Source organism: Primulina eburnea, chromosome 14 (assembly GCF_022965805.1).
Source record: "Primulina eburnea isolate SZY01 chromosome 14, ASM2296580v1, whole genome shotgun sequence".
NCBI lineage: Eukaryota > Viridiplantae > Streptophyta > Magnoliopsida > Lamiales > Gesneriaceae > Primulina > Primulina eburnea.
In genome coordinates this window covers 27,134,794-27,206,882 of record NC_133114.1, presented here as the reverse complement: position 1 = coordinate 27,206,882, position 72,089 = coordinate 27,134,794, and the positions used below count along the sequence as shown (strand labels likewise).

The 72,089-nt window shown below is 35.3% G+C and overlaps 5 protein-coding genes, 1 long non-coding RNA gene and 1 other non-coding gene across 10 annotated transcripts; 3 read left to right on the top strand and 4 right to left on the bottom strand.

The window, feature by feature from the left end:
- Positions 1-10,296: 10,296 nt before the first annotated feature.
- LOC140812638 (uncharacterized) lies at positions 10,297-12,114 on the top strand. Its single transcript, XR_012113708.1, has 2 exons — positions 10,297-11,637; positions 11,822-12,114. It is a non-coding gene; the product is annotated as an uncharacterized lncRNA (long non-coding RNA).
- A 7,949-nt stretch (positions 12,115-20,063) lies between these two features.
- On the top strand, positions 20,064-22,036 carry LOC140812767 (UDP-glucuronate 4-epimerase 3-like). Its single transcript, XM_073171126.1, has one exon. It carries the CDS (start codon positions 20,438-20,440, stop codon positions 21,734-21,736), a length of 1,299 nt encoding a protein of 432 aa, XP_073027227.1. The 5' UTR covers positions 20,064-20,437; the 3' UTR covers positions 21,737-22,036.
- A 2,090-nt stretch (positions 22,037-24,126) lies between these two features.
- LOC140812719 (uncharacterized) lies at positions 24,127-26,900 on the bottom strand. 4 transcript variants are annotated; one of them, XM_073171067.1, is made up of 7 exons: positions 26,812-26,900; positions 25,760-26,125; positions 25,520-25,686; positions 25,363-25,443; positions 25,158-25,233; positions 24,981-25,073; positions 24,127-24,443 (listed from the first exon to the last, which is right to left on the bottom strand). In XM_073171067.1, exons 3-7 carry the CDS (start codon positions 25,547-25,549, stop codon positions 24,280-24,282), a joined length of 444 nt encoding a protein of 147 aa, XP_073027168.1. In that variant the 5' UTR covers positions 25,550-25,686; positions 25,760-26,125; positions 26,812-26,900; the 3' UTR covers positions 24,127-24,279. The 4 variants fall into 4 exon arrangements, with proteins under 4 accessions (XP_073027168.1, XP_073027170.1, XP_073027169.1 ...); XM_073171069.1 differs by lacking the exon at positions 26,812-26,900 and adding an exon at positions 26,697-26,804; XM_073171068.1 differs by lacking the exon at positions 26,812-26,900 and adding an exon at positions 26,550-26,708.
- Positions 26,901-27,407: 507 nt separating this feature from the next.
- On the bottom strand, positions 27,408-30,714 carry LOC140812776 (probable protein S-acyltransferase 14). The gene is made up of 7 exons (XM_073171132.1): positions 30,278-30,714; positions 29,418-29,628; positions 29,239-29,330; positions 28,777-28,900; positions 28,615-28,700; positions 28,279-28,344; positions 27,408-27,777 (listed from the first exon to the last, which is right to left on the bottom strand). Exons 1-7 carry the CDS (start codon positions 30,485-30,487, stop codon positions 27,652-27,654), a joined length of 915 nt encoding a protein of 304 aa, XP_073027233.1. The 5' UTR covers positions 30,488-30,714; the 3' UTR covers positions 27,408-27,651.
- Positions 30,715-48,737: 18,023 nt separating this feature from the next.
- Positions 48,738-57,779, top strand: LOC140813027 (protein transport Sec1a-like). The gene is made up of 21 exons (XM_073171432.1): positions 48,738-48,967; positions 49,449-49,507; positions 50,333-50,414; positions 50,762-50,840; positions 51,862-51,912; positions 52,020-52,116; positions 52,225-52,257; positions 52,517-52,645; positions 53,146-53,337; positions 53,427-53,510; positions 53,580-53,678; positions 53,797-53,867; positions 54,369-54,465; positions 54,698-54,823; positions 54,913-55,008; positions 55,411-55,527; positions 55,633-55,710; positions 56,322-56,536; positions 56,692-56,782; positions 56,893-56,982; positions 57,482-57,779. Exons 1-21 carry the CDS (start codon positions 48,895-48,897, stop codon positions 57,533-57,535), a joined length of 2,013 nt encoding a protein of 670 aa, XP_073027533.1. The 5' UTR covers positions 48,738-48,894; the 3' UTR covers positions 57,536-57,779.
- Positions 57,780-58,096: 317 nt separating this feature from the next.
- TRNAK-CUU (transfer RNA lysine (anticodon CUU)) lies at positions 58,097-58,169 on the bottom strand. The gene has a single exon. It is a non-coding gene; the product is annotated as a tRNA-Lys (tRNA).
- A 7,679-nt stretch (positions 58,170-65,848) lies between these two features.
- On the bottom strand, positions 65,849-68,421 carry LOC140813088 (proteasome subunit beta type-1-like). Its single transcript, XM_073171519.1, has 7 exons — positions 68,243-68,421; positions 68,049-68,156; positions 67,374-67,455; positions 66,992-67,121; positions 66,758-66,900; positions 66,585-66,671; positions 65,849-66,200 (listed from the first exon to the last, which is right to left on the bottom strand). Exons 1-7 carry the CDS (start codon positions 68,404-68,406, stop codon positions 66,126-66,128), a joined length of 789 nt encoding a protein of 262 aa, XP_073027620.1. The 5' UTR covers positions 68,407-68,421; the 3' UTR covers positions 65,849-66,125.
- Between the last annotated feature and the right edge of the window lie 3,668 nt (positions 68,422-72,089).

Genomic DNA, 72,089 nt, shown 5'->3' with positions numbered 1-72,089 from the left:
ACATATATAGATTAATTAGCTCACCTAGTCGAGACTTTTTTTCATTTGACAAACGCAGCAAACCACAGAAATTAAGTTAAATTAGGTCTCGTTAATAGTGAGTCCGCAGCATAATGTTTACTTTTTTTATATTAAAAAAATGTTCATGCCCTTAAATTTGGTGGTAAATTTCTTGTGATACAATCTCACAGACGTTTATCATGCGAGACGGGTTAATCATGAACATATTTATAATAATAAGTAATATTTTTTTACATGAAAAATATTTTTTTCATGAATAACACAAAGTGGAGATCTGTCCGTATTACAAAATTAATTCGTAAAACTGTCTCACAAAATTTTTTGAGTAATTTTGCATACCATTTTTGTCAATAATACGTTTCCATTGATTTGTAAATTTATAATAAGTAGAAGAATGCCACTTGTAAAGTTTTTGTTCCGTCTCTTTTAAAAGTGGCACGAAAATTGAGCAAGATGAACACGCATATGGCGGAATGTTGGAGAGTATGACGGGATATCAAGCCCAGCCATGAGCCAACTACACGAGTGTCTCGTTTTGAAATATTAAGTTTTGTATATACTTTCAAAAAATATATATAAATTTTATTCTTCTCTTTACAGAGTATAAATCCGATCCTTTGGTATAAAAAATATATGTGATCTCTGTATATCTTTGGCCTTTGTATATTTATCGCTATCTATATCTATTTTACATTTTCAGTTTTTTCCAGTGGGAGTGTTGATATGACGTTAAATATGTTAGTAATATTAAGTATCATTTCAGCACTTTTGCGAGAAAATGACTAAGATTACGAAGACTAGAAATGACAACTAAGTTTGAAAGTTGATTACGTAAAGGACCAGAATTATAATGCAGGGGTGTCAAAATTCGACACGATCCATCAACCCGACACGGTTCAACCCGAAAAAAATCAGGTTTGGATTTGGGGTTTCGTGTTTGGGTCAGATCGGATTGGACCCGATAGATGACCCGAAAAAAATGATCGGGTTGGGTTGGGTTGGGTTGGGTTCATGTCAACCCGGGTTGACCCGAAAATTTTATTTTTTAAAAAATTATAATTAATAAATACTGCCAACATTTTTATATATTGCATGTCTTAAAAAATATTTATTTTATATTTATATCATAAATTTTCATAATTTAATATTTATTTTGAATATTTTTAAATTTTTAAACAATTGTTTATTTGATTTAGTAAATATACTTTATTTTTCTACGATTAGACTTTCAAATTTAAATCATATCTTTGAGGAGGATTTTATTATTATGTGTTTAAAGTAAAATATTGGTATTATTTTTTTATTTTAAAAAAATTCAAAATCAGGTTATACGGGTTGCATCGGGTTCAGATTCAGTTTGAGAGTTTTTGGGTTGGCTCGAGTTCGGGTTGTGCAATTTTTAAATAATACTATTGCTCAACCCGACCCAACCCGACCGAATTGACACCCCTCTTACAAGAGATCCACTCACTGCAAGATAGCTATAATTTTTTAATTGTTGATTAGAAGTATGTTTGTTATAATATTTCTTTTACATTAAGTTTTGCTGATAAATAAAATAAAAACATCGATTTGTTTCAAAATTCAACTGCTTATTATTTATAATTACAAGTTTTCTGACTGTTAGACGAAGCTTAACCTCTCAAGAAACTAAAGTTGCAGATCATCTGTTTTCTGACCTTGCGCAAGCATAATCATTATAGTCCAAATTTAATGGTCAGAAATGAGCAAATCAAATTGGATACTGAAATTCAGGTAGTTCAACATATATTAGTTCAAGTATTATTATACAGTATTCTAACAACTCCCGAATGACAAAAAGTTTTCTAAATCGTCTATGTTCTTATCAACATTTCCAGAAGACATGAGCTAAAAGTCGAAAAGCAAAGAAACATTAAATGAGCATTTAATGTTATGTACGGTGACAGAAAGCGACAAATTCATTTTATCGGGTAATAGTATAAATGATCATTGAAAATAATTTTCGATTGTGGGAGCTTTTCAATAATAAATATACGGATTCTAGATTGAATATGCAAAGAGTTGAATCACAATTATAAGCTTACATATTTCAAGTATGTATTCATTCAAGATGTCTTAGCACACTTATGAGATCATACTTCAAGTTGCTCATTTATCACATGCATATCAAAACATATCATATCTTTCCAGAATCTTTTTGTGTTATCCTAAAAAATCAAGTCATTCAAGCAACCGTTGGTTATTGTGTTGTGGTATGGTGAACCGACATACATTCTTAAACACCAGATAATATAAAGTGATCAATAAAAATTTCAATTTAGTCAACGACAACTCCTAGCTAGTTGGAATGTGTTGTTACAAGAAGTTGTAAAACCAAATTCTTTTAATAGATTTCTTCCTAAATGGAAGACGATGTGACATAAAAATGTTATTTCTGAACATCTATAAATATCCTTTTCACTTACTTTACACAATTTACATTATTGCCAAACTTTTATTTAATCGTTACATGTTAACTGTTGTTTACTTTGAATATATACCTTATCACTTGTCAAACCAGACCATTTTCGCACATAATTATTTTTAGTGATCCAGTAAAACTAGTCGTTCAAAAATAATTGTCTTAACAACCTAAAACTTGATAGAACAACTCGCTATTTTTAAAAGTTTATTTATCACTCTAAGCTCTAATCTGATCTCAATAATGTTTGTGTCTTGTATGTAACTAAACAAATATCTAGTTATATATTAGCACATTCTTGTGAATTCCTCACCCGCTGTTGATTTGGCTATCCTTTTAAGACTTAACCACCTCAGCCCCGTTTTATTAAATGCGATATTAATTTTCCTTATAACTGATTTCATATCTCATTATATTTACTAAATATTGGTTTCAAACTAAGGATCAAGTTAAGAGATATAAAAATTAATATATATATATATATATATATATATATATATATATATATTTAATGTTTGGTTTTACGGTAGGGAAGAGAGTTGATTTTCAAAATGGAAAACAAAGAAAGTGAATCTTTTTAGTTCTTCCGCTTTTATTCAAGATAAAAACTTGTGTGAAACGGTCTCACGAGTCGTATTGTGTGAGACATATATCTTATTTGGGTCATTCATGAAAAAATATTATTTTTTTATCCAAGAGTATTTTTGAATATCGCTAAGATTGACTCGTCTCACAGATAAAGATTCGTGAGACTGTCAGACATATTTTTTATTCAAAACTAATAATAATTTTAAAAACTAGTATTTAAACGACCCATTCAGATATGAAATATTTAGATTAACATTTTTTTAAAAAAAATCCAGATTCGTGGAATTCATATATTGGAATATTTGTGTCCTCCAGTTAAAAGGCTATTGGAAACTGGGATCGCGTTGACCCAGTCTTATTTTTATATCCATGTTCTTTTAAATATTTGCATGAGCATGTTATTAAAGTTCTAAAATTCAAAGATTTTAAAGGTTAAAATCATATTTTTTATTGAATAAACATATAAATACAAAAAAAAAAAAATTGGACAACTTTAATTTCGAATAGGGAACCGGATACGATTTATTGTCTGCAAGAATCCAATTCGGAAGAGTCAAAACCCGACACGACAGAATATGATTAACGTCCCAAGGCTTATGAAATTTACAATTTCAAACTCTTCCAAATTTTATAAAATTAAAGCCATAATTTTTATCCACGTAAATCGAATCATGTATCCAATATTTAATATTATCGCGCTACAAAATATTGCGAATATAACGCCTAAATTATCATCATCCTTTGACATCCTAAGCTTCCAAGTAACGTCCGAAGGTTAATTGAGGCTTATATTTTTGAAGGTTTGCCTTTAGTTTTTTGTTTTCTTTTGAAAATTATATTTTGGTTGTCGGAATAATAACAGATAGTTTAAAAATTGACTTGACGGGGCACGGCACAATCTAAATTAAAGGTTTTGTACAATATTAATCGGTTATGCATGACCGATATTTAAGGTAGAAAATATATGTTGAATGCTTAAAAAATATAACCAAAAAATTGATGAGTAAATCTTATGTGAGACCGTATCACGGATCATAATCTGTGAGATGGGTCAACCATACTCATATTCACAATAAAAAATAATACTCTTAGCATAAAAAGTAATACTTTTTCATGGGTGATCCAAATAAGAGATCCGTCTCACAAATATAACCCGTGAGACCGTCTCACACAATTTTTTTTGCCAAAATTGATATATTTTCCGTTTTCCATTAATGATGCTGCATATTGTCCACGACTAATTAAAGTTGGCATTGTAATTTGTAAATCGCAAAGGAATTAGCTGGCTAATGATAACATATAATAATATACATCACTAACACAATAATTTCGAAGGCATGCAATGTGCGTAACATTTAATTTCTGGCAAAATCTTCAAGTTTGACAAAATATATGTACTTAAATTGTCACCAACAGCTAAAATACAAGCAAATATCTTAATTTATATATCATCAATGTTTTTCCTTGCTAAAACCATACACGTTGAAGCAACAACAACCCTTGTATAAATATAAGTGGGGAATGGGGAGACTTTACGCCACTCTGTCCATTTGGGTGGTGGGAAAAATAGTCATATATTTGCATATTTTATTTACTTTGAAAAGGTTAAGTTTCTTTAAAAAGAAAAGGAAGAAAGAAAAATATCAGTCCCGAGTTGATATTTAGGAATAAACATCAAATCTAAAAAACTAAAACCAATATGACCCAATAAATTTGGAATCCCTCGAGTTTATCTGTCCCAAAAATGGGGATTGTTTTTAATCCAAATCAAATTCTATTATCCATGTATAGAAACAAGAGGCAGACACATTGTTGAGAGTTAAAAGGAAATGTGTAAACACGTTTTAGACAAATACGTTTTTGCTTCTTTGAAAATAGTATAAATACTTGTAAAACTGATATTTTTAGTTGGTTAATCATTTTCCCTCTTTTTACGATATACAATTTTCTTCCTTCTGGAGTTCAGCAATGGAGTTTTTCCCTCTCTTCCGCATAAGTTTCATGCTTTAACATGGTATCAGAGCATACGATCATCCTCCAATTTTACAATTTTTTGCTTCGCATCAGTCCAGGTGTGAGGATCTGTGCATAAACAACTCCAATTGTTTTGCTGAAAGCTTCGATCGAGATTTTCTGAAATGGCATCTAATATTGGATTCAATGATCCACTCTACATTCATCCATCCGATACTCCTGGTATGTGTCTCGTTACTGATCATTTGTGTGGCATTGACAATTACGGGGTGTGGAGTCGAGCAATGCTCATTGCCTTACGTGCAAAAAATAAAACTGGTTTTATTGATGGAACGTGTAAGAGGCCTCTCCTTGATCACCCAACCTTCCATCAGTAGGATAGATGCAATGCTTTGGTGTTGTCGTGGATTATGAACTCAGTTTCGAAGGAAATATTTGGGGGAATTGTCTATGCCTTGGATGCTTCCGTTGTTTGGTCTGATCTCAAAGATCAATTTGATAAGGTCAATGGTTCAAGAATCTTTGCTCTCCACCGTGAAATTGGGAGACTGACGCAAGCTAATACCACTGTGTCCAATTACTATTGTAAGATGAAACAGTTATGGGATGAGTACTCCTCATTAGTTATCCTGCCCTCGTGTGAATGTGATACAGCAAGGCAATATATTGCTCATGATCAGCAACAAAAACTTCTGCAATTTTTGATGGGGCTCAATGACAGTTATGCACAAATTCGAAGTCAAGTTTTAATGATGAGTCCTTTGCCCTCGGTTGGTCAATCAAGCCTTTTCCATCATCTCTCAAGAGGAGTCACATAGATCACTCTCTGTTGTGGAGGAACCCTCGACAGCCTTCTTCTCTGCACAAGGCAAGTTTGGCAACCAAAGGAAGGATATCTTCACTTGTGATTATTGTCACTGCAATGGTCATACCAAGGACTTTTGTTACAAACTTGTTGGATATCCTCCGGGCCACAAGTTGTACAAAGTCAGTAACAATAAAAAAGGAGGACAAACTGCCAGAGCATATAAGGATAATTCCAGAAATCAGAAGCCATATGCTAATTTGACTGATATAACACAAGTTGAGCCCCCCACTCTGCCAAACACAGAAAATTTCAATGCTGCAGCTACTTCAGTCTTCACTCCTGCTCAGTATGCCGAGATCTTGAAAATGCTGGGGACTCATTCGGCTCCTTCAGTAGCAGAACCGGTTGTGAACATGGCAGGTATCTCTGCTACCACAAACTTTTCATCACATTGGATTGTTGACAGTGGTGCTAATGAACATATGGTTGGAAATTCGAATATGCTGCTAAACTCTAAATCTGTAGCAACTTCTCCTAGGTCTGTAAGACTGCCCAATGGTACCAAGGCTCGTGTCAATAGGATAGGGTCTATTTTGTTCACTGATTCCATCACCCTAGACCATGTGTTGCACATGCCAGATTTCAACTTCAACCTACTTTCAATATCAAAATTTACCAAAGATCACAATTGTTTTGTTACGCTTTATCCCCATTTTTGCCTATTTCAGGACCTCAAGACTGGGAGATTAATGGGGATTGGTAAAGAATCCAATGGACTTTATCATCTTGACTCAAGATCCTTCTCAAGCTCTAGCTCCAGTCCAGTACCTTCTGTTTCATTTCATAATTCCATTTGTAATAACACTGTTGGTCAAATACACTCTGTGGTTAAGGTGTCTAATGATCATTTTGTTTGGCACAAACGTTTGGGACACATGTATGTATCTCGAATGCAAATGCTTCCCTTTATACCAAATTCTATGACTTTACCTCACTGTTCTGTTTGTCCCATGTCTAAGCAAACCAGAATTAAGTTTCCTTCCAAAAGCTCGTCGAATTCTTCTTGCTGTTTTGCCTTAATACATGTTGATGTTTGGGGTCCTTTCCATACCCCCACACACAATGGTGAGAAATACTTTCTCACAATAGTGGATGATTTTTCCAAAGCAACATGGGTTTATCTTATGCGTTTTAAGGATGAGGTACTGCAGCTCCTTAAAAAATTTTTCCAAATGGTTCATACCCAATTTTCTGCCCTTGTGAAAATCATTAGAACTGATAATGCAAGCGATTTCTTCAACAGTGCATACACTTCATTGTTCAATTCTTTGGGTATAATACATCAAAGTTCTTTCACTTACACTCCACAACAAAACGGAGTTGTTGAACGAAAACATAGGCACATACTCAATATCGCTCGAGCCCTCCGGTTTCAGTCCTCATTACCATTACAATTCTGGGGAGATTGTGTCTTAACCTCTTGTTATCTCATTAATCGTACTCCTAGTCCGTTAGTCAAAAATAAGACACCATACGAAATGTTGTTCAATAAATCTCCAACCTTTGAGCATCTCCGTGTCTTTGGGTGTTTATGCTATGCAACTTCATTGATCCTTAAGGATAAATTCTCTGCTCGAGCGAGTCCTTGTGTTTTCTTGGGTTATTCCAGCACACAAAAAGGATACAAGGTCATGCGTTTGGATTCTAGGAAGTTTTTTGTGTCACGAGATGTAATATTCCATGAGGATGTCTTTCCCTTCGCCACTCCTGATCCGCTTTTGCCCATTTTTCCTCCACATAATCCTTCTCAATTATCTTCACCTCAACCAGATTTTGTCGAAGATATACCCCTTGTTACCTCTGATATTGTTGATCCTCTGCCTCAACATTCTGTTATTCATGCGATTCCTCCAGTTTCCCAGCCTCAGAAACGATCATTACGTGTCTCTATGCCTCCTGTTTGGACCAAAGATTACTCTTGTCCTACATTATCCCATAGTAATTTGGATACTTCCAAATATCCCCTCACTCAGTATCTCACTTATACAAAATTTTCTAGACCTTATCAATCTTTTCTAGCATGTATTTCTGCTGACAGAGAACATCATTCTTACCATGAGGCTGTCTTAGACCCAAGGTGGAAGGCAGCTATGGATTTAGAATTAGCGGCATTGGAATCAAATAATACTTGGGAATTAGTTCACTTGCCGATTGGTAAGAGGTCTATTGGTTGTCGGTGGGTTTATAAGATTAAACGACACCCCGATGGAACAGTTGATCGTTTTAAGGCTCGCCTTGTAGCCAAAGGCTACACACAACAAGAAGGAGTTGATTATCATGACACCTTTTCTCCTACCGCTAAGATTGTTACTTTAAGATGTTTGATCGGCCTTGCGGCTGCGAGGCATTGGCCTCTTTATCAAATGGATGTGACTAATGCATTCCTTCAAGGTGATTTGGATGAAGAGGTATATATGCAAATGCCACCTGGTCATTCTCGTCAAGGGGAGCAGCGTGTTTATCGACTTCTCAAATCACTTTATGGCCTCAAACAGGCATCACGCCAATGGAACACTAAATTTGCTAGTGTCATGAAATTGGCAGGTTTTACACAGTCACCCCATGATCATTCGCTTTTCACCAAGCATACCTCTTTGCATATCACATTATTATTGGTATATGTGGATGACATTGTAGTGACTGGAAGTGATGAGAAAGCTATTTCTGATCTCAAGATGTTTTTGCATTCTCATATTCATATTAAAGATCTTGGGTATTTACGTTATTTCCTTGGCATTGAAGTGGCTCGGTCTAAGGAGGGGATTTATCTAAACCAACGCAAGTATGTGTTAGAGTTATTAGCTGATTCTGGTTTGATGGGTGCTAAAACTTGTGACACCCCTGTTGCACAGCATCAAAAGCTCACAAGTTATGCTTTGGACGAGTTCAATCAGCAAACCTCTGCCAGTAATTCTGATGATGGCTTACTGTCCGATCCTAATGCTTATAAAAGATTGGTTGGGAGGCTCATTTACCTTACCATTACAAGACCTGACATTTGTTATGCTGTACAAGTGCTTAGTCAGTTTATGCATGCACCAAAGAAGTCACATATGGATGCCGCTCTACGTGTGCTACGCTATCTAAAGTCTGCCCCTGGTTTAGGCATCATGCTGACAGCCAATAACACTTTCTCATTGCATGCTTATTGTGATTCTGATTGGGCAGCGTGTCCAATGACACGTCGTTCAGTTACAGGGTATTGTGTCAAGCTTGGAGATTCTTTAATCTCCTGGAAATCTAAGAAACAAAATACAGTGTCACGATCGTCCGCTGAAGCGGAGTATCGAGCTATGGCGAGCACCACGTGTGAAGTGACTTGGATACTCGGTTTACTGACAGACATGGGAGTAACATTGCACACAACACCAACTTTGTATTGTGATAATCAAGCGGCTCTACACATTGCGGCGAATCCGCTATATCATGAACGCACCAAACATATAGAAATAGATTGTCATTTGATTAGGGAAAAGATCAAGAACGGTGTGGTCAAGACTGAGTACATTCCTACCACCGAACAGCTTGCTGACATCTTTACGAAGGGTTTGAGTCGGGAGCAACACTCTTATTTGCTGTCCAAGATTGGTGTATTAAACCTACACCAATCTTGAAGGGGAGTGTTGAGAGTTAAAAGGAAATGTGTAAACACGTTTTAGACAAATACGTTTTTGCTTCTTTGAAAATAGTATAAATACTTGTAAAACTGATATTTTTAGTTGGTTAATCATTTTCCCTCTTTTTACGATATACAATTTTCTTCCTTCTGGAGTTCGGCAATGGAGTTTTTCCCTCTCTTCCGCATAAGTTTCATGCTTTAACACACATCTCTTCACAATTAAAGATTTCCAATTTTAATTAGAAATTCTCTAAGTTTTCGCTTTGATGGAAGGATTTCAAGTCCATTGATTTCGATTGTAGTTTTCTTGTTACCTTGAAATAACTCAACTGGTATCCAAGATCTATATAAGTCCAGGAGGTCTTGGGTTCTAATCTTGGGAAGGTAAAAGCTCCAGTGCCTGGGCTGGAGAAGTTTTATGAGTAATGAGATAACCGTGAGGGTACTTAAGCCTAATCGGGACAGCCCATGTGCATCATCTTACATTTCTATCACAAGGAAAAATGAGGAACGAATTGAGAAAGAGAAACAATGATATTTTTTGGGATGGTGAAAAAATCACTTAAATCAAGATCAGTCTAGTTATTTCATTTTTATTTATGTTTTCAAGGTTTACTCTTCCACATTTCATTTTAATTTTAACTATATTGTAAAGACATTTATATGATTTATCATATAGAATGGTTTTGAAAATATTTGTGCTACGAGACTCATTGTTTATGATTATGTGATTGTTAAATAACGTCAACGTCAATATCATCATGTGATCTCTGTTGTGATTTGTCATGATTTATTTTACCTAACATGCTATATCTACCGACACTAGTATTAGACACTGATATTCATTCACATAATTTTTTGTTGATACTCTGACACACACTAAAGTAGTCTTGCAGGTTGTCAGTTTTTTTAAAACAGATAAATGTTTTTATCCTCTACAATGTGAAGCACATAGACACCTTTTAAAGTTGATCTTGAAAATCTTGGTTCTAGCCTCTAGGGTGTCCGATATATAAAGTTAAGAGAGGGAGTGCTTGAACTTCCATTCGATCGATTGGCTCGCCCAGAGAATCTGGATATTACATCACTGTTTTTTTTAAAAAATATTTTCAGCTTCGTACTTGATGGGGTTCCTCGTATGAGAGAGAGGCCAATCGGCGATCTGGTGACAGGGCTTAAACAGCTTGGTGCGGAAGTTGATTGCTTCCTTGGAACAAACTGCCCCCCGATTCTTGTTGTCGCAAAGGCTGGTCATCCTGGAGGAAAGGCGAGGCCTTCTTTCTTTCATTTACACAACTCTTATGGCATAAATTCCATACAACATCATGTTAAGATAACTCTAACTACTTGCAGGTATCATGTTTTATATAGTATTTTGTTTTCAAGAAACCTCCATGAAAATGGAATTTAATCACCTTATAATTCAAAATATCAAAAACTTTCTTGGTAATGCAAATAAAGAAAGAACAAGATATATTGTACATGAATGAAATTAACATTTAAATGTTTAATCAACTTTGAATGGAAGAAAGAGGAAGTCTGATATTATTTTCTTCAGTTCAAAAGTACATATCAGTGGGATTCTTTTTTTTTTTTTTTGTTGCCGAGCTCTGTCAACCAAAGCTTTTCCAGTTTGTGATTATATTATCACTCATTTAGCAGAGAAAAACACAAGGTAGTTGCTGAGATTGGATTTGTGGGCACCGTTTTATAAGATGTAATCTACTCTTGTGATATTAGTACACAAGCTCATCGATCATGTGTTTCCAGCTTTGCTTTTAGCTTCTCTATGGTTCCTTCGCAAGAGTTTATCATTTATTTGTTATTGCATTTTAGTTAGATGAAACATAACTGGAGGAGGATGCATTGAGACAGAACACTGGATTAAATATGTATCATAATTCATAGTCTTGTGGAGTGTTTGCAATAACTTCTGTTTTTAAATAAGTGATTAAATTTATAGATTATATAAAAATGAGGAAAAATCAATAGTTATTGATTGGGAAAAAAATTTGAAAAACTGAAATAATAAGTGGATAGTGTTTGATAAATAAATGATTATAATGCCAACTTTTTACCAAAGTCATCTTCGTAGAAACAGAGTCAGAATTTCACCAGCTTTTGGTTTCTATTCCATTAAGCAGAAGTTAACATATGATTGCGCTTAAGAAACACTCAAAAGTGGTTTTTTCAAGACAAAATCCAATAATAACTTTTTTTAGTGATTGCAAACACTCCAGAGTAAATCTAATTCTAGATTTCGTCTATTGACTATTCGCCTTCCTTTTTTCAATCTTTCTTTGGGCAGGTGAAGCTCTCTGGATCAATCAGTAGACAATACTTAACTGCTCTACTCATGGCAGCTCCATTGGCTCTAGGCGATGTGCAAAATGAAATCATCGACAAACTATTTTTTGTTCTTTACATGGAGATGACCCTTAAGTTGATGGAAAGGTTCGGTGTCTCTGTAGAGCACAGTGATGACTGGGCCTGATTTTTGGTTCGAGGAGGCCAAATGTACAAGTCCGTCCCTCTATACTAATGTTTTTAAAAGTTTAAGGAAACTTCTTTTTGTGAAATATAAAGGATGATTATTCGTTAGGTGATTAGGTCTCCAGGAAACGTGTATGTTGAAGGTAGTGCCTCAAGCGCTAGTTACTTCTTGGCTGGTGCTGCTGTTACTGGTGGAATTGTTACAGTCAAAGGTTGTGGAACAAGTAGTTTACATGGGCTATTTTACACGATTCTTCTCAATCTCGAGCAATGTCGTAAATGTCGGGAGGCGGTGGCGGGGCGGTCGGTCGGTGACACCCTACCGCCTAGGTCGCCTAGACGGTTGAATTTTTTTAAATAATTTTTTTTTATAGATAATCATATATAATTGTGCAATATAATCACAAATAGTCATCATTTTCTATGTAAGAATTAAATTGTGTAATTAAATAATGTTTAAATATAAAAAAGCTTCATACAATATAATGTCATATTGTCATCTAGATAATGTGCAAATAAATATATAAATAATAAAGGTTCACCATCATATTAATGTTATTATGTTAACAAAGTAATATAATTACTTTTACTATAAAACTAAGTTTAAATTTCAAAGTTTCAATCCATCGTTAAAACAATTACTAGACTAAATATAATTAATATTCCTAATCATCTACATATGAACTATCTACTATATTCATAATCCTCTCATCATCGAACTCAAAATCTGTATCTTCTTATTTTTCCTCCTCTGAAGTATCTAAATCTTCGTCAAATTTTCTAATGGAGATGTTCCTTTCAATCCTCTTTGGTTGTAACACTTCATCTGCTCCCGAGACCTCTGCTGCCATTCTCCTGTGGCGGCGATGACAGATAGTTTGTGTGGTAGGTTAGTTGTTGATAGTGAAAAAGAATGAGAATCAAAAGTTAAAAAAAGAAGAAGAGAAAGTGGGGTGAGAACTACGCCGCCTCGACCGTTTACCCACCACCATATAGCTTGGCCACCTTAAACAGTCGTCTCATGAGTAGGCGGCCCGAGGGCCGTCTACCACCTAGACACCCGCCTCGATCATCATTTAGAACATTGAATTCTAGAGTGACTTCGGTTGTACCATAGACTATATTAGATATTAGAATTGATATTTTTTAAAATGGTATAGCAACCCAATTAAAATGCCATATTTAAATCAATCCATGTAGGCAGCTACATAGGACACGAAGGGCAACTGCTGCGATCAACTTACCCCTTCTACCTATATCTCCGAGTTACAACTGAATCTAATATATGACCTTGGTTCTAATATCAAGTTGAGGACCGTACGTGCATATACAGTTGTACCAAAAATCGTGTTGGATGGCAACAATAGAATTTAAACATGTATGATGCGATCCGGGTGAAATGGACGAGCCGGGTCGGGAGCTCCACCGGATCTGCTATCAATATAATGATGGGAATAAGAGCAATGAGATATATCTCCGTAATATGGCTTCAGCTGTAACCTGCACACAATGAAAGGAACTCGTGAATGGGCGCCGGAGGGGTGTCCGGCGTGACCACTCCGATGCTTAAGTCAGCAGGGTACTCAAGCAATAAAACCAATGTAGCCAAGTGATGGCTGTGTGATTGGTGTGAATGAATGAATGAATCCCCCCAAATGTAAAGAGAAAACCTGGTATTTATAATATGAGGAGTAATGATGACCTCGTTCTCCGTGCTACCTAGCTACTAATTATAGTAGGACGGCTGAGCACACCCTATATTCTGACATGTCAACTCATCGGCACGGTGTCAAAGATGGGACAGTCGCCCACATCCTATTCTGTTAGTATACTCGAGTGCGGTGCTCATACCGAGGTGGCCGGGTAGAATGCCTCCCTGGAGATTTATACAAGAGCCCGGGCCTATGACTGCCCGGAGAGTCGAGCATGGGCTTGCACCTGCCCGGCTCCAGAAGAATCCACCTGCAGACTTACTCGGATTTGGGAATCCATTTGATATTCCGGGTCATCCATGACCCGGGCTCTTACAAGGGTATCATCACACATCCCTTAAATAGTCGGGCTAGAGTCATACTCGCTGTCCCGATCAGTCATGCTTGGATTCCCAAAGAGAATCGATTTTGTTCTATAAAAGCATCGGGGGCTTCATGTCTCCCAGAAATGAGATGAAATGCCGGAGTCTCGTGTCTCATGGACTTGAGATAAGATGCCGAGGCCTTTTGTCTCTCGGACTTACTGAATAACCAAGGTGCGGAGCCTTGGGCCGGGGAGCAGGTCCCGGGACATGGAATGGTCGAGGTGCGGAGCCCCGAGCCAGGGTGTAGTGCCCTGGGCTTATCAATAACCAAGGTGCGGAGCCTTGGGCCGGGGAGCAGGTCCCGGGACTTGGAATGGTCGAGGTGCGGAGCCCCGAGCCAGGTTTGAGAACCCTGGGCTTATAAATAACCAAGGCGCGGAGCCTGGGCTTCATGAATGGTCGAGGTACGGAGCCCCGAGCCAGGTTTGAGAACCCTGGGCTTAGGAATGGTCGAGGTGCGGAGCCCCGAGCCAGGGTGTAGTGCCCTGGGCTTATCAATAACCAAGGTGCGGAGCCTTGGGCCGGGGAGCAGGTCCCGGGACTTGGAATGGTCGAGGTGCGGAGCCCCGAGCCAGGGTGTAGTGCCCTGGGCTTATCAATAACCAAGGTGCGGAGCCTTGGGCCGGGGAGCAGGTCCCGGGACTTGGAATGGTCGAGGTGCGGAGCCCCGAGCCAGGTTTGAGAACCCTGGGCTTATAAATAACCAAGGCGCGGAGCCTGGGCTTCATGAATGGTCGAGGTACGGAGCCCCGAGCCAGGGTACGGATCCCTGGACTTAATAGATAACCAGGGTGCGGAGCCCTGACCTTCATAAATGGTCGAGGTACGGAGCCTCGAGCCAGGGTACGGATCCCTGGACTTAATAGATAACCAGAGTGCGGAGCCCTGGCCTTCATCAATGGTCGAGGTACGGAGCCCCGAGCCAGGGTACGGATCCCTGGACTTAATAGATAACCAGGGTGCGGAGCCCTGGCCTTCATCAATGGTCGAGGTACGGAGCCCCGAGCCAGGGTACGGATCCCTGGACTTAATAGATAACCAGGGTGCGGAGCCCTGGCCTTCATCAATGGTCGAGGTACGGAGCCCCGAGCCAGGGTACGGATCCCTGGACTTAATAGATAACCAGGGTGCGGAGCCCTGGCCTTCATCAATGGTCGAGGTACGGAGCCCCGAGCCAGGGTACGGATCCCTGGACTTAATAGATAACCAGGGTGCGGAGCCCTGGCCTTCATCAATGGTCGAGGTACGGAGCCCCGAGCCAGGGTACGGATCCCTGGACTTAATAGATAACCAGGGTGCGGAGCCCTGGCCTTCATCAATGGTCGAGGTACGGAGCCCCGAGCCAGGGTACGGATCCCTGGACTTAATAGATAACCAGGGTGCGGAGCCCTGGCCTTCATCAATGGTCGAGGTACGGAGCCCCGAGCCAGGGTACGGATCCCTGGACTTAATAGATAACCAGGGTGCGGAGCCCTGGCCTTCGTACCTCCGAGACTTAAGAGAATATGCCGGGGCCTCGTATCTCCCGGACTTAAGAGAATATGCCGGGGCCTCGTATCTCCCGGACTTAAGAGAATGTGCCGGGGCCTCGTATCTCCCGGATTTAAGAGAATGTGCCGGGGCCTCGTATCTCCCGGACTTAAGATAATCTGCTTCTCACAGCTGTATGCTACTGAGTGCATTGCAAATGCTCTTCCACGCCAATCCAGAATAGCTGCTGAGCTTCGAGCTCATATAAAATTCACATATAAGATCTGAATGCCGAGCTGGTCGGACTTCTATGTTTGCCAAGCAGAGTTGGGCTTACTGTGGTGCTGAGCAAGGTCGGACTTGCTTCGAATGGAAACCATATCTACGTCTTGAGCTCAAGTTCCCACAGACGGCGCCAATGATGCGATCCGGGTGAAATGGACGAGCCGGGTCGGGAGCTCCACCGGATCTGCTATCAATATAATGATGGGAATAAGAGCAATGAGATATATCTCCGTAATATGGCTTCAGCTGTAACCTGCACACAATGAAAGGAACTCGTGAATGGGCGCCGGAGGGGTGTCCGGCGTGACCACTCCGATGCTTAAGTCAGCAGGGTACTCAAGCAATAAAACCAATGTAGCCAAGTGATGGCTGTGTGATTGGTGTGAATGAATGAATGAATCCCCCCAAATGTAAAGAGAAAACCTGGTATTTATAATATGAGGAGTAATGATGACCTCGTTCTCCGTGCTACCTAGCTACTAATTATAGTAGGACGGCTGAGCACACCCTATATTCTGACATGTCAACTCATCGGCACGGTGTCAGAGATGGGACAGTCGCCCACATCCTATTCTGTTAGTATACTCGAGTGCGGTGCTCATACCGAGGTGGCCGGGTAGAATGCCTCCCTGGAGATTTATACAAGAGCCCGGGCCTATGACTGCCCGGAGAGTCGAGCATGGGCTTGCACCTGCCCGGCTCCAGAAGAATCCACCTGCAGACTTACTCGGATTTGGGAATCCATTTGATATTCCGGGTCATCCATGACCCGGGCTCTTACAAGGGTATCAATGTATATCGTACAGTAGCTCTAATATCATGCTTGTATTACTGTGCTATATAGACATAATATATTTGATTCTGATCAGTTAGCACTTTGTGAATGATGGGATGTATTTCAAACTGTTTCGACTTTTCATCAACTCCTATCTTGTTTTACGTATATTTTCTTCTTTAAAGGGTGACGTTAAATTTGCGGAGGTCCTCGAAAAAATGGGATCTGAAGTTACTTGAACGGAGAACAGTGTCACTGTTAAAGGTCCTCCGTGTTATTTTTCAGGAAGGAAGCATCTACGCACCATTGATATTAATATTAATAAAATGCTAGATGTTGCCACGATTCTTGCTGTGGTAGCCCTTTTTGCTGATGGGACGACTACCGTAAGAGATGGTATTATAGCGTTTTTACTGAATTGTACTCTTCTTTTGAACCAACTCGAACATTTACCAATCCATTTGCAGTGGCAAGCTGGAGGGTCAAAGAGACTGAACGAATGATCGCCATATGAACAGAACTCAGTTGGGAGCAACAGTGGAAGAGGGGCCAGATTACTACTGTGTAATAACTCCTCCAGTGAAATTAAACGTTACAGCCATCGACACATGTGATGATGATCAATGGCCACGGCCTTTCCCCTTGCTGTCTGTGCTGATGATCCTGTTTACTATTCGAGATCCAGGTTGCACTCGAAATACGTTCCCTGATTATTTCGGTCTCTCTGATTTTACCCAGAACTGAACGGAATTTCTATGTTCACAACCGAGAACACCTTATTTATGATGTGGGGCGTTTTTGAACGTAGTCCCTGATGAGGAAAAGGATGGATGCAAAACCATCGATTCTGTACGAAGGTATTCGGATTGCTCGTAAGAAGTGCACAAATGGTATTGAGGTGTATGTTATCATTTCTTGAATAAATATTGTTCTTCTTCACCTTGGTTACTTTATTTATTGTACTCTAGTTAAAAACCAAGGGGATTTCGATTTTGAAGGGAAATTATGAAATAATTATGTATTAATGTGAATTTGAAATCGATCGGAATTAATGAAAAAAATAATTATTTGTGACTTGAAATTTATTGTGAATTAGATTTGTTCAAACAAATCAATGAATTTATTATCAAGAGATTTAATTTCCAAATATAAGTCTAAGTTATAAACTTTTAATTTTAGCACAAAATTGTCTTTAAAAAAAAAGAAAAAAAATATCATGTGTACAATTTATCTTTTCTAGAACGTTCGGTTAAAAGTACTAAAATATCAATTTTGACAAACCTCATAATTTGATAAAAATAAATAAGCATACATAGATGTGTTTGTGTGTAAATCAACTAAATATTTTTTTTTAGCGAACATGTATTTTGTGAGACAGACTCACAAACTAATTTTATGAGATGAGTTAATTCGATCAATAACCGAATAAAAATAATATTTCTATTTCTTCGCTTGGATTCACTAGACTTTAGTGTCCCCTTGAGCTAGTACTCAATTAAACCTTTATTCAACCACCTACAACCACACCCCACCAGAAAATTAAGGTACAAGATAACTAAGGAATCGGGAAAAGTGTCACTTGTCAATTGGATCAGGTGTGCATACAAAACAACTATATTATGATATTTTGTGTATAATTCGTTGAAACGTGTAATTCTTTTGTGCTTTCGAACTTTAGTAATACTTATACATGTTTTCTGGTCCAATTTAAGGTGTGGCACATTTATTTGAAGACACTTCTATGCTTGAAAGTGAAGTAAATTGATGCAAAAAGTAGATAGGAGTTTCATAGAAGCAAGGTACCTATGGACTTTTTATATGAATTATTATTACTATAGTAGCCAACTAACTTTGAATACCCAAAAAAAACAAGAAATCAAATATGATGACCACACCGTATCAATACATTTTCGTAAAATGTAAAAACGAGAAATCGAGTATGATATTAAATGAGTTATAACGGACAATTTGAGTTTGAACATGATGGTTCGTTTTAGAACAATTTATCTTTATCGCAAACATCTGTATAAATTTTTCGATTTCATATCTAGAAATTCACATCCCCTTTATTACTATTACAATTACAATTACAATTACAATAACAATTTAACCATCCCTGGCTAGTATGGTCATTATTAATGTGTACAATGCAACAAAATATGAATCATAATTATAATTTTATGATTTTTAAAGTATTTTTAAGTTAATAAAAAACAATAAATAATAGTAAAAAAATTTATGGTTCACACTTCAAGACCCATCATCTGTTTCCGCGTGCCAGATCCTCGAATCAACGGCCGCCATTGTACATGGCCTGATAGATGAAGAGTCTTGTACAATCATCTTGCTATCATGGTTGATCATAAAATGACATAATGTCATCAATAATTTAAACAATTAAAGAATTATTACCAAAACATCAAAATATTTAAAAAGAATAAAATATTATGAGTAGGTCTCTTCTGAGACGATCTGATGAATTTTATCTGTGAGACGGATCAATCCTACCGATATTCACAATAAAAAATTATACTCTTAGCATAAAAAGTATTAGTTTTTAATGGATGACCCAAATAATATATTTGACCGACGAAATTGATCTATGAAATCATCTCACAAGAGTTTTTTGTGAAATATCATCATAGTTATAATTATCCTAGTTAATTAATTACTTACTTATAAAAAAAAATATAAGCGATTCTCTTTCAAAAGTGCGTGTGTGTATTAATATGCACGTATCTTGTCCATAGCATTATTAATATTGTTGTATACAAAGAATTACTAGTATTTATGGATCGGAAGGCCTAAATTTAAAGCCCTCTTCACTATTATTAAATAATAGCAATCCTTGGACTTCCTAGTGTTTTTGGGAAAATGTTATATTTAAGAAGATAACAAATACAATTTGAATTCATGATTTTGTTTTTTTAGTGGAAATTGATGATTCTAGTCTACGCAGAAATGCAATTAGTTAAAGAGAGTTACAGAAATTTGCGTTAACGGTCTCAAGAATCGTATTTTGTGAGATATATATCTTATTTGATTCATCCATAAAAAAATTATTTTTTTATGTTAAGAGTATTACTTTTTTATTGTGAATATCGGTAGGGTTGACTCGTCTCACAGATAAAGATTCGTGAGATCGTCTCATAATAGACTTATTCAAGAGAGAAAATGATAACTAATTAATGGAGTAACTCAGTAATCATGCTAATCAAATTTAACCAATTAATTAATGAATTACATTCATATTGACTATTAGTTATTATTATTATAATCCTCGTTACGAAAAGTCCACTCTTCCCTTAATCTCGTTTATATTTTCTTGAAACATTATTATTTGTTTCCCCCATTAATCATTTTTAATTTAGTGTTTGATTATCTTATTGTTTATTTATTTATGTTTACGATGATAGTAAAATGGTAACTAAATAAAAAGAGATAATCACACACCAACTCAGAAATCTCTACATTCTCTCTCCGATCGTCCATTTTTACTGGATTCACCAAGTTTCAAATCTTTATTCAACTGCAAAAATGACACCACAGGCAAATGTAGAAGACCTCCATTATCAAAGGTTTGAAATTTTCACTCCTAGCAAATAAACCAAGATTCCCTACCAATAAAGCATACAGCTTCTCCACACCGTTCTTTCAGGGGTTGTAATCCTCGATCTTCAACCCGGCATTTTATCAAACTTGAAGGAGGAAACGAAAAAAATCAAGTCTTTATTCAATTTGTTTCAATAAAATCGGGGGATAGGCTGCAAAAAAGGGAAGCTATAAAATCTGCAGATTTTTTTGGTTGTTGGATTGTGTTGCAGATGAAGCACATTGACAGTGCCCCTTCGACACCTGGAAAGTTGAAGTCTTCGTATAACAAAGTGAGGCTTCATTCTTCTGTAGCCAAGCTCACATTATGGTCTTTCGTGTTTGTAGGATTGATCTTTTTATTCTTCTTTAGATCGTCCTCTTCTTCATCATCAGCCACTATATTCTCAGATCTCTCAAGAAGATCCCTTAGAACAGGTTCTTACTATGGAGGCCCCGAATTCGAAAAAAGGGTCAGGGCCTCGGCTAAAATCAGGACCAAAAACGGGATTTCGGTGTTAGTTACAGGGGCTGCAGGCTTTGTGGGCACTCATGTCTCCTCCGCCCTTAAGCGGCGGGGCGACGGTGTTTTGGGGTTAGATAATTTCAATGGTTATTATGATATATCGCTTAAAAGGGCTAGACAAGCTCTTTTGGAGCGTTCGGGGGTGTACGTTGTGGAGGGTGATATTAATGATGTATCTTTGTTGAATAAGCTTTTTGACACTGTCCCTTTTACTCATGTCATGCATTTAGCCGCTCAGGCCGGTGTTAGATATGCCATGGAGAATCCTAGCTCATATGTGCGTAGCAATGTTGCCGGCCTGGTTAGCGTTCTTGAGGTTTGCAAGAATGCCAACCCTCAGCCGGCAATCGTGTGGGCTTCAAGTAGTTCTGTATATGGATTGAATACTAAGGTCCCATTTTCTGAGAGTGATAGAACTGACCGACCTGCGAGTCTGTATGCAGCGACTAAGAAGGCCGGTGAAGAGATTGCGCATATTTACAATCACATATATGGGCTGTCAATTACCGGATTGAGATTCTTTACGGTTTATGGACCATGGGGTAGGCCAGATATGGCTTACTTCTTTTTCACAAAAGATATTTTAAAGGGGAAGTCCATTCCAGTATTCGAGGGTGCTGATCATGGCACAGTAGCGAGGGATTTTACATACATCGACGACATTGTGAGGGGTTGTTTGGCTGCTTTAGATACTTCGGGGAAGAGCACTGGCAGCGGCGGTAAGAAGAAAGGGCCGGCTCAACTACGGGTGTACAATTTGGGTAACACGTCTCCCGTGCCAGTTTCTGATCTTGTGAGTATTTTGGAGAGATTGCTTAAAGTTAAGGCGAAGAGGTTGGTTATGAAGTTACCAAGGAATGGTGACGTGCAATTTACACATGCCAACATAAGCTTGGCCCAAAACGAGCTTGGATATAAGCCCGTAACAGATTTGCAGACAGGGTTGAAGAAATTTGTTCGATGGTACCTCAGCTATTACGTTGATGGGAAGAAGAGTGCTCAGTAACACAATTCTTTCGACTGTCTGGAGGATCACTCGATTCTTGATTCTTACTATTGCTTCAGCTTACCCCTATATGTCACCCATTATCTTGTTTCCCGAATCTTGGTTGTGCGTACAAGGAGAAGGTAAGTATCCCACAAATCTTGAATTGAGTGGTTTGCTGCATCAAAGAATGGATCGACTTTTTTGACTCCTGGGAATTTTACGTATTTTTATCATCATATTGTACGATTATTGACTGAACCATTTGCTGATTCATGATCATGTTTTCATCTTAATTTTATTAAATTAAATTTGAATTAATAGTTTGGCTACGTCTCCGGCCTGTCGGCTTAGTTATCCTCATCAAGCCACTTACTTGATGTCTAGCTGACGTTTCCTTTTCCCCCATATCAATGAAGGGATGACATGTTCAACTATTTATTCTTCAACACAAGCTCTATGTAGTTCAAGAAACAGATTTGGCATTCTGACTTTTGGCTCATGTCATTGTGGCAAACATTTGGAGGCTCTGAATTGCATACTTGGGTTATCAATCTAGAATATCATTCACTTGCATGCTTCGTTACTTCTTTAGCATTAATACATATCATCCTTGTTTATTGTTTGAGAAACACACCATTTGTATTCGACCTCTGTTTCCCATTAATTGTGGATGATGTTTTTTCTTATTTAGTACCGAAAAGAGTAACAAGGAGTTGATCACAACTTAACAAGGGATTCCCTAACCATCACTTGTCTTAAAAGTTTTTGAAAACTTAGTGATCATGTAAGGAAGCCGTTTTCTGGCGGAATCTAGTTAGAGCTGTGACCATTTTCACACTTGTTTACTGCGGTAATTATGGAGGAGTTCGATCATGAGATTCTTCCGGAATCGTGCTGTGCAGTTGGTTTTGGAAGCATATCCATGTAATTGAAGATGGCTATGAAATTAATACCAAAAAATTCTCTTTTCTATTACAAATCAAAGTTTCCTATAATTATTTCATTATAATTATGTCAAATAATCTTATATTGAACGTGAAAGAAAACTGAAATACAAAAAAATCGTTGATGAATATTTGACATAATTTTCTCTCAGAGACAAGGGTATGCTTGTTAAAAAAAAAAAAAATAACAAAAGGACTATAAGGTTAAAACTGTTGCAACAATGGTACCAACTCAACAGAAAATTTCACAAGAACACTGACGCTTGTTAACAGAAAAACTAAAATGCTCAAAAAATTTCACAAGAATAATAACACTTATATATTTTAGTAATGTAAATTGTTAAATTTTGTTTTGATTCAATATCTTGGATTTTTTTTGTTTTGATTTTTTTATACAATCAAAACACATTAAAATATACATAAATAAAAAATAAATATAAACGACAATTTTTTTTTTCTATTTTGAAGTATTAAATATAGTTTATAGAATTTTAATGTGTATAATATGAATTTTCTTCTCATCACATGTATTACATATGAGAGAATTGATGACAAATAAACCATATTCACTATATTTAGTATTTTCTGATTAAAAAAACTAAAAGAAATTCCATTTACTGTATCAAATTATAACAAATTACATGATTAAAACTCAAAACAAAACAACTTTCAGGACTAATTTCAAATCATTCATTCTAACTTACTGGACTAAAATTACAATTTTGGCTAATTTGATAAAGTAAATTAAAAATAAAATTGATTATCAACACTTTTGGGGACCTACTAAAAAATGTCTCGTAAAAATATAAATATATTGGATGTAGTGATGTCATTAAATTGAAAAACAGCATTGTATAATAGCTCTCGAACACATAGCCCAGCCTGTCATCTGGAAGGACGACGTTAGCGACGACAAAACCATTAAACACATCAGATGTATTTGGCTAAAATTGCATAAATCAATTGCCTTTGGCTACACATGTCAGTGACTCAGAGGACACTTGGATTTTGAAATCTCCATGATTTCAAGACGCTGAAATAACGAGCAAGCATACATAAAGTAAAAACACGACCCATCTGTGAATTGCAATTGGTAGTATCCGGTCAAGGTAATTAGCATGCAATATTTATCGGTGGATTAAGTGCAATATTCATGGAATGTTCATCTCACATCATATCATAAATTATGTCAATATTCAATTTATAGACCTTCTCAAACATCAGAAGATGGAGAAATTTCAAGTTATCCTTAAAGCACTATCCCAGACGATGCATCTAAAGGTGCCCTTGGGACGGTACCCCAGGGGGGTATCATCTCATTTCCCCAGAAGATGCTACACCAGTATGAAACTAGATTGGGGAGTGAACTAGTAATGAAGGGTAGGAGGAAAAGACGGATGCTACACCAATAAAACTTTGAACTAAAAACACGATATTAGTGTGTAACCAAAACAAAACAAAACAAAAAAGAAGGAAAAGACTTATTTATTGACGTTGCTTTCAGGCTACAATGAAGGGTAGAAGATGAGTATTTCGAGGTGATCTATTGAAATGAGAACAATACAAATTTGCCTCTATAAACTTATAGCCAATCGAACATGTACTTGGGAGATGATTTTATTCAATATTAATGGTGAAAACTTTTTTGGGCCTCGCCCTAGAAGACTGGACTTGGAAGTTGTGATCAAGACTTTGTTTGCCGTTGCTTTCATAATGCCCTTTGAATGGATCAAGAAATCCTCCCCAAGTCGCCTTTGGACCATGCTGGTTACCACTAGTCCCTAGATTGGATCAAAATGTTGAAAGATTGAGTTCATTTAAAACTGGAATTAAGTTTGCCACGGTAGCAGCCAAAACAGAATTTCAAAGTTAGCAAACATAACCATTTCTCAGAAAAGGGAAAAGAAAGGGAGCATTTCCCGCCCTGCTTGACAAAATTGCACTAGTATAGTACACAATCATATCATAGCTTAAAGACCCTTAGTTTCAAGTTAAAATATTACAACTATATCAAGACTCTGGAAGCCTAGACCCTACCATTATGCATATTTCATTTCAAGGGAACTGAAACAACAGTAATATCAAACAAGGTTGTCCAGAACCAATTGAAACAGATCAACTTCTGCTAGTCATTATAAAATATATTGATGGTCTTCAGGGAATTATCAATCCCAAAAATACAAAAGGTAGTTATATTTGCAACTTTCGCCATGGCTTTGTAACTCATAAATTGACTGTGGCGGGATCACATAAGCTTGATTTCAAGTTAAGTTCATATACTACTCTGACCGAGAAGAAATAAACAAAACTGATCTAACCTGTACCCCCAAGGAAATCAAATCCATCATTACTACCATGTAAATTCCTCTCAGCATCATCTTTCCATGCTTGTTCAAAGCCAGCAAGCTCGTCTGAAATAAGGTAAAATATGATTTCTCACAAAATAAGGAAAAGGGAAACTCTGTGTATTGCCTTTAATTTTCCAACAGACACACCTTGATTTAAATTGTGCAGTGTCTGTATTTTCTCCACCTTACCATCTGAATCAAGTGTCCGTGTGATTGAATGCCCCTATCAGGAAAATATACTCTATTGTCAATAATAGGAAATACTTAACTCAGAGAAAGAATACATATAAAATTTTCAATACACTTAATCTTCCATGCTCTCATCAAGAAGCAAGCATTAACTCATAGGCACCTTGTTATTAATTCCCCTAGAAATCCTATGTGTGGCGAGGCCAGTTGTTCGATCAGCTTGTTTGCTCTCTTCCACTGTTACCTGTTTGAGAAATAAACACAATATCAAAACAAGAAACTTGACGGCTTACTAATCCGAAAGGGATCAAACTACTTACTCCATCATTTCCTATCCTACGGGTGGTCATTGCGGTGCTATACTCTCCATTTATACCACCATAAGTCACCCTCTGGAAGCTGACACTCTGAGTGCGGGGTTGAGTTTCTAGTTTGTCACGACGACCGATCTTGTGCGAGACGTGTTTGCCGTTGCTTTTTTCATGGTCTGTCAGATTGGATATCGTATTCTAAGCAAACATATTCCACGTGAAATGATAGAAGAAATAGAAATTTTTTACCATTGACTTGATCCTCTGGATGCTCAACAATCGGGTTCCTATTCACATGAGCGGCATGAGTACTACTATCATGACCATAACCATTTTGTTCTAACACACTTTCATCATCATCAACAACATCGAGCTCCTCAATTACTGGTCCACTTAGTCTGCTTCTATGCTGCACATTGCCAGTAGTAGGGGTACTAAAAATGCTAGGACCAAACGAGGTACCGAATGAATGGGTGAAGAATGGGTCATCAAAAGGATCTCTTCCTCCAAATATGCTGGGAAAGCCCCCAGGAAAACCAAAATCATCAAAGGGCTACTTGGTCTACTGAAATTGTTTCTGACTTCTCGTCGCCTCTGCATTTTGCTTCCAATTCCCTATGTGCGTTAGATTTAAAACAAAATAAAATAGTTAATGCAAATACATATCACTCAGGAATATTTCTTCTCGTTTAATAGGTGTGGGCCACAAAAAAAAAAAAATCGAACTCATAACAAAGAGAAATGTCGGGCAGCATACAAACATCTCCGGAAGAATTATTCACATCAAGAATGATGCCAATCCGAGTATTCCCAAACATTAGCACAAAATTTACAGACAACGACAACGCAATGAACTCTGATTCCTGATACACATGAATCTACCCAGGAAATAACACAACGTTGACACCGAAAATAAATAACCAAAAATCATATACAATCATTTTTTTTCCTGGAAAAAATTCGTGCTCATGAAATAACCAAGTGATCTCCCTGAACACACAGAAAATATTGAATTTGAGTATCAGCCAGGAGAAGGTACTTGCTTAGCTATATTCAATTCAGCACCGCAAAAATGATAATAACATTAAAATAGATAAGATTTCGTTGGTTGAACATGCGAATCTTTTTAATTTTCAGCAATTATATCCCAACTATCTTGCTACCATCGAAGGATGTAAATAATCACCCAAAATTCTTGGCTTTGATTAAAATTCTTGCAAAATGAACATATGCTAAGATATCAAAGAGTATGCAAAAACTTGAAAATTCTATAATCGATGACGGATAACCGTGCACGATACCTTCTCCTCCGTTTTCGGGAAATTTCGCGAAACCTGAGGAATAAATATATAGTAGAATGTGTGGTGCACGTGTCGGGGAAGCTTTACCCTTTTTCTGGTTATTTATTTAATTATTATAAAAACAAATCAAATTTATTATACATTATTTTTATGTCAAGAAGTTATTGGATGTGGAAATTTCATGGCGGGTAGAAGGATATGTTAAAATATAAAACAATAAATAGAACAATTGATATTCTAGCTTAAAAAAGAATTCAATTATCATGTCTATATTATTAAACATGAGAATCTTATAATAACTACATTAAAAAATATCAAAATATTTAATTTCATAATTACCCTTCTTATCTTACTAGAAACCTCTTCAAATTACTCCATATTTTACATAAAAAAAACATCTAAACAAAACTTTCATTTTAAATCGAACTACTCTTCTAAATTTAAAATAATTCGTGTTAATTGTTTAGTATTATTTGATCAAGTTAAAAATAATAATAACACATATAACACGTGTATATCTTTTATTAGTATTTTAGAATTTAAAATTTTGGCCGACATAGAATCGAAAAAAAGGGCTAGAAAAGAAGGGTGGAAGATCACATGAAAAGCATAAGATGAGATACACTGAAATTACACGTCGGTGAGGCTTAATCTACAACTCTAAGGAATACAAGGCTTCCAGTAAGTAGGTATGCTACAACATGAAGCTCTGTACATCCTCAAATCATCTCCAATACACGAAATTTTCTACATGAATCCTTTGGACATCGTACACATGGAAGGATGGAATTACGATGTCTTCTGAAACGAGACGACATGCAATCATCTTATCGCTCATTGTCATAATTCTTGCGAATCTAGATCGGGGCTTGACGGGTATTCAAGACCTTGGAGAGATGTCATACGTCGCAGATCTTCTTCTGAGTAAGCAGGGATAAACCAGTAGCTCTTGTCGATCCCAAAGACCTGGTACATAATTGTCGAAAAACAAGTATTTTGAATCACGTTTCATATTATTAACATTATGTAGTAATTTTGTCTACAATTTTTTTTGCAATTCAGCTACAGGTAAAATTTCACCACAACAAAATCGGCTCCAGGTAAAAATTTCACCATATTCGTACTAACACGATTTCATTGACATCTATTTCAAACTAAAAAAGGTGCATAAGGCTTAGACATTTCGTCGTGGAAATAAAACTTTATAATTAAATCATAATAGGTATGCATGAACGAGAGGGGACCAAATAAAAAGTGGCATAACCAAAATTATGATCCTTGTGTCTTTATTTCCCTATGTAAAACTAGAGAAATATAGTATCCAACAATTCAGAAACTATCGTAAAGCAAGAGGTGGGTATCCTTAACAAATGTAGGTATTGAGAGAAGTTTCAATTATCGTTCAAATTATTGCTTCGGCTAATTAAAAAATGACAGTAGAAAATCTAGAAAGAATATGGTCCCAACCTGTTCAAAGTTTCTTTTTCGTCCAAGATCATAGCGCCATCTGGGGTCTCTCTTCTTTTCGTATGCCTTAAATAAGACAAGAAGAATCGGTTCAGCAAACATTTTCTCTTTGTAAAAAGACCACAATCACGCTAAAAGGAGCGTTGAACTGGGAAATATAAAAAAATTGCGACATGCAACAAGCATCCAAAATACGAAAAGTTTTTGAACTTTTAGCACAGAAATTTGATGTACGGTGAGAAAATTTGGACTCTTTCCAGGTCAATCCCATTAAAAGCATGAAAGGCATCACTTATTATGTCATAGAATATATGAAAACTACAGAAAAAGTTATACCTCAATGGTCGTGGTATTGGCAGCCACCAATGATATGTGCATAATCAGAAATCCAAAAACACTTAAAGCAAATGCCAAATTTAACACTGCAAGAGCCGGAGAACTTATTGGTGGTGTATAGAGAAGTCAACCGTACAATGGAAAAGAAGCATGTGATCTAACCAAAGGCAAGAAAAGTTGTTACAAGTGTTCCTGGAGTCCCAGGGACCTCTCCCTCGCCGAAGAATGCAACAAAATCTGGCAATAATGATAAAGTTACAAGAGTGGTTTCCAGGAACGTATAAAACTGCATCAAAAGGAGAAATTATCAGGAACTAACATCATTTTCTGATCAGCATGTTTTTAAATACAAAACATGAAAAAAATCTTAAGTGTCAAGATACATGCATTTTACAACGCAATTAATAGCATCCATCAGGGAATCTTGCTACTTATTATACGATGGAGTTTGTTTCCACTAAATTACCACCATGTTGCAATGAATCAACATTTAAAAAACACTACATTATCCAGAGAATATAATTATACCACAATAAAACATTTAGGTAAGAGTTCATTAGTGCTTATACAAAAAGTCAACAAGACCAACAAAAACCAACCAGTATGGTTTCACAATTCACGTACCAGAAAGAGAAGAAAATACTTGTAGTTCAATGCCCCTACGCAATTCACAACCCATACACAATGATGGTCCATTTTCAAGACACACCTCCCACCTAAATAAAAAGTTCGATGACTCATTACTTTCGAACAAAAACAACATCCTGCAATTACTCTGAAAAATAATGCTTGACGGAACTCACAAACAGAGCAGTGATGGCAACGAGGTGGTTTTAACTGGTTGCAGTTCCTACAATAACGGACTTCCTGGTTGTCTGAGTTGGTTGGAAATTCTGTTGTGGTCAACGGGTCAGTCACTCCTCTTTCTTCGTCCATTGCTGGCCTCCAATTTGAAGGCACGCTACCGGGGTCCGTGAAAACAACCGAAAAATAACACCATAATAGCATCACTAACTGCATGAGCAACACATAACACCAATTTGCTAATCATTCAGTTTGACAGCATTATTTCTCCATACAACTATCCAGCTAAAATATAGCATCCTAGAAAATGGAAAACCACATCTGAGGTTAAGAAATTGTCACGAGAATGGTCAACAATGGGAATCGTCATACTACAGAACACAACTCATGTAATATGATAGCAGTCCATTTATTCGAAGAAGATAGAAAATAGAAGGTTAGCTAACATGCCTTTTTCCAGTTTCCTTTTTAAGTGATCTCAGCGAACATTGAATTAAAAAAACATACCTTCCGCCAGGTGTGGCAGTAAATCAAATTATAACTGATGATCAATCAAAAGCGTTTCCTTTAAGTCTTCAATTAAAAAGATTCAACAACTAACTCAAACCATGAAAACACCTACGGCCTACCCCTGGTCCAAACCTTTTAGAGCATCATTCATACTATATTATTATACATAAAATCAAATCAATTTGAGTTTTCCACATTCCAGGGCCATTCAATTCAATTTGAGGAACGAAACTAATACTCCAGAAAACTTAAAACACAAACGCAAGCAAATAAATAAAATTTCCCAGTAGATTAAGGATAGGCAGATGCAGATGAATACCGAGTTTAGAAGCATGATAATGGAAATTACCAGGAAATGAAACAAGAGTAGGACGGCCAAAGCAAGCAGCGAATTGAGGCCACCGGCAGCGAGAGCTGGCCCGTAATTTGTAATTACTACGGCGTAATATGAAACTCCAACGACGCCGAGAACCAAAATTATCATGATTGACCCCAGACCTCGAAGAGCCGTACAAAACTTGAACACGTTCCACGCCATCACTACACCAGATCTATGCATAATAATATTATATTATATTGATGGAACATACAAAAATCAAAGCATAAAAATAACGAGAGGAAAAACCGAGCTTCTGAATTTTGACTATGGTGTGTATAGAAGAGTAATTAGGGTTTATGGATCCTGCGAGGGGAGTGTCGCGTAGCTATGGAGGTACCATGGTGAAAACGGAAAAGGAAGGAACTGTAGAGAGAGGACTACAATTACAATTTTAGTTTGTCTGGGGTAAAATTATTATTTTGTATATTCATCTATTAGGACACCCACATTGGTATGTTAATGGGTGTTATTAAGGGTGTTATTAACACCCATTAACATTAAAGCACCAATGTGGGTGGAGGTGTTATTAATTTTTTGTGCCAAGTCAGCAGAAAAATTCATCAGAATGAACGCCGTTAATCCGAAATTTGCGACGGTTTTTCAAAAACCGTCGCAAATTCAAAAGCGTCGCATCTTTCGAATTTCTTTAAAAAAAAATTGCAATCAGCTTGTACGATATGTTTTTATAATTTATTTGATTTATATTTAAATAAGGATCAAAATATATTTATAAGAAATAATGTGTGGCTACATTATAATTTTGATATATGAATTAAAAAATAAATTAAAAAAAATAAAAAAGATCCAAGCAAAAATTGAACCTACAACCTCATAATTAAGAAACATATGCTTTATCCACTAAACTACATGTGACTTGCTTTTATTTTTTAACACTTTATTAATACTAGTACAACGACGCACGCGTTGCGTGCTTGTACGATATGTTTTTATAGTTTATTTGATTTATATTTAAATGAAGATCAAAATATATTTATAAGAAATAATGAGTGGCTACATTATAATTTTTATATATGAACTAAAAAATAAATTAAAAAAGAATAAAAAAAGACCCAAGCAAAAATTGAACCTACAACCTCATGATTAAGAAACATATGCTTTATCCACTAAACTACATGTGACTTGCTTTTATTTTTTAACACTATAGTGTATGTTTGGTTGAGTGGATTAAATAAGGATAGATTAATAGTCCAATATTTATCGTTAAAATTTTAAGATGTTTTAATAATCATTTTGACTCGGTTTAAAATTCAATTTTATTAATCAAATAGTTATCCATAAAATTGGATCTTAAACCGGGTCAAAATGATTATTAAAATGACTAAAATTTTAACGATAAATATTGGACTATTAATCTATCCTTATTTAATCCACTCAACCAAACACACCCTATATATAATTAGTAATGTAGAGAGTTGGAGTGAAGGGTATTTTAGGTATTTTAAAAAACAGACCAAGGAAGTTACTCTAACCTACTCAGCCTTAATAAAAAGAGATATATAATTAGTAATGTAGAGAGTTGAGGTGAAGGGTATTTTAGGTATTTTAAAAAACAGACCAAGGAAATTACTCTAACCTACTCAGCCTTAATAAATAGTAAGAGATATATATATATAATTGTGTGTGTGTGTTTGTGTGTGTGTGTGTATATATATATATATATATATATATATATATATATATATATATATATATATATATGGGTTCTCAGTCATTAAGAAAGTTAAAAAAATAAATTTCTCCTTTGACTCCTATTAATAGATTTTTTAATAGGATAAAAAAGGATTGAAATAAGCTTATGTATTTAATGATGTGCGTCAATTGGTAAAATAATAGAAAAAATAACATCAAACATAACAACTAGACTATATATTTTGGGACGAATTGAAAAAAATATATAAAATTTATATTTGAGATGGATGGGGAAGGGCGCAATTGAGTCGAGCTCAAATCGAAAAAATTTGAAATATTCGAACTCGAGCTCGACTAGACTCAAATATTAATTTTTGGTTTCGACTTCACTGAAAAACTCGATACAAAACTCAAAAAACTCAATTTCGATTTTATTTTAATTTAAAATAAATAATATATATTATGTAATATATATATATATATATATATATATATATATATATATGTGTGTGTGTGTGTGTGTGTGTCAATATATATATATATATATATATATATATATATATATATATATATATATATATATATAATCAATTAGCTCGATTGCTACTCCAACAAATTCGTAATATATTAAGCTTGATGCTATGACGCGTTCGCCCTGTAAGGGCCTAAAAAAAGTATTGGTGGGGTGTATTAAATCCAAAATTTTGATGATTTTTTCAAATGATAGATTTTTATGGATTTTATATATTTTTAGTGATTATTACAGAATCTCACAAATTTATAAATAGATTTATGTAGATTCATGTAAACTTTTTTACATGATTTTTATCAACTTTTGTGAATTTTTTTTATAAGATTTTATAAATTTTGTATTTAATTATAACATATTATTTTTATTATTTCTTTGAATCAATAGTTAATTGACATATATAATTTTTCAATATATATATTAATAAATAAATTTACTTGTTTAAAAGTTATATCATTTAAACTTTACATGTGTATATATGTGGGTTTGTATGCATGTTTGTAAATTTTTTAAAATAAATCAATTGATTAATCTATAACATTGTTTTTGAATTGAAAATATACATATGAAAAGAATAATATTTAGCATTGTGTAGATATAATTTTATATAAAAATATCATAGTTTACATATTAATTGAAAATGCTAAAAGAAATTTAAAAAATCATAGTTGTTGCGAGGCTATTCAATTATTAAGAATTAAACGACATTTTTTGGATCGTCTTTTATTATTATTGAATATTGCATTAATTTGTATGAATCATAAATTAAAAATCACAAAATCAATTCTAGAATTCAAAATTTCCTATGATATTAAAATAAAAAATTATTAAATGAATAATCTGCCAAAAATGAAAATTTTGAAAGGGAAAGATGAAAATATATATAGAGATACACTTCGAGAGAGTGATAGAGATAGATGAGAGGAGAGAAGATACGAAGAGAGTTGATGTGAAGCGATAGAAAGAAATAAATAGGTTGTGAATGAGTTAGAAGTTTTAAAAATCCATCCAAATAGAATGAAGATAAGAAACAGAGATCATTTTGTATGCTCTAGAGTATGAGTGTATAAGTGTAAATGAATCGAGTTGGTTTACGAGTTTTTATAATCGGTTTGATAAATATTTGAATCATATTCAAACTTATTGAACTTTAGTCGAACCCTAACATGTTTGAACATTTTTTCGAGACGAACTGGAACTAAAATTATTTTGTTCGATTGTTCACGAGTCGCTTGCGAGTCTTATTACTTTTTTAATATAATGATATAATAAATATATATACATTTTGAACATTTCGGACATTTCGGACATTTCGAGCTTTCAACCAAAGTTCTTGAATCTTAATATCTGAGCAATAGTTCAAATAGTTCACGAATATATTCGAATATTTCGAGCCGATCGAGCTCGAGCCAAAATGATTGAAAGCTGAGCCAAGTTCGAATTCGATATACTTAATTTAATCCGAACTCGAGCCGTAATTATTTAATATCATTCGGTCTGATTCGTTTCCACCCCTACTTTGGAAGATATATTAATAGAATAATTACCGAAGGAGTGATACATAATTTTGCCTTGATTGGGTATAACGTGAAAATTAATCAAAATTATTTGGTATAAAGGGTTAGATGGATGACCGCTTCAAAATTGCAATTATCATTCATATTTTTAAATAATTTAGTCATTATTTATTTGATAATTTATCCAACAAAAATAAAAACCACTCACAAAAGTAGACAACAGTAATAAATAAATAAATAAATATGCTTAAAAATGGTTTTTTAATTAAATAAATAAATATTTTTGACAACAATCCCGAATAACTCGAAAAAAATTAAGGAAAAAAAATAAAAGAAGCCTAGAATCCCATAAAACAAAGAGTAATAAAAATTAAAAGAAAAAATTCACGTCAACTTCAAAATACTTATAAGTTATGCTTAAAATACACTCAAAATAAGTGATATTTCATATTCATCACAAAATTAAAGCTCCCCTCCAAATCAAATATTTTCGTCAAAATGCAATCTTATAGCAGACCCCTAAAAAACTTGTGTTTCTTAAATATATAACAGCATTTGTTCAAATTTAATACAAAGAAATGACTCAATACGAGCCATTGATCATTCTGTTTTCAAGTGATACCTACTCATAATAAATGACGCCAAGATTTTTTAAGTTGATTGATACCCTATGAATATGCTCATCAAGATCAGGTCCAAATCGGATTTTGGACCCCAGCCCATCCCTAACCAAGATAGAATGCCCATGTGTACTCCTGTAAATATCAGGTTTGAGTGTCTAATTGGGGATTCATTATATTGACTTTCAGCAACACCCTTAGCTGATCTCTCACTCTATTCGCAGTATATGAGTTGAGCATCAGATGGGCTACGCCGGGATACCCTCTCGGCTCCCATATAACGGCCCATTTCGTGATTTCAGGTCTAGAGTAAATTCGAGGTCTGCATTAGGACTGCTATCACCTGCTGGAACCGGACATTAAATTTTCTAGTGAGTATCACTCGACGCCATTTGTGGGAAGTTTGAGCTGAGACGCAGAGATGGTTGGCTGGAGAGGAAGAAGAAGAACTAACTCATTGTCGTCGCGTTCTCAGTTGAGACCCGAACAGCTTCTTCTTGAGGAGACGGGACGTGAACAACCTCGTCCTGAGACGAGAGCCGAAGAACCTCGTCCCGGTGAGAATGTGGGTAACTTGACCCTAGAACAATTGTGTCAATTCATTAACAAGACAGTAGACGAGGCCATGAAGAGGAACCAAGAATCTATGTTTTCCGAAGAATAGACCACTCGCTAGGAACCAGAGGAGAATGCAGAAGGCCGTCAGATCAGGGTTAAAGAGACGCGACCCCTCCCAAGTGGGGAGAATCTGGAGATGGAGGAGATGTGGAGGGAGATAACAATGTTGAGGCAGCAATTGGGAAACAGAGCTCTAGCGTCCAAGAAAGAGAGTTCTTTTTTCCCCGCCATTTTGGAGGAAGGGATTCCCCCAAGTTTTCGACAGTCAAGCGTGGGAGAGTATGATGGTCGTATTGACCCAGAAGAACACTTGAGAAGATTTGAGAATACAGCTTTGTTACATCAGTATTCAGATGGTGTTAGGTGCATGTGTTCCTGTAACATACCGTACTTTTACTACTTCAAAATTTGCGGAAAAATTAAAAATTTTCTTTAACATAAAATATCCTTTAACATTTATCATAAAATATTACAACCAAGTCTCCCATAAGATATGGTTGTTCAAAACATCATCAAATAAAATGGTTCACCAACATACTTGTTCAAATTATTTCTCATTGGAATATAAATTCAGAGTATTTTAAAATCCTTAAAACATAAACTTGACGGTCCTCGGGTTTAGCCTCCCGCTCAGTCCAAGCCTGCCCCTTGGTCACCATCTCCCGTCTCCACATCAACATAATCACCTGCATCGATCAAATCTAGTGAGTCTAAAGACTCAACACGTATAAACTGGGAATAACGAGTGCTACATAATAAAATCGCATACAACTTCAAAATAGATCGTACATACTTCAAACTTGAACTTTTCATAATAAACTTAAATTTTCATAAATTTGCTCTTTGCATTAACTTTGAACGTATTTGCATACATAATATGACGTGCCATCACATAAACTTTTCTTTAAACATACTTTCATACTTCAACATACTTAACTTCATCATTTTGCGTAGAGGATGTTTCAAAGCAAGTGACCCTTAACATAATAAATATCTGATCAGACAAACCACAGTACTGGGCTGACAGGGACGTATCCACTGCCACATACATGAGATCCCTGTTCATAATTTAACAGGCCAGTTGATCCACGTTCATAATTTAACGCTTCACAACCACGATCTAACCCGTTCATAATTTAACGGGCGGATTGGTCCCTGTTCATAATTTAACGTTTTCCAATCCTAACTTCAAACCCGTTCATAATTTAACGGGGTGGAGAGGTCCTCGGCCACGTTCACCGACTTCCAAACCCATTCACTTTTGGTCACAAGACATTTAGCATACCTCAAAAACTTCAAATATTTTCTTTGCACGTCATACATACTTACTTGGCATTGAGGGATTCGTTGGACTTCGATCGGGGCCGTTGCTGCACATACTAACATGAATTTAAAATACTTAACTTGCATGTCTTAGACGTAGGTACTTGAACTCACCACCAAAGTTAAAAAAATAGCTTATGACCTTCTAGTTCGCTCCGGACTTGACCTCGTATAATTATCGTACTAAACCATGACATAAAACCATAAAAACAAATCCTATATTTTTACATAAATAAATTTTAACCATGGTGCTAAATCATGATATAGAACCCCGAAGCAAATCCTAAAAAAAAATAAAAAAAAAAAAAAATTTTTTTTTTTTTAAATTTTTTTTTTTTTTTAAAAGGGGTACACGGACCCCGTGTGGGGGTCCGTGTACAGGTCCGGGTAGGCTCGAAAATTTCATATTTTTGAAGGAAAACGGACACGGACTCCGTGAAGGGGTCCGTGAAGGGGTCCGGGTACATACTGGACATGGAAATTCACGAAAATTCAATTCATTCTTTCAACCCAAGCCTAAGGAACATGAACCAACACCTCAAGACTCATCTTAGGATATTATTACATTGATTGAAATCCATACGAACACCCCAAGCATCGACAAATAACTTCAATACAACAATAAGCCGTAATTCGACATCGTTTCGCTTCCTACGACTTCTATTACATTCCAAGCCAATCCCGACCCAAACGAACCACCAAATAACATCTAAACACATCCCATAACATACCTAAATACAGTAGCACAAGCCCGGCGATGCCCAACGAAGCCTGCAACAATTATCTTCAAGAACATAATCAACATTCATAACTTTCTTGAAACACGATTTGAGCAGTCATACGAAAAACATCATAACTCACTCGTTTTTAATCCAAATAAATCGAATTTTATATCAAATCGAACGTATCAAAAAGATCTACGTTTTTGTAGTTAAAAGTTTTCTCAAAATATATACCGAAAAATTTCAGTTTTCGAAAGAACATCAAAACATGAGTTTTCGGATCTAAAATTTGTTCAAAACATATTCAATACATTTCTTGCTCAAACTTCTACATCATATATACATTTTTATGCTTAAAAACAACTCAACATATAATATGACATGATCGATGCAGCAAGAACAGATTATACGTGCCTTTTGATATTTAAAAATACCGTAACGACGATACCGAAGCGGAGATGATACGGGAGAAAATCCGGGACGAACTTTGCTCGATTTTTTTCTTTGAAGAAAGCTCACTAAAAATTTGTTGCTAAAAATTCAGAGATTGTACGTGTATATGTAAGGAGAACTTGGAGAGGAGAAAATAATAATAATAAGGAGATTGATTGATAGAAAGAAGTTTTAAAAACCTTTCTTTCTATTAGTCAAAAAGGTTGAATGGAATGTGTTTTATGTTTTGTGTGTGTTTGTGTGTTTACGTGTAGTTGTGTGTGTAGAGTGTGTGTGTTTGTGTTTTAATATATATATGTGTATATATATATATATATATATATATATATATATATATATATATATATACAAACAATTGTAACATGTGTATCTAATATGATAAAAATATACTTAAAAACATTTATCATACTAATTTAAAATAAATCTCATATTAACCCCACTATAAATTTTAACTTTAAATAAGATGCACAAATGCTAAAATTCTAAAATTTTAAAATCAAATAATCATTTAAATAATTTAATTAAGCTCTTAAAAAATTTTTTTTAAAAATTAATTAAATTATTTAAAATACTCCATCCTTATCTTAAATAAAATACTGCATTAAAATTTACTAAAAATCGTCCCGGTCTCCTTTCCTCAATCTCGCCTCGAATAATCGCCTGAAACATAAACTCTAGAAAACATTTTAACGTACAATAAATAAACATAAATAATTAAAATAATGAAATTTCATAAATTAAATAAATGCATGGATTTTACGTATACTGATTTTGGGCTTTACAATATCTTCCCCACTTATAAAAATTTCGTCCTCGAAATTAAGTCTTACCAAACAATTCTGGGTAGCGAAGTCTCATATCTGCTTCAGTTTCCCAAGTGGCTTCCTCCAATGATTGATTCAACCACTGAACTTTTACTAACCTAGTCGTCTTATTTCGAAGTCTACGCTCTTGCCGGTCTAAAATTTGAATCGGTCTTTCTTCATAGGACAAGTTTGGAGTCAACTGCAATGGCTCATGGCTCAGAACATGCGAAGGATTTGTTAGATACTTCCTCAACATTGAAACGTGGAAAACATTGTGCACTCCGGACAGATTCGGCGGTAAAGCTACACGATAAGCTAGTGTCCCAACTCTGTCAAGAATTTCAAAAGGTCCAATAAATCTCGGACTCAGCTTACCTCTTTTCCCAAATCTCATCACACCTTTCATAGGTGCTATCTTGATGAATACATGATCACCTACTGCAAACTCAAGATCCCTCCTTCTCTTATCAGCATAACTCTTCTGGCGACTCTGAGCAGTCTTCATTCTATCACGAATCTTGACCACCACATCTGCAGTCTGCTGAACTATCTCTGGACCAAGTTCTGCTCTCTCACCAACTTCATCCCAATGAACTGGTGATCTACACTTCCGTCCGTACAAAGCTTCGTAAGGAGCCATACCTATTGATGATTGGAAACTGTTATTGTAGGTAAATTCCACTAGAGGTAGTCTAGACTCCCAAGTCCCCTGAAAATCAATCATACAGGCTCTCAACAAATCTTCTAATATCTGAATCACTCGTTCAGACTGGCCATCTGTTTGAGGGTGAAACGCTGTACTGAATAACAATTTCGTCCCCATGGCTGCATGTAAGCTCTTCCAGAAGGACGATGTAAACCTCGGATCCCTATCGGACACAATCGAAACTGGGAACCCATGCAAACGAACTATCTCGTTGATGTAAAGTTCCGCATACTGCGTCATAGAGAAAGTCGTCTTTACTGGCAAAAAGTGCGCTGACTTGGTGAGTCGGTCCACAATAACCCAAATAGCATTAAAACCCTTAACTGATCTTGGCAATCCAACTACAAAATCCATAGTGATATTCTCCCATTTCCACTCTGGGATAGGGAGTGACTTAAGCAATCCTGCTGGCCTCTGATGCTCTGCCTTTACCTGTTGACAAGTGAGACATTCTGATACATATCTGCGGATGTCTCGTTTCATTCCTGGCCACCAATACAAAATTTGCAGGTCTTTGTACATCTTGGTACCTCCTGGATGAATAGAATACGGAGATGCATGTGCCTCTGACAAAATATCATGTCTGATTGAATCACCACTAGGCACCCACATTCTATCTTTGTATCTCACAATACCATCTGACACTGTGTAGAGAACACTGCCCTTCGCTTCATCTTTTAGTCTCCATTTCTGTAGTTGCTCATCTGAAGACTGTCCTGCTCGAATACGATCTAACAAGGAAGATTTGACTGTCAGATTAGACAGCTTAGGAGTTCTGCCCTTGCAGTAAACTTCCAATTCAAACCTTTGAATCTCATACTGAAGATATCTCTGAGCTGATAAATGAGCTATGACTGCAACTTTTCTGCTCAATGCGTCTGCGACAACATTAGCTTTTCCCGGATGATAGCTAATTTCACAGTCGTAATCCTTCACCAATTCTAACCAACGTCTTTGTCTCATATTTAATTCTTTCTGAGTGAAGAAATATTTGAGACTCTTGTGATCGGTGAAAATCTGACATTTCTCACCATATAGATAATGTCTCCAAATTTTCAATGCAAAGACAACAGCTGCTAACTCAAGATCATGTGTCGGGTAATTCTTCTCATGCACCTTCAACTGCCTGGAAGCATAAGCTATGACCCGACCTTGTTGCATCAATACTGCTCCCAAACCGAGCTTAGATGCATCAGTGTATAACACAAAATCTCCTTGCCCTGATGGCATGGCTAACACTGGTGCTGAAATAAGAGCTTGCTTCAAAGTATCGAAGCTCTTCTGACATTCATCGCTCCACACAAATTTGGCATTCTTCTTGGTCAATGAAGTAAGTGGCACTGCTATGGATGAAAACCCTTGAATAAACTTTCGGTAGTAACCAGCTAAACCCAGAAAACTACGGATCTCAGATGCATTCTTTGGCTCAACCCATTCTTTGACAGTTGCTACTTTCGCTGGATCCACCTCGATACCACTACTAGATACTATATGACCCAAAAACGCTACTTTTTCCAACCAAAATTCGCACTTACTGAATTTCGCAAATAACTTGCGACTCTGAAGAATCTGTAAGACTATCCTCAAATGCTGGTTATGTTCTTCATGGCTCTTCGAGTATATGAGGATGTCGTCAATAAATACTATGACGAACTGATCAAGATACTGATGGAATACTCGGTTCATTAGATCCATGAAAATAGCTGGAGCATTCGTTACTCCAAACGGCATCACTAAGAACTCGTAATGCCCATACCGGGTCCTGAAAGCTGTCTTGTGGACATCTGCATCCTTCACTTTCAATTGATGATACCCTGATCGAAGATCTATCTTAGAAAATACGGTAGCTCCCTGCAATTGATCAAACAAATCTTCGATTCTAGGCAATGGGTACTTATTCTTGATCGTCACCTTATTTAACTCGCGGTAATCGATGCAAAGCCTCATGCTCCCATCTTTCTTTTTCACAAATAGTACCGGTGCTCCCCAAGGTGAGAAACTTGGGCGAATAAATTCCTTGTCCAGAAGCTCCTGTATCTGTTGCTTGAGTTCTAACATCTCAGTTGGAGCTAATCTGTATGGTGCCTTAGAGATTGGCACGGTACCTGGCATGAGATCGATGACAAACTCCACTTCTCTATCCGGTGGAAGTCCTGCAACATCATCTGGAAAGACGTCTGGAAAATCTCTGACTACTGGAACATCTGATATAGATGGAGTGGTTACTTCAGGTGCTGACACAATACTGGCCAAGAAAGCCTGACACCCTTTGGAAATCAATCTCCTCGCCTGTATACAGGAGATCATGCGAGGAAAATTCCTCCATCTAGCTGGCTCGAATAGAAACTGCTCCATGCCTAATGGCCTGACCAACACTGATCTCTTCTGAAAATCAATAAGAACTCGATTCTTTGTCAACCAATCCATTCCCAAAATGATATCAAACTCTGGCATTGGCAATATGATCAAATCTGCATACACCAAGTGACCCTGCAGTTCTAGATCAATATCTCTGACCACACTGGTGGCTAACAACTCTTCCCCTGATGGAAGTGTCACTGAAAAGTTCACGTCTAGGCCAATGGACTTGATGTCCAAATGATTAGCAAAGGTCTCCGATATAAAGGAGTGAGTGGCTCCTGAATCTATCAGTGCAGTTGTGGCTAATCTCTTTATGAAAATATTTCCTGAGAGATGTTAGCACAACACCAAACTTATATCCCAAAATACTAGCAATTAACTTTAAGCATAGTTGAAATCAATATATTCCAAGTCAATCTAAAATCTTACTAGCACACTAATAATCTCAAATAAAATTTCCACATGCAAGGCAAATAATACTGAGCTTAAATAGAAATGATTACCGGTCAGTAGTGTAGTGTCTGGGTTCGCCTCCTGTGCGTGCAGGGCGAATACCCTCCCTTGGGTTGGCTGCTTCCACTGCGGGCACTCTTTCAGCATGTGGTCACTGGCTCCACACTTAAAGCATTTGCCTGATCCATACAAACATGGCCCTGGATGCTGGCGGTTGCACTTAGGACACACTGGGAAAATAACGGGCTTCTGAGGTGCCCCCTGCTGTTGAACTGGACCTTTGCCCATCGGCGGTCCCTGATACGGCTTCTTCCCCGGCGGACCTTGGTAAGGCCTCTTATGCTGAGGCCGCTGATGCTGCTGCTGCTGGTGTTGCGGTGGTGCCGGATAGGGCCTCTTGCCCTGCCTGTCTGCCTCGATATCCCTCAGATCTTGTTCTGCCGCCAAAGCTCTAGAAACGGCAACTGCATATGTAGTAGGGCCAGCTACCCTCACATCACGGCGCAAGACAGGCCGCAAACCATCCATAAAATGTCTCAGCTTTGCCTGGACATCATTAGAAATCAGGGGTACAAAGTAACACCCCCTCTCAAACTTCCTGACGAAATCTGCCACGCTGCTGTCTCCTTGACGCAACGTCATAAATTCTCTGGTCAATCGGGATCTTACCTCTTCAGTGAAGTACTTGGCGAAGAACAATTCCTTGAATCCCGTCCAATTCAAAGTCTGCAAATCCACTGCCACTGATGCGCTCTCCCACCATAGCCTAGCGTCCCCTGACAGAAGGAACGTGGCACACCTGACCCTATCAGCATCGGTCAGCTCCATAAAATCGAAGATTACCTCGATGGACTTGATCCATCCTTCGGCTATCATCGGGTCAGTGGTACCCGAGAACTCCTTTGGACTCATCCTCCTAAACCTTTCATACACTGCTTCTGGCCTGGGTCTCTCCTCTGCACCCATTGCTGCAGCGTGGTTCCCCGCAAACTGTGCGAAGAATTGAGTCATGCCTGCAAGCATTTGTGCCTGCATATCTGGTGGTGGAGGAGGAGTGGCCCTTTCTCCATCATAAGTCTCTCTGTCCTCATCCCTTGCTCCACGGGCAATCAAACGTCTAGGAGGCATACTGTTATAAAATTTACCCAACATGCATGAACATAATATAAATTACATAAGATACACATAACTTAAATTTTTAAATATGTCCATGCTGAAATCATGACTATATACTTACTACATAACATAATTTCAAAATTTTAAAACTTACAGACTGAAGATGGGACTTTGTGAGCTTCTTGTGACTGGCAGTAGGCATAACCCTTTTCAAGAACACCGCTCTGATACCAACTGTAACATACCGTACTTTTACTACTTCAAAATTTGCGGAAAAATTAAAAATTTTCTTTAACATAAAATATCCTTTAACATTTATCATAAAATATTACAACCAAGTCTCCCATAAGATATGGTTGTTCAAAACATCATCAAATAAAATGGTTCACCAACATACTTGTTCAAATTATTTCTCATTGGAATATAAATTCAGAGTATTTTAAAATCCTTAAAACATAAACTTGACGGTCCTCGGGTTTAGCCTCCCGCTCAGTCCAAGCCTGCCCCTTGGTCACCATCTCCCGTCTCCACATCAACATAATCACCTGCATCGATCAAATCTAGTGAGTCTAAAGACTCAACACGTATAAACTGGGAATAACGAGTGCTACATAATAAAATCGCATACAACTTCAAAATAGATCGTACATACTTCAAACTTGAACTTTTCATAATAAACTTAAATTTTCATAAATTTGCTCTTTGCATTAACTTTGAACGTATTTGCATACATAATATGACGTGCCATCACATAAACTTTTCTTTAAACATACTTTCATACTTCAACATACTTAACTTCATCATTTTGCGTAGAGGATGTTTCAAAGCAAGTGACCCTTAACATAATAAATATCTGATCAGACAAACCACAGTACTGGGCTGACAGGGACGTATCCACTGCCACATACATGAGATCCCTGTTCATAATTTAACAGGCCAGTTGATCCACGTTCATAATTTAACGCTTCACAACCACGATCTAACCCGTTCATAATTTAACGGGCGGATTGGTCCCTGTTCATAATTTAACGTTTTCCAATCCTAACTTCAAACCCGTTCATAATTTAACGGGGTGGAGAGGTCCTCGGCCACGTTCACCGACTTCCAAACCCATTCACTTTTGGTCACAAGACATTTAGCATACCTCAAAAACTTCAAATATTTTCTTTGCACGTCATACATACTTACTTGGCATTGAGGGATTCGTTGGACTTCGATCGGGGCCGTTGCTGCACATACTAACATGAATTTAAAATACTTAACTTGCATGTCTTAGACGTAGGTACTTGAACTCACCACCAAAGTTAAAAAAATAGCTTATGACCTTCTAGTTCGCTCCGGACTTGACCTCGTATAATTATCGTACTAAACCATGACATAAAACCATAAAAACAAATCCTATATTTTTACATAAATAAATTTTAACCATGGTGCTAAATCATGATATAGAACCCCGAAGCAAATCCTAAAAAAAAATAAAAAAAAAAAAAATTTTTTTTTTTTTAAATTTTTTTTTTTTTTAAAAGGGGTACACGGACCCCGTGTGGGGGTCCGTGTACAGGTCCGGGTAGGCTCGAAAATTTCATATTTTTGAAGGAAAACGGACACGGACTCCGTGAAGGGGTCCGTGAAGGGGTCCGGGTACATACTGGACATGGAAATTCACGAAAATTCAATTCATTCTTTCAACCCAAGCCTAAGGAACATGAACCAACACCTCAAGACTCATCTTAGGATATTATTACATTGATTGAAATCCATACGAACACCCCAAGCATCGACAAATAACTTCAATACAACAATAAGCCGTAATTCGACATCGTTTCGCTTCCTACGACTTCTATTACATTCCAAGCCAATCCCGACCCAAACGAACCACCAAATAACATCTAAACACATCCCATAACATACCTAAATACAGTAGCACAAGCCCGGCGATGCCCAACGAAGCCTGCAACAATTATCTTCAAGAACATAATCAACATTCATAACTTTCTTGAAACACGATTTGAGCAGTCATACGAAAAACATCATAACTCACTCGTTTTTAATCCAAATAAATCGAATTTTATATCAAATCGAACGTATCAAAAAGATCTACGTTTTTGTAGTTAAAAGTTTTCTCAAAATATATACCGAAAAATTTCAGTTTTCGAAAGAACATCAAAACATGAGTTTTCGGATCTAAAATTTGTTCAAAACATATTCAATACATTTCTTGCTCAAACTTCTACATCATATATACATTTTTATGCTTAAAAACAACTCAACATATAATATGACATGATCGATGCAGCAAGAACAGATTATACGTGCCTTTTGATATTTAAAAATACCGTAACGACGATACCGAAGCGGAGATGATACGGGAGAAAATCCGGGACGAACTTTGCTCGATTTTTTCTTTGAAGAAAGCTCACTAAAAATTTGTTGCTAAAAATTCAGAGATTGTACGTGTATATGTAAGGAGAACTTGGAGAGGAGAAAATAATAATAATAAGGAGATTGATTGATAGAAAGAAGTTTTAAAAACCTTTCTTTCTATTAGTCAAAAAGGTTGAATGGAATGTGTTTTATGTTTTGTGTGTGTTTGTGTGTTTACGTGTAGTTGTGTGTGTAGAGTGTGTGTGTTTGTGTTTTAATATATATATGTGTATATATATATATATATATATATATATATATATATATATATATATATATACAAACAATTGTAACATGTGTATCTAATATGATAAAAATATACTTAAAAACATTTATCATACTAATTTAAAATAAATCTCATATTAACCCCACTATAAATTTTAACTTTAAATAAGATGCACAAATGCTAAAATTCTAAAATTTTAAAATCAAATAATCATTTAAATAATTTAATTAAGCTCTTAAAAAATTTTTTTTAAAAATTAATTAAATTATTTAAAATACTCCATCCTTATCTTAAATAAAATACTGCATTAAAATTTACTAAAAATCGTCCCGGTCTCCTTTCCTCAATCTCGCCTCGAATAATCGCCTGAAACATAAACTCTAGAAAACATTTTAACGTACAATAAATAAACATAAATAATTAAAATAATGAAATTTCATAAATTAAATAAATGCATGGATTTTACGTATACTGATTTTGGGCTTTACAGTTCCTCGGCACGTTGATGAGATCAGCCTAGCAGTGGTTTAATACGCCGCAGCCCAACTCCATATGGTCTTTCGAGGATTTTTCCACTGCTTTCTTGAATCGATTTGCTAGCAGCAAGAGGTATCAGAAAAATTACCTAAGCCTGTTTGTGATGAAGCAACAAAAAACTGAAACTTTGCGAAAATTTATTCAGTGTTTCAACAATGCAGCGTTGGAGATACCAGTGGCTACCTCCAACATCATGATAAGTTCTTTACCCAAGGACTGAAAGGAGGCGAATTCTTCAAATCGCTGGTCAAGAAACCTCCATTGAGCTATGATGATCTTTTAGCTCGGGCAGAAAAGTATGTGAATCTAGAAGATGCCCAATGACACAAGAGAATGGAGTAGCAGCCCGGTGGAGTAAGGTTAAGGGAGCGGAGAGGGGAGGGGAGGTAGAAAGAGATGCACCGGTGAAAGAGAAGAGAATAAAGCCAAAGGTATAGGAAAATTCTCATCACATGTTTTTCTGCATAGGAATCAAGACAATGTGATGGAGGTGAGTGAATCGGAAGGGAGGTGGGAGAAATCGCAGAAGGTTGAGAGTGGTGCTAGATTGCCTCCGGGTGATAGACAAGAAAGGTCCTCATCCGGAAGCCACCCGAGGTCTCGCCCATCCCCTAAGAAAGGTCAAGGCCCTCCCTGGATAAACCATAGGGTAGGAGAGCCGAGAAGGGAGTGGCTGGGTCAAGATGTCCCTCGAGAGCCTGCCGATCCGAGGAAGAGAATGAACGAGGACAACCCTCCTACGAGAGGAATGGTTTAATTTATATGATCTCGGGAGGTGCTATCGATGGAGACTCCGGACGAGCTCGGAAAGCACACGAAAGAAGGTTGGAGAACTTTGAGATATCCAGGGATGCAGACTTACCACAAGATCTCATCATTAGCTTTGGGCCGGAAGACCTCCGAGACGTTGTGGCTCTACATAATGATGCCTTGGTGGTGACAGCTACCATTGCCAATTACGATGTGGGGAGGATCTTTATTGATAATGGAAGCTCCGTGAATATTTTATTCAAGAGAACGTTGAATCGGATGAGAGTTGTTCGTAGGACATGTCATTCTGCCTTTGGGTCAAATCGTTCTTCCCTTGTCCTCGGGGAATGATCATCGACGGGTAACAAAGATGATAACCTTCAAAGTGGTAGATCACCATCATCGTATAACGGAATCTTGGGACGGCCTGTACCAAAAGATTTTAGAGCTGTAGCTTCTACCTATTATCAAAAGCTTAAGTTTCCCGTGGGAAATGTTGCTCGTATTGGAGAAGGAGGTCCAAGAGGTAGCGGACGAAGAACCTGAAATTGTAGAGTTGGGGTCCAAGTAAAAGAAACTCCACATAGCCCCTGACCTTGAGATGTTGGAAGAGAAAAGAGAGTCTGCGAGCATTCGCATGAAAGCTTATAAAAATCGTATTCAGAGAAGCTTCTAAGTGGGTGACTTCGTCTTGGGGAGGTACAATAGGAGCAGAGAGGAAATTTGGAGAGTACGCAGGGCAGAGCTTTAAAATGACCCTGGAATACCAACTACCTTAAAAAATATTACTCTTGACTTTATTGTTGATGCATTCCATTTCTTAATTTGTCATACATAATCAATTGAAATTTGATAAAACTGAGTTTTTGTATTAAGTTCTTTAATGTTGTTGTATTATTAGGATGACATGAGCTGGAGTTCACCTACTTGGGCTGCGCTTAGTAGAGAATAAGAGTTGGGGATGAGAAAATATTAAATTTTACCTACTCAGGATGCACCTAGTAGAGGAGAAGAGGTGAGGAGGATAAAAATTTAAATTTTACCTACTTGAGATGTGCCTAGTAAAGGAGAAGAGTTGAGGAGAAGGAAATTTAATTTTTACCTACTTGAGATGCGCCTAGTAGAAGAGAAAAGTTGAGAAATTTAAATATATAGGAAGATACATGGACATGTCATGGGCTCAGCCCTAGCTAAGGTAGAATGCTCATGTATCTTCCTATAAATATCAGATTTGGGTGTCTGATTCAATGATTCATTATATTGAATTTCAGCAGCACTTTTAGCTGCTCTCTCACTCTATTTGCAATATCTTACTTGAGCGTCGGAGGAGCTACGTCGGGACAACCTCCCAGCTCCCTTATAAAGTTCCCTTCGTGATTTCGGACCTAAAGTAAATTCGAGGTGTGCATTCAGACTGTTATCACCTGCTGGAACCGGATCCCTAAATTTTCTACTAGTATCATTGATATTATCGAATGAATGTGCCCGCATTTAATAACACTTATAAAACTTATTTTGTGACTAATGTAAAGTCAAAATTTATAGAAAATTAAAAGAGGGAGGGGCAATGAAGAGAGGTGCAATAGTATAAGGGCTAAGATGCAATATTTCTAGAACTGCACCGTTGGAGCAAAACATGCTTCCCCACAAACGTAACGACCTTTTCCCCTTCAAAAACGCGCTACCTTCCTCAATCTGTCTCTCTTTCGGTTCAGGAAACAGGGCATTTTCGAAATCGTAGATTTCATCTCCGGCACCTGAAAGCGGTCATATAGAATGTCATTTTCGGATTCTGAAACCTCCTCTCACGGCGGAGAGTACAAGACTTTTCGCCAAATTAGCCGTGATCGTAAGCCCCTCCCTTCTTCCTTCATATTTGGACTAGATTTTCGCTCTGCGTTAATTGATATATTTGTAAATTATGATGTCCGGTGCTGTTATGACTCATGTCCGTGCTTTTTACTCTGTCAGTTGGAGTTCTAAAATAGGGTCAATGAAAGTTTTCGTTTAGGCCAGGTAGATGGAGATTTCTGTTTAGAAGACGTGGAGATAGTGTTTTCATGACTTGATCACCATTCAGTTTGGCTAGCTAACACAGTTTTTATCATGAGAAGCTTTAAGGAGATGTAAATCGCATCAGTGGGTACCGATTTAGCTGGGAAAAATGGTTGAAACGAATGCAAATTATAATTTTGTATGTTTATTTGTAATCGGACGTTTTATCTAATTTTCGAGAGCATGCCTGCGTGGCAGTGGTGAATGTTTGATTCAGAAGGTTACATGAGACTAGTTAGTATCGTAATTGGTACTTTTGGTCTGAATCTTTGAAGGTTTATTGTTTGAAATGCTCCAAACATCAAAATCTGGAGATTCAAGATCATCATGGAAGGTATGTTTTATCTCACATCACGTTACATTTCTTTTGGAGGAAACCTTTTAATCTGCATTTCGTGCTAAAATACTTTTATGTCGCTCTATCGGTTCTCTTACTTATTGTAACTCGTTTCCAGAGACGAATGAAAAGCCATTGTATGTGTAACTGGTTTAAGAGAACTAGAACTTATGAATAATCTGCATAATTTGAAGTTAACGAGCTTCTAAGCCAAATTCTTGGGGAACCCAAAATCTTCAGCGCATAGACATTGTTTCGACTGTGATACGTTTCTTTGATCAGAGTGTCTTGAAATAATTTAGGGGAAATATAATTGTACCTTCTATCTCAAGAGAATTATGCATTGAAGACATAGAATCGGGCCAAAAAAATTATGGAAATGAAGGTTACAAACTTAGTTAATCAAGCCGCATGCTAATAATGATCATGTATGGCCACACAAATAGAGCTTTATACTGTACCAAGTTATCAATCATATTTTTTCCTCATCTACAGACCATTGTTTCTTTTTTAAGTGTATCACCTATAAATAGAAATGAACTACAAAATTCTGTTTTTAGACTTCAGCACAATGAAAATTTTCAAGCTTGTTTGGAATGTTTCTTTCACAAAGTACCCTACGATTTGATTAGAAAAGTGGATTGATCCAAATTTTTATCAATTTGTACTCTTGTTTAACTTACTGATAACCTGTATTCACATAACTGATCAATCTTAGAGATCCTAAACATGATCACTTGCGAACTTAAAATCACTGTTATCTTCTTTTCTGTGCCCTTTTGCTGTTTAAGATGCTCAACTTAACCACAGGATTGCGTTCAGGTACTCATCATGGATAAAGTTACAGTAAAAGTGATGTCACACTCATGCAAAATGGCAGATATTACAGACCAAGGAGTTTCATGTAAGCATTCATACATTGCTGTTGTATGGAAAGATGCAGATTCACTTTTATTCAGTATGACATTATTATTTGCTAGGGATTTTCTACTTTATTTTGGCATCTATATATTTTAAGATCTTTCACCACAAAGTTTCACTACACTTTTTTCGAAATTTAAGTATGAATTCCTAAATTTTACTTTTATACAAATTGGTTAGCCAATCTACATTGGCTTAGTTCTCTTATGTTATATACTTATATTTTTTTATATAATGTTTCAAAACACATATTTCAGTTGCTTGAAAACTCCATTATCAGTGTTCAAGTTCTTATCATTACAATTTGATGTACTCGTTTCTCTTTATCAGTGGTGGAAGACCTTTATAGACGGCGACAACCTTTGCCTTCAATGGACGCCATATATTTCATTCAACCTTCAAAAGAAAAGTATGCTTCTCTTTTAAGTATTTTCTTCTTTCACAGGAATTACTTTGACATGATGGGAAATTGGTTATATTTATTTCATCATAGTATCTTAGAGAATTTCAGAATAACTTTAAATTGTTTATTGCGAGTATCAACATTCCCATGCCAGGTATAACCATAAACAAGTATTATTGGCCCTCACTGCATATTCTTCTACAGTTATATTTGGACTATCTGTTGTATTTACCATCTAAATGTCTCAAACTTACTGAGGTAGCAATTTGGTTGGATTTTTTACTTAACTCAGAAGTTATGAAATGGATTTTAGTAGTAATTTTTCAAATGTTTGAGTATATTTTTTGAATGTTGATGCAATATGTAGCATAAATTGAAATTGTGGAATGTGACTGAAAAAGATGGAATAAAATCAGCAGTATTGAAAAATGTAGAGAGAAAAAGTGTGTGATAATTATAGCTTGAAATGGATTTAGAATGTGAGACACTGATTTGACTGAAAATTTGAAACAATATCTTTGAGTTAAGTTTTGAAGGCATAGATAAAATGATGAATTTTAAGTTGAATTTAATGGAATTGGAATGAAGAGGTAGAACGAACAAAGCCAAAGGCTTTTTACTGGATAATAATTATGTTTTCTTTCCCAAATCGCCTAGAAGATGATGGAAGTTCAAACTTCCATTTTAATTTATTTTTAATTTTTAATATGTGAGTTAATCTTCTTTGTGTTTCCATTAAATGCTGCGTTAAGTATGAAGATGTTACTGTCCTTTATTCGTGTCCAGCAGTAGACCCACTCAGAAATATTATGCTAGATAAAAAAACAATTACTTTTCATCTAGTTCAGTTAGTGCTAGAATACTTTTGAGGCAGATTTTATTTTCCTCCTTATTTTCTTATTGGAGTAAAAGTTAAATTTGCTCCTTTTACCTTGTTCACAGTGTCGCCTCTTTTAATTAATATTTTATTCAGAATGACTTGGCAGAGAATGCATGAACTGATTATTAATCCTTGAATATTTTACAGTGTTATAATGTTCTTGTCTGACATGTCTGGAAGAGAACCTTTATACAGGAAGTATGCAATCAAAATTTTATTCCACTTTTTTTTTATTATTTCCTGCCTATCTGGTGCTGATGAGGCTTGGAATTTCCTGTCTTGTACCGGTAATCTTTGTGCTGCAGAGCATATGTATACTTCAGTTCATCTGTGCCAAAAGAACTTGTTGCTCGTGTCAAGAATGACACTAGTGTTTTACCACGTATTGGTGCATTAAGAGAGGTTGGCATCTCCCAACTTTTGTCATCAAATATCTCTATTAATCTCATCTTCGTTATGGATAACTAGAGTACTTTTAACAAATCGTCTGTTTTTTGGAAAATTTTGCAGATGAATTTGGAGTACTTCTCCGTAGACGGTCAGGTATTCGTAACTCATTCTATTTTGCCCATTTTTATCATGTCTACTCAAGAGTATTTAAGAGTAAAAACAAGAAGCAGCGTAATTAGGCTTCACTTCATCTGCAACTTAGCATGGCTCAGTGAAAAGGTCTTACATGCTAAATAAGTCTACCTAGTCATATTTTTGTGATTTTCTAAATTTTTCTTTTGAGAATAATCAATATTATAATTAGTTGCTAAGTATGCCTAAACCTGCATCAGTTTTAGCATTCTATTTGCAGGGATTCATCACGGATCATGAAATGGCCCTAGAAGAACTTTATGGTGACGATTCTGGAAATTCTCGCAGATTTGATGCATGCTTGAATGTAATGGCAACAAGAATTGCTACGGTTTTTGCATCATTAAAGGTACCAACAGAAACATGAGCGTGCTTTACTAGATCCTTCAACGTACCTCCTTCGAAATTTAGAAAATTCCATTTTGCTTATATTCTTTCACCATCTCAATTTCTCATAGGAGAGGTAAGTGCTATAAATTAAACTATTACCAATACCAACGGAGAGATGGGAGTTCATATGTGCTATATAATCTTTTGTAGGTATAAAAATATTTTAAGTTTATTGACCTGCCAGTGTTTTGGCAATAGTATACAGTTACTATTACTAGTTTGTAGAGATTAACTGTTCCCACAATTTGTTAGTGGAAAAGTTTTACACAATTTCCAGATCACCTGATCTTGAATCATGGTGCTGTGCTACTTAGGGGAGAACTAAAATAATCAAAAGGAAAACCAAAGGTAAAGAACGTAAAAGGACAAGAAATATGTCAAAAATTGTTGAAATGATATTGAGTGCATGTTCATCATTTGTCTTTTTATCTCATGCGAGACCATCCTTTTCAATTTCAGGAATATCCTTTTGTGAGATATAAAGCTGCCAAGGGACTTGAAGATTCCATGATGACCACGTCTCGTGACTTAGTTCCTACTAAACTTGCTGCAGTAATTTGGAACAACATATCGATGTATAAATCTTCAATCCCCAACTTTCCTCAAACAGAAACGTGTGAATTACTTATAGTGGACAGATCAGTTGATCAGGTCACTATTTATCAGCTTAAAACCAGGCAATACATTTATGTTTATAAATTTTTTTCCTATAGAATTAATCAATTGAATTGTTGTTTCAGATTGCTCCTATAATTCATGAATGGACCTATGATGCTATGTGTCATGATCTGCTTGACCTAGATGGAAATAAATACGTGCATGAGGTAAGTATTTTTGTACACAAATTTCATTGATGCCTGGGGACTTTTTTCAATGCATATAATGTATGCAAGGTTCCAAGCAAATCAGGTGGTCAGCCTGAAAGAAAGGAAGTCCTTTTGGAAGATCACGATCCTGTCTGGCTTGAACTCCGTCATGTTCACATAGCAGAGGTGCTATCTTTTACTTCAAATTTTTCTGTCCAGTCTCATGAAAGTTTAATATACAAATGATCCTTTCAATTACTAATTATTTGTGTGTCGATGGGCTTTATCAAATTGAAATTTTCAGGCCAGTGAGCGGTTACATGAAAAAATGTCAAATTTTGTTTCAAAGAACAAAGCAGCACAATTACAACAGAGGTTTGTGATGTTAAATGCGTGTACATTTTTTTCGCCATGATATATTAGTATGAAAATGTTTTCTTAGTCTTGAAGTCAAAGCAGAAAGTGAGTGAACAGACTTTGGAATCACATGGTCTCTATTGGATTTTTTCATGTTTCTGAAATGCTGCTTCTGTAGAGTGGGATTTAGATGATGAATGGCATCATCATTAGCGAAATAGAATTCGAAACATAATTTAATGGAAAATCAGGACAACAAATATAAAATACTTGAGATTCTTATAGACAAAAAAACTACGTCTAAAACTTGGGCTGAAAACAATCTATCACAATCCAGATCTGAAAAGTTTATTACGCTTAATTTTCTTACATAATTTTACAGTATCAGCTTCGGTCAATGTCATTTCAGCAAGATAAATAAGATATTATAAGTTAGATTTTAATTTATTATACTTCAAAATTTCGGCCTTATCTGTTATAATTTTTCAATATCTAATTCTCAAGTCTGCTTGTGCGTAGAGAGGGGAGTGAGTTATCCACTAGAGATCTGCAGAAAATGGTTCAGTCATTGCCGCAGTATAATGAACAGATGGAGAAGCTCTCTCTCCATGTCGAGGTTTGCTTCTCCTTCAAAGATGAACTCGGAATACTCTTGCTAATCAATTTAATGTACTTCATGTGACCTGAGACACAAACTTGAACCTTGAAAGCTTTTTACTCTTAAAGAAGCAGGAAATATTGGGCAAATTTACCTTATGATTTCACCTTTTACACCATGTCTCTATGATAGATAGACAGAATTCTGATGTTTTTCTTCTGATCACTCGAATTCTGCATCATTCTATCAGATTGCTGGAAAACTTAATAAAATTATCAGAGACTCGGGTCTTCGAGACCTTGGACAACTTGAACAAGATCTTATATTTGGAGATGCAGGAACGAAGGAAGTGATTAATTTTCTACGAACAAAGCAGGTGATTTTTACCATCTGTATCCAGCAATCCTTCAAGCCACTACATTCTTGGTTCACCTCTATCATAGTAATAATTTGTTTCACTTGCAGGAAGGAATGTGTGAGAATAAATTGAGGCTCATGATGATGTATGCTTCTGTATATCCAGAAAAGTTCGAGGGTGACAAAGCATTAAAACTGATGCAGGTTCTTCTTTCAGAGAGAATTTACATTTGTATACCTTGGACTTGCATATAAACTTTTGAACAGGTGTCAATGACACAGATTCTACTGATTAAAATTTTAGGCTGATATGGATTTCATTTCTTTTCTCATGATATTATAAATTTTGAGCTGATTCTTGACTTTTTTGAAACTACTTAAAGATGATAATGAATTAAGTATTAAAAACTATCTTTTTAAGAAATACTTTCCATCAATTTGGGTACATGTGGAAGCCTGACTCAACCACTTAACCTCGTAGTAAAATTAATGAAGTCTATGCCTTGAAGTTGCCTTAGAGCAAAGTTGGATGTTGATTTGTCAAGCTTGGAGGGGAATTTTATTCCCTGGATAAATTTTATATTAAGAAAACTTTTGTTTCTTCAGTTGGCAAAATTATCATGTGAGGACATGAAGGCCGTGAAAAATATGAAATTGCTTGAAGGAACAGATGCAAAAAAGACTTCACATGGGACTTTCTCTCTGAAGTTTGATTCGGCAAAGGTAATTCATTTCACTAGAAAACTGCATATAGCTACTGGTGAACCATGGCATCATTCTGTATCTGAGGCCTATCCCTGATAGTCTCTAGTTTTGTTTGCTTATTAGAGGAAGCAAGCAGCAAGAAAGGATCGAACCGGAGAGGACGAGACATGGGCACTTTCTCGCTTTTATCCCGTCATAGAGGTTTCGTTTAACATCACAGTACATGCTGCTTGAGTTTGAATAGAAAATATATACAGAATATTTAGAATCTTTAATGAATTGTACTGTGAAAATTATCATAATTTTTGTGCTATCAGCTTCGTGAGAGTGTGACTGCATGTGTTGGTGCAGTCATAACCATGATGGGGTGGGAAAGTTCCTTGATTTTGAGAAAGTGTTTACCTTAATAATTGTTTTCTTCCAATAACATCTTGGCATTGTTATTCTGCTAATCTTTTCTCAGAAATTTGTTGTCATACTATTTTGTGACTTCATGAGTAATGATGAAAATATTCCTAGCATTTTTCACCCGTTTTATATGCAGAAATGACACCATACAACATCTAAGTAGACACAATTCGACACCACATTAAATTACTGAATAAACTTCCACTAAAAGAAGTGGAGAGTTCACCTGAAAATAGATGGTATTTGAATGCAAGTAGCCTCAGATTCCTGACCTGATAATGACTGACTACATAATGCATCATAATCAATTATATATCCCACCACAATCATGGTAGCTTTCAAAATCCTTCGCTTATTTGCTTGTGTTAAATAAATGGAGTGTTTTAATTCGGTTTTTTTTTCAGGAATTAATCGAACAGTTGAGTAAAGGAGAATTGCCAAAGGATGAGTTTCAATGCATGAATAATCCTAGTCCTCCAGGTAATGGGAAAGAACGGGCTAGTGTAGCTTCACAAGCAGCATCAGCTAGAACAGGTCAATCTACTGCTCCACACTCTATGAGATCAAGACGAACTGCAACATGGGCCCGACCTCGCTCATCCGATGATGGATATTCAAGGTAAACCACCTTTAATTTTCTGGTGATTCTAAATATTGGTTTGTCTCGGAGGATAATTCTTGGTAATCTGAGTCCTTATTTAGATCTATATCATACTTTTGCTCCATTCAGAAACAATCCACTCTTTTGATTTTCTTCTATGCTATGGTTCCCAGCGACTCGGTTTTGAGAAATGCATCTGGTGACTTCAAGAAGATGGGACAGCGCATTTTCGTATTCATAATTGGCGGGGCAACTAGATCTGAGGTAAAACCTCTGTTTTTTTTTTCTTTTTTTCTTTCTTTAGGTGCTATTTAAGCTTTTAGTTTTGCAGTGTAGGATTTATGCGGATGACTTTGTTTCTGTTTTGTACTCAGCTGAGGGTATGCCATAAACTTACAACAAAATTAAAGAGAGAAGTAGTCCTTGGAACAACTAGTATGGATGATCCACCTCAATATATTACGGTAAACATTGCATTCCCCGCATTCCATTTCTTTTCATTAGTCCTTTTAGGCTCAAACTGTCAGCAATAACACAAATTTATTGCAAAGCAAATATGCATGAGTTAAAGTTTGATAGGACAGTTGGGAAAATAAATAGCTGATTTGATACCGTCAGTGCAGTTCTACCTTCCTAAGGGATTAGAACTTTACAAGGAAGTATTTCGAATGAACATCTAATATTTAGGTGGCAAGAATCAAACTGTGTTATTTTCAATTTTGTCTTCCCGTTGCTTGTTTTATGCAAGAGATAGTAGCAGCAGTTTGGCAACGCTTTTGTTTTCAAGGGGAAAAAAATTGGTATTCACATGTTTTTCTTGATCATGATACCTTGGATTGAGATGTCATTCCATTATCCAACATCAGAACCGTGAATTTTAAATGTCATCTGCAACTTATTTACATTTTCAAATATTTAGATGAATTGTAATTCTAAAATTTACACTCTCGTGTTGTTCTACAGAAACTTAAACTCTTGTCAGAAAAGGAACTTTCTATAGATGGCATTAGAATTTGAAGGGTCATTAAGCACTTGCAAGACGTAGTTTTCGTGAAGAGCAGCAGATTCGTCCAATTTGCACCACTACCATGGCATTTCAAATCAACGGGATCAGGCACCCTGGTGCTGCCAATATTCATGGTCTCCTGTTTCGTGCATTTGTTAAACCTAACTTGTTCCGAAAACAATGTTCATGATGTAATCTGTATATGAAACAGCCAAATGGTTGGCTCCATGAGTGTTTTTTATTGTTCCTGCTCAACATGTTTTTAAGGAGAAATCCTAACGGGCGTTGAAATTTAGAATTGAATTCCCACCATTTATGCACTGTTTTTTCTATGGATAATTGATGTAAATCTTGGTTTCTCTTTAATTGAAAATATTATTTATCGCTGCATCTATGAAGAATAGTTTTGAGTGTTTACAATATGCTAGCAAGTCTATATTCATTACATGTTTAACAAACTGGATATAGATTTTTTGATGACGCAATTATGTGTCGTCATGTATAAAAATAAAGGCGCAGCTTCGAAACGCGATTACATTACATTTTTCATAAATAACAACGACGTAAAAAAGCGCCCACCGTGGGGCTCGAACCCACGACCACAAGGTTAAGAGCCTTGCGCTCTACCAACTGAGCTAGACGGGCAGCTGTTGCTTGTACCCTAGTTTATTTATATTTAACACAATATATATGTGTATATTGTAAAGCATTATTTTCTTATTATCAATTCCAGTTCTTCCCCTTCGATACATCGTGCTTGGCCAGTCACTCAAGGAGCATGAGATTACATTCTGGATTATCGAAATTATTATGGGCTGATGTTATTAACACTGCAGCATATCTGATCAACAGATGATCTTTTGTACTGCTTAACTGCAAACTACCTAAAGATGTGTGGAGTGGCAAAGAAGTAAACCTTTCTTAATTGAAAGTGTGAAAGTGTTTGGTTGTTTGTCATATGTTCATATTGATTCAGCAAATAGAACAAAACTTGATCCAAAATCAAAGAAGTGTTTCTTTATTGGTTATGGAGATAATGCGTTTGGTTATCGTTTCTGGGATGACCAAAACCGAAAAATCATTAAGAGCAGAGATGTAATCTTCAATGAGAGTTCTTTACAAGGACGAGTCAGAAATTTGATCATTGTTGTTATGTGAAGAAGTTTGATTGTTCTTATATCATTCTACTACTATATGTAGATGATATGTTAATAGCAGGAGCTTGTATGTAGGAGATAAATAAACTCAAGAAAGAGTAATCAAAAGAATTTGATATGAAGGATTTAGGTGTTGCAAAGCAAATTTTTGGAATGAGGATCTTAAGAGAGCAGGTGAACGGAATCTTGAAGTTATCTCAAAAAGAGTACGTGAAAAATGTGGTTAACAGATTTAATATGGATGAATCTAAACATGTTAGTACTTATTTGGCTAGTAATTTTAAACTAACCAAAGCACAATCACCTTCAACGGAGCAGGTTTATATGAACAATGTTCTGCTGTCGGAAGCCTCATGTATGCAATGGTGTACGCTAGACCAGACATAACACATGCAGTGGGAGTTGTGAGCAAGTTTATGAGCAATCCTAGAAAACAACACTGGGAAGCAGTTAAATGGATTCTGAAGTACTTGAAAGGTACTGCTATTTTACTTTATGCTTCATAAAGTCAAATTTGGGCTTACAAGGTTTTGTCGACGACGACATGGGTGGTGACCTAGATAGCAGAAAAAGTATCACTAGATATGTGGTCACATTAGGTGGTATAACAGTAAGCTGGGTATCTAAGTTGTAAAAGATAGTTGTCTTTCAACTACTGAACCTGAATACGTAGCAGTTACAGAAGCTAGCAAAGAGATGATATGGTTGGGATCTTTTTTGGAAGAATTGGGTCAGAAGCTTGAAGATAACACGTTGCACTTTGACAGTCAAAATACTATTCGTTTTGAAAAAAATCATGTTATCATGCTAGGACAAAGCATATACAGGTTATGTATCATTTCATCATATCAGTACTGGAAGATGGAGTCTTGATGCTTGAGAAGGTTCCTGGAAGTAAAAATCCAGCCGATATGCTCACGTAAACGGTAACAATTGACCAACTAAAGTTCAACTTCAGTTTGGACTGCAAGTATAAAGGGAAATATATGAGGTGATGCAATGATGATGTGAAGTCATGATTGGAATCAAGTCTTCAAGTGAGAAAAATGTTAAGTGAGATGTCAACATCACCATAATTAGTGGTTGGTGGTTGTCAACGAATTGTTTTCTTTTGACGAAAGGAAACACGTTTTCACACGATAATTTACATCTATAAATAGATTAGTTATTCGGTCATTATAAATCATCCCAAAACAAGCAATTTCAAAGCTTCTTAAATAATTAGTGGTTCTCTTGTGTGAGTTGGAGAAAATATTTTATCGGATATATATATATATATATATATATATATATATATATATATATATATGTTTTTCATCTACTGTGCTCACCTCCGTATCCATCAAAAAGGTGTCACTCATCAGCTTGCTTCATACGATTGGCCTTATGTGGAGGCTTAAATTTTGAAATGTGTTAATAATAAATTATTATAACTATATTATATTAAACTTAACAATTCATACTAACCAATTTTGGTATTTCAATGTGGCACCAAAATTTCTTTATCATGTTAAAATTCATAATATTTGTAATATGTTAGCTAACTTTGTTTGTGTTTGTTTATTAATAATTTTGTACATCTCTCTATTTTTTAGATTTTTTTATCTAACTTATCTTTATTTAGCTAAAAGTTCAAATAGTCCTAGTAAATCTTATTTAATCTATAAATATAATATCATAATAAAATAATTCATATTTTTTACGCAAAAGTATCAAATACAAAAAACAATTAATGACACTATTAGTAGTTTTATGTTTTTGTATATAAATGACATGATGGCCCTAAGTAAGTGTATGATGTTAGAGATTGTCTCTAAAAATCATGTTTTTGCACGTATGTAAACATGATAAACAAAAATGTGGAAGCTAAATCGAGCGTTATCTCCGGCCATTGAATCATCTTTAAGTCTTCTGTTTTCCTCCGATTGAAGCCTTCTAAACACTCCAATCTCTCTGTAGATGGTGTATTATTCTGTATAAGATTGTGTGTTTAGGGACCTCAATGCCTTCGATATTTATAGGCAAACTCATACCATCAACGAGTTTATTGTGAGAGCTAATTGTCAAAGAAGAGATACGTGCACGTCTCAAATTTTTAAAATTTGAGGCTGCATGTGCTGTTCGTAAAAAATGGTAGGTTTATTGACCGTCGCCAATTCCTACACGAATGCGGGGCTCACATATTTTGATTGCCTTCAATTCTCGGTTAAATTATATATATTTATTTATTTTATTAATTTTAATGATAATAATAATAAATAAATAAATAATTAATATGTAATTAAGTTATATGTATAATTCAGTATACATATAGCATTTGGTTAAATAATTTGTACACATTAAAATATTTCCAAATTCACGTGCAATTTTCAATACATGTTTAGAAATTATTTTTGCATGTTAAATAAAATGTCAAATATTATGGATAAGTGTTTGATGTGTACATGCAAATTTAATATTATACTTTGCATTTATTTTTGAAGTTTTTTAAATGCAAATTATATTGAAAAATATTTTGGAAAAACAATATTCACATTGTGTTTATATTAAATTATATTAAGTTGTTTATAATTTGAAATGAACATATCAAGTAAGATGTGAATATAATAAATATTTCAGATATTCACAAATGAACAAATAATCCTCACTTTATCACTACTCTGATAAAAGAGAAAAACTTATGAGAAGCCCATATTTTTATGTGATCATCACTTTATCACTACTCTGATTGAAGAGAAAAACTGATGGGGGATGTAATTGTTCATATTAAGTAAAAATGTGAATATAAAGATATTTAATATGAAAAATTTTGGCTTATAAAGATTCACATAAATGTGGATAATTAAGTTGAATAATAATTATAAGGTGACGTAAGAAAACATGATCTGAGGGAGTTCCTCATAGATCGGTTTAAACTGTCCTTGACTAGCCACCGGTCTCCCTGAGGAACGTTGCTCTGACTAGGAGTTGGGTATTTAAAGGGCCTTAGCACTACCTATCTTTTCTGGGAGCACTCTTGGAAAGTGTTGATTGTGTTACTAAATATTATTATATAAAGATTTAAGTAAAGCCAAAAATTTTGTCAAGTGATCCGTATAATTTTAAATAATTAAGGTTTAGCCATAGCACCCTTAATTATGAGAAATTATACATTAAAGTCATATTTGGATCACATTAAGAGCATTTATTAAGCATAATAAAATAAAATTGTCTAGTGATCCGTATAAATTTAAATAATTAAGGTTTAGCCACATCACTCTTAATTATGAGAAATTATACATTAAGTCGGTTAAGGATCACATAAAGAATATTTATCTAGTGATCTGTATAATTTTAAATAATTAAGGTTTAACCACAGTACCCTTAATTATGAGAAATTATACATTAAGTCGGTTAAAGATCACATAAAGGATATTTATAAAATCAAAATTTATGTCTAGTGAACGTCTAATTTTAAATAATTAAGGTTTGGCCACATCACCCTTAATTATGCAAAATTAGACATTAAGTGGGCTGTGGATCACATGAAAGACATATACTAAGAGCATAAATATTTAAAATTTTGTAATTTAATGTCTTAATGATTCGTATTATTTTAATTTATTAAAGAATATTTATAGCATCTTTAATTGAATTAAATTTATACATTAGTTTTTAATCACATTTAGTTATAACAGACATAAATTACATAAAATTATTCATCATTATGATAATACTTTGAGATGAATAATTATGAAGAATAAATATTTTATGCATAAAGAATTTAATATTCTAGCGATTCGTATGATTTTAATTAATTGAAGAGCAGCCACAACATCTTTGATTAAATTAAAATTATACATAAATTATGAGGATCACATTTGGTTATAAGGGATATAAATTGTAATTAATTATATTTGAACATTGAAATTTATCCCACAAGAAATTTCGTTATGTTAAATATAATTAATTAGGATTCAATATTGAATTATTTTCTTATAATGTATTTTAAACCGTTTCTCGAAATTTAATAACCTCCGTCAATCAATTGAAGAGATTTATAATTGAAGACTTAGCTTGCATGTGGGTCTCCTCTCATTCAATTAGACCCTTGTCGTTCAATTATTACAATGCAAAGAACGTTGAAATTATTGATTCTATAACATTTCATTTCACCTGTTCTTCTGCAATTGTTCTTTCGAAAAAATTTTCTCTCCATATATCAAATTTCTCTTTTAATTTTCAAATTCATAAACTTTATACAATTTTCAAGATCTCATCCGAGAACTCCGAAGTGCAACGTGAAGAAATTTTCCGAAAAAATTTCAGGTACGTAAACTTTCTCAAAGTTCATATCCAAACTTCAAGCTACAAATTTCTTACGCAAAACTTCATAAAAAATTTCTTAAAGTTCTTGATATGAAAACAAATATTTTCAAGGCAGAGGTATCACGGCTCTGATACCAAATGTTAGAGATTTTCTCTAAAAATCATGTTTCTGCACGTATGTAAACATGATAAACAAAAATGCGGAAGCTAAATCGAGCGTTACCTCCGGCCATTGAATCATCTTTAAGTCTTCTGTTTTCCTCCGATTGAAGCCTTCTAAACACTCCAATCTCTCTGTAGATGGTGTATTATTCTGTATGAGATTGTGTGTTTAGGGACCTCAATGCCTTCGATATTTATAGGCAAACTCATACCATCAACGAGTTTATTGTGAGAGCTTAATTGTCAAAGAGGAGATACGTGCACGTCTCAAATTTTTAAAATTTGAGGCTGCGTGTGCTGTTCGTCAAAAATGGTAGGTTTATTGGCCGTCGACAATTCCTACATAGCCACGCCTCTTTTAATATGTGTCATATTTCTTACATATGACTCTAATTAGATTGGATTAGGCGTTAGATATTGTTTGGTTTGTTGATGAAATGATAAATTATTCAGAATATAAAAAAGATAAATCAATAGATTTGAATTAATAATACAAAAAATAAGATAATGAATTAATAATGCAATTTTTTGTAGAACTTGAACCAGATATTGAAATTGGAATTATCTCCTAACGATGGGAATAGGAGTCGAGCGAGAACAATTTCTATAGCATAAAACCTTACAAGTCCAACTGACGAAATTTAAAGGAATAAACTTCGGAAAAAATCGGTTCAAACCATAACCAAATCGAGGAACCTCAATCCATGCGACACCACATTTCTTAGACACAATCAGCAAATTTAAGTAATACAACCTTAATTAATAGTCCTATATTTCATGCTTTTACATTACAATTAATCTATGATTTTGATTATGTTGTAACTTTCACTCTTAATACCTCCTATTTTTCCAATTTTACCCTTCTCCTAAATTCAAACTCACCACCACTTCCCGCAACCACCGCCGCCTCCACGACCGCCGCCGGCCGACCACCGACGGACCGCCGCCCGCAGCCGACCACCGACCGACAGGCGACGAACTGCCGACTGCCGGTCGAACACCTGACGACAGCCAATTAGCGACGGCTTGTAAAAAAACCGTCGCTAATAGCGACGGTTTGAGACAAACCGTCGCCGATCTAAACAATATCGGCGACTGTTTTTAAAAAACCGTCGCTATTAGCGACGGTTTTTCGTAATCCGTCGGTAATTTTCTGGCAATCGTTTCCGGCCATCTCACCCGCCGACCTTTTCCGGCATACCATTTCCGCCCGGCCGCCGGCCGCCGCCACCACTGTCGCCGTCGCGAAGAGGAAGGGTAATTTCGTCTTTTCATCAATAAATTCAAAATTATCCTACACTTAAAAATCTTACCAAACATAATATTAGGTATGTTACAGGACGGGCGTGGTATTGACTTAATAATAATAATAAAAATAAAAGTACGACAAAAATATCGTTCATCGATGTTATGAACGATATTTATAAAAATTATATTCTGAAATTTTGTTATTATCGCATGAGATATATTTCGATTTATTTTCACTAATTTGTGTAATTAACATACCCAACTAGCTTCCAACTTTAATGATAAAATTGCTAAGAAACTACCGCAAAACTCCACCAGCATCGGCCGAAAGAAGATACCACGCGTGTCATGTTTCATTAAAAACAACCTGCATCGGGTCCGTTTGTTATGGTTTGTCTGTAAATGTCATTTTTATCCATTGAAACTTCAGAATGAGAGAATTTTATATTCAAAAAAAATATATATTCGTAACATGTATGTTTTTCGTGGAAGCAATAATCAAAGTGTTAAGAAGATTTTCATCACGCATATATTAAGTATTATCTTATGTTTTTAAAATTGTCATTATCACATTATATTTAGAAAGTTTATAGTTATTAATATTTACTATTTCACTTTTTAAAATATTAATTAATACTTTGTTAACAATTATTTATTTTTTGTTTCAAGATGACTGCAAATTGAGGTCTAGAAGTTCTCAGTGTTCTTCGATTACTAGAAACACGAATCTCGAATGCAGTTTATTCTGAAATTGTTGATGATATAGTACGAGTTAAGTGTTCAGATAATCGTAGTTAGATGTATCTTGAGAGTAGTGTAAACAACCGTGTTTTGACGTACTTAATTTACATCGAGTTCTATGTACAGTGATGCTTTTGTTTTTTTGATAATCATCTTATTTACTGCTTTTGTTGAGGGCAGCAGATCGTTTAGATAATCTTATTCGGATGTTGTAACTTGAGAAAGAATTAGATTTTTATAGCCAATTTTTGTCAAAAAACAAACAAACGTGGATCGACAAGAAAAATTTTGCGGAAACAAATAAATGTGAGCGACTTTAAAAAGCTGTAGCATTTGCTGCATATAGCGCGGACGGGCCTGCAAATTGTGGAGTTTTGCGGGGAAGTCCACTGGGTACAATAATTTTGGGGAAAAAAAAAATAAATTAATTATTAAAGAAAACCTGTGATAGAGGCATGTGCTGTCACCCTAATCGGGGTTCCCTTCCATGAAGAATTGGACCTCGCAATCACTAGCCAACAGGGTTTCTATTTTTCTACATTTTTTTTTCTTCGCTGCAATTCCTGGTATGACCAACTTTAACTCGAGATTTTCAATGTGACCTAGCGATAGCCAAAAAAACTGATTTTTCAGGTTGGTGGCGCAGATAAAATTAACAAACCAAAATTTTTAAGGAGAAAGAGATGTCAAGACTCTGTTGCACACGACTCATTGTAAATAGTGCATGACTTTCCCATAAGAATGGGTGGGTGCCAATCAGCAGTTATCTATCACATGTACCTCGGATTAAAAGTTTAAACACTAACTAATGCAAATATAGCAAAAGTTCCATTAAAGGACGCACTTCACTAAGGCGAGAAGTACATCCAGAATCCAAGAAAGCTTAAATTATGTAGCAATGACCCTCCTCAAGTGAGGGTATCCCAAGCATTTTCTATCTCCTGTTTAAGGTTACAGCATGGACGTGAGTAACAGGAATGCGGACTTAATCTTTCCTGAGTTCCAAGTATTCACGTCGTATGCCTGCAGCATTTAAAATGACTATTTCCAGCTTGTCTCCCTGCAAAGCCACATTAGCAAGTTCAGAAGTGTGGAGGGGAACTGTTGACCCTCTTTTTTTGTATATAGACAACAAATGAACATCGGAAACCTTTGAAGCTCATAGGACAGAAAAGACTTGATAATCCCTACTCAAAAATGGCAAACAGATTCACATGATAACAGAAAAGCCACTTCCAACTACCTTCCAAACAATGAAGCAACTAATTAACTTTGTTTTTTGTTATTTACTGGGTCATCTAAATTTGATTCACTGTTTACTTCACAACGACCCTCTGTTTCTATTATTGACGAATAAAGAATGTGCACGAAAATTCACTCATTAATAGTTAAGTTCCTATTCTCACCAAGCAGATCAGCGACAGAGCAATGGAAACAAGCCTACCGTATATATGTCCCTCTCGGTTGCTGATGCAAAACAAGTTTTCACCAAGTCAATGGCTTCAGACTCCGAAAGCGGAGTAACCGCATCCTGTAGTAACCATTTTTTTTTAATTTGAAGATAAAGAAAAAAAAGATCCACAAGAATGCTGAAACAGACAATCATCAAAATCACACCTTTGCTGGTAATAAAAGAGGACTGGGAGACTTCAGTTGGTTGTCCAGAAATGGTGTTATAAGGGTGGAACCAGAACCTTGGGAACTATATCCAACCCTTTCATAAGATCCAACAGCATCATACGTAAAGACACAGCCCTTTCCTTCAGGATTTCAGGAAGATTGAAAGAAATCGACATTGAATCAGTATAAAGATTGAGATAATGACCCAAGTTAAATAAGATTAAGACTAACCTTCATGGTCAAGGCCACCCAAGACATTGAAAGCATAGTACGGGAAGAAACGTTTGTAGTACAGAGTATTAGAGAGCAACTGAGCCATTGCAGGGCAGCTCATTTGCTTGCTATGTTGGTGCTGATAAATCTATAGGTCAAATAATGATTATCAAAGTTCAAAGATAGCAGTCCAAAAACACTCTGTTAAATAACATCTAACTCGTCTTAAATCTTAAGAAAGTTCAGATTACTTATCCAACCATACATGCTGTCTCACCATGCACCCATAATTAAGATGCGTACTTTTGCCCTCTTTGGGAGTTTAATATTACTTGATAAATGTACCCAAAATTAACAATAAATTCAAAATTTAAACACACGAAACAATTCAATAACTCACCAGGTGTCTAGCTTCCAAAACCTTTTGCAGAGCTCTGACATCTGCTTGAAAGCCAGAAGAGGCCATCAAAGATTTGTCTGCCCTGCATGGAAAGAAACAAAAAGCATATATTACTGGAGAAATAAGATATCTACTTTGCAAGCATCACTGAAAAAATAAACGAACATGTAAGCATTGAGATCGCCGTGTAGTGATAAATATAAGAAAGTCGGATATGATATCCTATTGAATTATTTTTGGAATAATTAATATGCTTTCATACAGATGATAAATAGCAAGGCTCGCAAAATCTTTAAAAGAATAAACAGTAAGTATATGTGCATAATAAGTATCTAAGTTAGTAGAACAAAACAAAAAACAAAAGAGACCGCGTGTATGGTGTGCATCATCCGCATTATTTGTAGGACAAAATGAACATCTTTCTACTATTTATCTATTAAGCTATCCTCAAACCGGACTAAGACATCTTCTAAACAAAATAGTTCAGCATAATGACCTTCACCAAATAGGCTTCATGTTAGAAATTAAAGCCTTCTAACAAACGGATCCAATAGAACACAAAATCATCATATAAAGGTAAAACACAGATCTTTTTACTATGAGCTTCAATTAAAGCTTCTCAGCAGAAACAAGCATAGCCTCAAATCAATTAAATAAGCAGAAAACTGTACTTACAGCTGAATAATTTTGGAGTAATCGCGCGTAAGAATGTTGTAGCCAGTGGACATTCGAGTATCGGCCGCAATCACACAGTAATCAGCGCCGGCAATCGCAACACACGTCCTGTACAAAACAATCAAGATACACAGAACATTAGCATCGAAAGCAAAGGTGGGTTTCTCGAAAAACTGAACTAGGATTTTAATCACCCTCCATTGTTGTCGTACGGAGACCAATTCGCTCGCTGCTTCGTCATGCCGATTTCGGAATAATCAGAGAGACACGAAGATTGATGTGAATCCACGTTTTGAGCTATGGCACCCAAATGTCTTTCTTCACAAGAAACAGTAAGTGGGCTATGTGGGCCTGACATCTGTTGTTGGGCTCCAGAAAGCCGATTTTCCAATCGGTCTGGAGTATTCGCAAACCAAGTAAGCTGGGCCTATATCACACTTGCCAGAATTTCAATTCGGAATTAATAAATAATAATAAGAGGATGGTTGATGACATGGTTTCCAACGTGGAACTTTATGATTAAATTTTCGAACCTCGAGTCAATGTTTAATCTTTTAAATACTACACGTACATTTAGGGTGTGTTTGGTTGAGTGGATTAAATAAGGATAGATTAATAGTCAAATATTTATCGTTAAAATTTTAAGATGTTTTAATAATCGTTTTGACCCGGTTTAAGATCTAATTTTATTTATCAAATAGTTATCCATACAATTGGATCTTAAATCGTGTCAAAATGATTATTAAAACAACTTAAAATTTTAACGATAAATATTTGACTATTAATTTATCCTTATTTAATCCACTCAACCAAACACATCTTAATGTACTTGATTGATGATTATCAAATCATTTGTTAAATGTCACAAGAAATTATATTATATTATATAACACACAAATTCTTCTGATTCTCTGGGTGAAACTGATCAACGACCTGATCGGATTCATAAAAAATATTAATTTACGCTAAAATTAAAGTATTATTTTTTTATTTTGAATATGAATCAAGTTGACATGTTTAATTGACATACATTATTGATATTATCTCACAAGAAACCTATTTATTATAAAACGTGTATAAAAAAAATGTATAGACATGTTCAATTCCAAGTCAACGCAGAATTATCTGGGTAATACATGCATATTTTGATTCTAATGAAGATTGAAATAATCAAAGGAATATACGTTTTATTCTAAAAATCAACATTTTCGAGTCCACCTCATTACGTTGTCATCTTGACTGGGTCTTGATAAAACATTAATCACTTTCATTAAGTATTTTTGTAAAATTATTCAAATCCCATGTTGATGTATATTCGAAATTTTAATTTGATTGTTTTAAAATTTTAATAAAAAAAATTGTTGAGAAAAAATTTAATAGTGATGGACTCGATGTAATTAATCCAAAAATTTGGGGCGGTATGATTATTTTCTGAAACTTGAGGGATGGCAAAGCAATTACCCATTTGCAATTTTATTTGTGGGACATCGTCAATCTATCGAGTCTCTCATGTTTTTTTTTAAAATTAATGTAAAAATAAAAAAAATTCAAAAATAATTTTAAAAAAAAAATTTGCAAAACTATTTTAATACGTACTTACAAAGCACGGACACTCCACGTGGACGAGCGTTCGCGCTTCGCTTACACGTATTATTATGACACTCGTCCACGTAAGCTTATTATTATTATTATTACTATTATTTATTATTTTAAATAATTAATTTAATTCGAATATATTATTATTATTATTATTATTATTTTAATTCGAATGAAAAATATAAAAAATATAAAATATAAATCTTTATAATATATATTAATTATTAAATATTTTGTATTATTTAAATGGGTGATTGAAAAATTAGAGATATGATGCCATGCTTCCATCATATCTATGACGTCGTGGCCAATAATTTAATTCAGGAATATTTTTTAAATTATTATCTTTCATAAATCTCCACATCGATTTGAGGTGTATTCAGATGACTACAAAACTTTGCATGATTTCTACTAATTTGGTGCATTTATTATCAATCAACAAGTATATATTATTTTTTTGATGTCATATTTTTTTTAAAATTCCAGCTTTTATATTAAAATTATAATAATATTTTATAAAATGTGTGATATAATAATTTTAAAACTTAAAAATTATAGATTAAATAAAACAATAGTTTATCGGGAAATGTTAGAAAAAAAAATGAGAGTATTTTTGGTGTAGCAAAAGATAGACAATGACATTTCTATGAATTTCCACTCAAATTTAGACAAAATAACTCTTGAAAATGAATTCTTTTGAATTGATTGCTCTAGAAAAATTTGGAATTTTAATTCATTTGGTGGGTTTTGTTTGTTTGTTTTTTTTTTTTATTATTATTATAATACACTGAACACCTACTTCAATCACGAAACAAGTCATTTTATTTTAATCGTATATATAAAATATAAGTTTGAAAAAAATTACACATAAAAAATCCAAGCACGGCAAGTAACACTCTGCATTTTCAAGCCTTTAAATCGTGGGTTGGATCAAAATATAATGCTGACTACGATTATTATGGTCGGTATTTATATTTGAGATCATCTCACGATCTCATAAATATTTATCTATGAAACGGGTCAACTCTACCGATATTTACAATAAAAAGTAATATTTTTCATAGATGACCCAAATAAGATATTCGTTTCACAAAATACGTGATAATAAGTTTTTGCCTTTATTTTTATTTTTAAATCGTGATAATATTACCAGCATTTTATTTTCATTTCAAAATTTTTAGGAGCTATAATTGTAATACCCCTATCAAATTAAAAAAATACTCGATTTTTATATAATAAAACATCGTAAGAATATATTATACTAAATTTATAATTTATTTTAAACTGATAAAATTTTAAAAGTATTGAGTTTTCAGTTTTCTTTATCTATATTACTAATTTTTTAGATTAGTATAGAATTCCTAAAAACATGAAAAATCATTGATTTGATCATTTTATTATTTACTCAATTCTATTTCACATCTTATTAAAATAATTTAATAATCATATTGTTATCATTTTATCAACCCAACTAAATGAATTCTGACAGTTGAGGAGCTACTTTCTCAAACTAACGGGTGATTATGATATGGATAAGTTAACTACTAGGATATTCGGATGCAAATGATGGGTTAATAGCATTTGTCTTTGTTGTGAAAATCTTAATTGTCGTAAAACTAATGTGATAAATCAATAGGCTACATATGTATCTGAACTTTTAAAATTTTGGTTCACTTTTCTCATACTCAATTAAAAATATAATAATTTATTAAATGATTTTTATTTCTTTAAAATACCTTGAGAGTTTTCAAGATCAGGCTAGTTCTGGCCAGTTCGGGTATTTTCGGGTGAATTTTGACCAATCATTTATGTCAATCGACACTAAGATATATTTCTGGGTTTGCTAGATCGGTTGTCAGAGTACCTAATCGAACCAAGAGTCGATATTTTCTTTTTTTACTTATTATTTATGCATGTTGTTCATTCATCACATGTTTAGGGTTTATTTGTAGATAGATGAGATATAAAAAATAATAATAATTCGACTAGAAGTGCGAACATAGTGCACTACTGAAGAAAACAATTCATATTTGCGCAGAGCTTGCGTTTGGAGGCATGGTGAATTTTTTACAATACCAACAATACCCCTCTATAATTATAAAATTACTATATTTTCATTTAATAAAAAATATTATCAAAATCTATTTTAGGATATTTATGTATTCCCTTCCCACTATTATATCCACTTTCCAAACTTTTTTTTTTTTTGAGGAACACTTTCCAAGCTTTTAAAACTATTAAAATATATTCTTTAGTCTTTGTTTAAACTTTTGAATTTCTAAATGATTATATAATTTTTAATATAAAAAATATTATAAGAAATCATTAAATTAAAAAAAATATCACATATAAACGTGCAAAGGTAGTTAGTATTAAATATAGTAGAAGTGAATACAAAATCATATTATCTATATTTTTATACCATAAAGAAGCTTTAGAATAATT

What these genes read in the sequence shown, in the direction of transcription:
- LOC140812767 (XM_073171126.1), top strand. Translation starts at nt 20,438, where the DNA reads ATGAAGCACATTGACAGTGCCCCTTCGACACCTGGAAAGTTGAAGTCT.
- LOC140812719 (XM_073171067.1), bottom strand. Translation starts at nt 25,549, where the DNA reads ATGACCACCCGTAGGATAGGAAATGATGGA. An exon ending in CTAGGGGAATTAATAACAAG is followed by an intron (nt 25,234 to 25,362) that starts GTGCCTATGAGT and finishes TTTTCCTGATAG; the next exon opens with GGGCATTCAATCACACGGAC. An exon ending in ACTGCACAATTTAAATCAAG is followed by an intron (nt 25,074 to 25,157) that starts GTGTGTCTGTTG and finishes ACCTTATTTCAG; the next exon opens with ACGAGCTTGCTGGCTTTGAA.
- LOC140812776 (XM_073171132.1), bottom strand. Translation starts at nt 30,487, where the DNA reads ATGCATAGATCTGGTGTAGTGATGGCGTGGAACGTGTTCAAGTTTTGT. An exon ending in TACTCTTGTTTCATTTCCTG is followed by an intron (nt 29,629 to 30,277) that starts GTAATTTCCATT and finishes TTGCTCATGCAG; the next exon opens with TTAGTGATGCTATTATGGTG. An exon ending in GAAAAAGAAACTTTGAACAG is followed by an intron (nt 27,778 to 28,278) that starts GTTGGGACCATA and finishes ATTATGTACCAG; the next exon opens with GTCTTTGGGATCGACAAGAG.
- LOC140813027 (XM_073171432.1), top strand. Translation starts at nt 48,895, where the DNA reads ATGTCATTTTCGGATTCTGAAACCTCCTCTCACGGCGGAGAGTACAAG. An exon ending in GAAATAAATACGTGCATGAG is followed by an intron (nt 53,511 to 53,579) that starts GTAAGTATTTTT and finishes AATGTATGCAAG; the next exon opens with GTTCCAAGCAAATCAGGTGG. An exon ending in AAGCATTAAAACTGATGCAG is followed by an intron (nt 55,009 to 55,410) that starts GTTCTTCTTTCA and finishes TTGTTTCTTCAG; the next exon opens with TTGGCAAAATTATCATGTGA.
- LOC140813088 (XM_073171519.1), bottom strand. Translation starts at nt 68,406, where the DNA reads ATGTCAGGCCCACATAGCCCACTTACTGTTTCTTGTGAAGAAAGACAT. An exon ending in TACTCCAAAATTATTCAGCT is followed by an intron (nt 67,456 to 68,048) that starts GTAAGTACAGTT and finishes CTTTCCATGCAG; the next exon opens with GGCAGACAAATCTTTGATGG. An exon ending in CCGAGAGGGACATATATACG is followed by an intron (nt 66,201 to 66,584) that starts GTAGGCTTGTTT and finishes GTGGCTTTGCAG; the next exon opens with GGAGACAAGCTGGAAATAGT.